Source organism: Pelodiscus sinensis, chromosome 22 (assembly GCF_052426305.1).
Source record: "Pelodiscus sinensis isolate ZL-2025 chromosome 22, ASM5242630v1, whole genome shotgun sequence".
NCBI lineage: Eukaryota > Metazoa > Chordata > Testudines > Trionychidae > Pelodiscus > Pelodiscus sinensis.
The window spans coordinates 12,491,405-12,560,967 of NC_143073.1; the positions used below are offsets into that span (position 1 = coordinate 12,491,405).

Here is a 69,563-nt window from a genome sequence, read left to right on the forward strand (position 1 = left end):
AAAGGTCCCTTTCCTGTTCTGTCAGGGGGAAAGTCGGCCCCAGGGCCCAGAAAGCGCTGCACGGTGCCATGACCTTATGGCTTGAGGCTGGGGGGCTGGTCACATCTCACAAGCTGAGCAGGGCTGGTGCCTGGACGAGGGAGAACCGAGGTGCTGATGACTCTAATGGCCTGGCTCTGGCTGAGCTAGTGCGTTCAGGCAAGGCAGCGGCTGGGGGTGGAGGGTTATAAAATCCAAGTTCCTGCCCATCTCTGGGTGATCCCTTGGGCTTCTCCTCCACTGATAGTGAGGTCCTAGTCAGACATCAACCCCCTCGACCCTCCACGAAGTACCGTAATGTCCAGAATAGAAGCGGGAGCACAAAATGATCAGCGCCTCTCTCAAGCAGCCTCAGCCGTGAGTGATGTGCAGTGTGTCGCAGGATGAGCAGCTCTGGCCCAGGCGTGACGGGGCGTGACTTCAGCTAGTTAAGGAATGTCCCACCACGCCCCTCCCATGCAGTTTTGATGCCACCCAGGCGGTAAGCAGATTGATCCTGTAAGAAGGAGACTTCCCCGCTGACAACTGAGTGATGGATGGGGAGACTTGTTCCTTTGGGAGTGGAGTTTTAATTTCTCCTGTGGCTGAAACTCCAGTCCCAACTCAGAGCCCTGGCCTGCGTTATCAGAGAGCTGCCTCCTTTCATGGAGTCATTGCTGCCCTGGGAGCGGACATACCCCTGGGGAGGTGGAAGCCACTACAGCTGGATGCAGAGGAGTAAGGCAAAGACAGCCGGGGATGCAGCAGGCAGTGTGGAGACAGAGCCAGTTGGCTGCCTTAGTGTCCCAGGAGATGAATGGGTTTTTCTTCACCTTTTTCCTATGGTTGCTTTGGGCTACTCCGGCCCTGCACAGCTGCCCAGGACTGGCCCTGCAACTATCTGGGGCCCTGAGATAGTCCAGGAGGAGGCTGGGACAAGAAGCCTGTGGCTGTAGGACCCTGGATTATGAAGCACAGCCTCACGGAGGGGGACAGCAGTCAGCTGGGGCATGTCAGCCTGCCAGAGGCCCAGGTGGAGCCTGTAAGAGGGGAAAGTGAAGACAGGGGCAGCTGTTTGCTGTGAGTGATGTGGGCAATTGCTGTGGGAGAAGAGCCTGGGGTCTCTTTGGGACACGGACAAGATGGGACCTGCAAAGCTGGTTGGAGAGGGGACCCGATCTGCCCCTGGCAGGCCGCTGGTTAGTCTGGAAGGAGCTGGGTTGGGTTGGGTTGCAGGCTATGGCAGGAGAAGCCAACTTGGCTTTATGTCACTTTCCTGATTTGCTGTGCCAGGCCTCGCGGCGTGGCCAGTGCAGTCTGGCTCTGCTCCCTGCGTGTGTGTCGGGGGGAGGGTGTATGCTCCACAGGGGCTGGGTCAATGGGGGCCTGGCTCAGAGCACCGGTCGTGTTGTGCTGGAAAGGATTTATCTGCAAGGAAGGAGCCTCCTACTGCACCCGCCTGCACTCACCCCCGGCCCCGCTCCAGCCTGTCCTCACTCCCCATCCTACCGTTCGATCCTGCAGGCGGCATTTCTAAGGCAAGAACGTGGCTGTGGCTATAACTGCAGGCTCCATCCCAGACGGAGGCATGTGGGGAGGGGGACACCCCTCCAGCAGCCCAGGGTGGGAGCCCTCGGGGCTACTGCCTGAAGCCACTGCATGAGGCTGAGTTGGCGCCCGTGTCACAGTGGCTTGGGGCTTGTTTGTGGCATGGGAAGCTGAAGGATTCTTGGCTTTCACAAAGGCAGAGAACAGCTGGCAGGGATCCAGCTCTTGGTCTGAGCCCCGGAAGCCAAAGACCAGCCGGCCCATGGGCTGCCACAGCCCTGCACCCACCAAAGCATCCCCGAAGGGGGGCAGAGCCCCAGGGAAATGCAGCCGGGGGGTGCAAGGGGAGCAAGGCACCAACCTCTGTGGTTCCAGGAAGGGCTAGAAACAGGCCTGAGGGTCTGGGCTTGGCTGTGTAAGTGGGAGCCCAGGGCTGGGCTAACAGCCTGCAGGCCGGCTGGAGGCCCAGTGGCAGGGCTGAAGATGGGGAGGTGGAATAGGTCACTTGTACAGAGTTGGTTTTGAAAAGAGAGGCCTTTCGCTGACAAATCCCAAGCGTCGCTCAGCCCGGCGCACCAAGGCCCCGCTGCCCCCGCCCCACGGCTGAGCTCAGGTAGTGCCGGCCCAGGCACCCAGCATCCAGGCGCTGCCTTCACGGCTCCTCGGTGCAGCTTGGAGCCTTTCCAGGTCGACCTCAGCTGGTCCTACCCCCCAGGATGGGTGGCTGCAACTCAGCGTCTCTGTGGCAGGCAAGAATGGCACAACCCGCTGCAGGGGAGGTGGCAGGGCTGGGGATGGCACAGGGGAGCCTGGGGCTGGCAGAGACCATGCTTGGTGCCAGCACAGTCACGCCAGTGTTGTGATGGGTGGCCTGGCCTGGCCAGCGCTCAGCCACAGGCTATGTCCCAGCCAAGCCGAGTGGCTTCCCTGCCTTCCTCGAAGCCAAGGGCACAGGAACCTTTGCTTGAAGGGGGGGAGGTGTTGGTCGCAGAACTGGGGGGGGAGGGGCCATGCACCCACTTTTTTGCATAGGGGTAGGTTGCTGTCCCCTCAAACTGCAAGCCCATTGCCCCCCACTCCTCTCATGATAAAAAGGGGGGCCTGGCCCATTGGCCCCCTGGTTCTGGCACCATTGCTCCCCCGTGCGCAAGCAGCAGGGATGCCTTGAGGGACGATGCCTGTGGGTGCCGGGGGTAGAGCCCAACACTCACCTGTGAAGACTCGTTGCTCCCCTGGGGCTCAGTCCAGCACCGCTCCCAGCCTGAGGGGATGTCCTGATCTCACAGTGATGGGTGCCAGGCGCCTGGCTAAGTCCTTGCCCGGCGTACGCTGAGCAGCAGCCCAGCCCAGTGACAAGCAGCCCCCATGCCCCTGGGGTGGGGGAGGCTGCAGGACCTCCAGGCAGCAGGCTCTGGGGCAGTTACAAACCGGCAATGGTGTCTCCGGATCTGAGCTGGCCCCACTCGCTCCTGCAGCGTAATCGGGCGCCCCCAGCTCTCTGGGCTGGGCGGCTGCTCCCCGAGTGCAGGGTGATGCGACTGGGTGGAGGGGGATTGATGGGGCTGCCTGCGTTCACTTCCCCCAGGGATCCATGCTGCTCCTGGCCTGGCTTGAGGGGAGCCAGGGACGTGAGGGCCGGGCAGGGGGTGCTGCAGAGGGGTCTGTGGTGTGGGGGTGGAGTAGCGGGGCACTGGGGGAAGAGGGTGGGGAAGGGGTCAGTGGGGGATGGGCAAGGGGGTCTTGGGAGCACCATGGTGCAGGGAGGGCAAGGGCTGGTACGGGGTGGGGGGCATGGAAGGGTCTATGGAGTGTTTAGAGGGAGGAGGCACATGGTGGGGTAATTCAGAGGGGGGCAGGGTCTGTGGTACAAGGGAGTGCACCAGGGCAGGCGCTGCCTAGCGCTGTGCTTTACTTGGGGTCAGCCCCCGGGGCTCCATCGGACACTGCAGCAGCAGCCTGGCTGGATTTCACCCTGCCAGCCCTCGGGGAGAGGCCCACGGGCTGGTCGGCCTGCTGCCCTCTGCCCGCGGGGAGGGGGGACCTGCCAACTAGCAATGAGCCTGGGCTAGGCCCAGGCCCCCTCTCTCCTGAGCCAGGGCAGCTAACAGCAGCAGCAACTGGTGCAAGTGAAAAGCGGCATGTCCTGGGGTGGGCACAGCCGAGGCCAGGAACCAGGCTGACGCAGACGTGGAGGAAAGTGGCTTGATGCCAAGTGCGTGCCCAGGTCAGGAGCAGGGCGCTGTGCAGGGCCAGGAGGGGATGGCAGGCCACAGAGGGGGCCTCCTTCGGCTGGCACTGGCACCCTCTCCCCTCCTGGCACGGTCTGTCACTCACAGGGAGGAGGGCAAGTCTGGGCAATTCTCTTTATTCCATTACAAATTCCTCTGACTTCCACCCGTCCCCCGCGAGGAGCCCTCAGGGGCTCCCTGCGCTCGGGTGCTAGCGCACGTCTCCTCGGCCTGGCCCTGGGTCCAGCAGGGCCAAGCAGCCTGGGGCATATGCTGGCTCTAGAGTAGGGGCTGAGCCTGGGCTCCCCTCGGCCCCACAGCGGCCCAGCCGTGTGCAGTACAAAGGTCTGGCCTGGCCTAACTGCACCTGGCAGGCACAAGCTTCCTGCATCACTGGCCCAACGATAGTCTGGCAGACTGGCCACTGCCGGGGGCTGCTGATTCCTGGCCCGGTGTGCGTGTGGGCCGGGGCGCTGGCTGCCTGCAGGCCAGCACCAATGATCCCATGGGGGGGTGTGGCAGCCACCCAGCCGGGGCGCATCCTCTTACAGCAGCGTGGCCTGCTCAAAGCGCTCGTCATAGCCGCGGCTGCTCAACCGCTGCCTGCGCTGCTGGAGAACTTCTCTGCGGCGCCGGTAGGCCAGGAACTCCTCCTTCAGGACTGCGCAGCGAGCCTCCGGGCTGGCCAGGGCCCGAGGTGAGCCCGGCGCCTCCAGGTCATCCACCGACTTCGAGTTCCTCGGGGAGCCACTGCCATCACTGGGAGCTTTGGCACCTGCAAGCCAGCAAAGGAGATGGCTCAGGGAGGGCAGGGCAGGCCCGACTCCCACCCTGTGTCCCCAGAGGGCTGCCCCAGGAACAACTTTCAGCTGGGACTGACTCACACGGTCCTGCCCCCGGGGGTTCCCTGCTGGGACTGGCTCTCATGGACCTGCACACTGGCTCAGTATGGCTCAGACAGGCCAGTCCATGGCAGGGAACTCCTGGCTGGGACCAGCCCAGCCAGCTCACACAGACCCACCCATGGCTGAGGGGTCTTGGCTGGGACTGGATCTGCCTGACCTACATGGGGGCTTATGGTTAGGAGCACCCCAGCATGGCTCATCCATGGATTAGGCCTCTGGAGGTGGAATTGGTGCCCACCGCCCTGACTTGGTGCCAGCTTAGGGCTGGAGCGTCCCCAGACAACAGCCCCATGGGTTGAGGGGCTCTGACTGCAAGGGGGGAAAAGGTGAGGAACTAGACTGGGCCTGGTGGCTTCCTGTGTGTGGGTGGGAATACAGCAGTGTGTGCCCAGCTGCCTCACGGCTTGGATGTGTAGCAGGGACAAAGGAGGCTTGGTCTGAACCCAGCCCTGTGTTAAAGTGGGAATTTTTATGTATGTCTAGTGTATGTGCCTCAGTTTCCCCTAGGTGGTGCGTGGCTAACTAGCTGGTAGGACAAAGTTGTTCACCTGACAGGCCCCTACTTACTTGGCAGAGATCCGGTGTGACTGATGCCTGGCTGTGTGGGGCTGGGGCCCCATGCCCATGGAGAATCTGGACATTGGTACCTAGCAACTAAGGCCCACCGATGACCCACCCTTCACAGGAAGCCAGCCGGGAGCGACCAGCTGGAGAACAAAGGGCCTGATGGGGTGGGTAAGTGAGGGCTGCTGGCAGCTCCAAACCTGGGACTAAAAGGGGTCAGAGGTCTCTGTGCTCTGGGCAGGCCAAGATGGACCGTGCGGTAACTTTCTGTTCTCTGGGGTAACCATGGACTGGCCACGTGGTGTTCCTGGATCTCATGACCCTGCTGCCTGCCGTGCCCGCTGGGAGTCACGGCCCACATGCAAGGCGGGGGAAGGGAGTTCAGTTTCTCTCCAGTGCCCAGTGCAGCAGGTTTTGCTGAAGGAGCTGGCAGTGCGACACGGGGTGCTGAAGGCTCCAAGGTTCGGTCCCAGGAGCAGGGAAGCCAAGCGCCATCCCCCAGCGAGAGCGTGACCCAAAGGGGCTGACACACTGAAGGGGTCTCCAGGACTACTCCAGAGCTGCTCCAGAGCAGCAAGCGCCGATCCCCGTGGCCTAGCGGCAGTCAGGAGTTTCCAATGTCAGGCAGCCCCTGTGAGTTGTGTGATCAGCTGCTCGGGCTAGGCCAATGGGGTGCTGGGCAAGACATCTTGGTTTCGCTGCATGGCTCATTCAGGAATACGGGGGGTGGGAAGGGGTTGGTGTTAATCCCTGAGAGACATCAGAGTCCCTGGGACCCCAAAGAACACTACAGACTCTACTTGCCTCCCATGCTTAGATGCAGCCACCTCTGGGGTAGGATGTGGCAGCTGTTTATACTCACACTCTTATGCCCCTGCACAAAGTGCAGGGCTGGGAGTTAGCGAGGCCCACAGGCACCTGGAAGAACAGAGAGGGGGCCGGGGGCTGGGACTCGGGCAGTCCAGCCGCAGGCAGGAGCCCCCTGCAGCCTGAGGCTCTGCTCACTCACTCTGCCGCTCCAGCTCCTGCACAGCGATGGTGGAGACGGGTCTCCTGGGGTCCCCGCTGCGGTACAGCTGCAGCGCCTCTAGGATGTCTGACTCCAGCGCAAACTCCGAGTCCCACTCGTAATTCTCATCCACAGACGTGTTCCTCCTGCCGGGCAGAGGGAAAGCGGGCGTGAGCAGCGGGGACACTGCTGTGTGACAATGCCCACTGAGGGGGAGGGGTAAGAGGGGAAGCAGGGGGGCTGGTTGCCCCGAGTCCAGCAGGCCGGGGCTACACAGCTCAGAGCGGGAGCGAGGTTCCACTGCCCCGTCCATCGCAGACCCAGGGCACGGCTTGGGCCAGGGAACACCGAATGGGCAGGCCCAGGAAGTGCCGCTGGCTGCTAGGCTTAACCTGGGCTCTGTGATGTAGCCCTGCCTTCTCCCTCCCACCCAGCTCACGGGACAGACTCACTGCCTGGCCACTCAGGTTCCCAGACCCGTGAGTGAGTGCCCCCCCTCCCCTCTCTTCCCTGGGGGTGCACATGCTGCCACCCACGGGCCACCCACACTGTTCCACTGCACTGCAAACCCCAGGGCTTCCGGGGGAGCCTGAGTCCATAACGCTCGACATCTGGCAGCACTGAGCACCCAGACAGAGTCCAGGGACGGCTACCTCAGAAACCTGGACAGGTGGCAGCCATCACTACAGCGCACCGAGGGACCAAGCCGAGCCGGGCACAGCGCCTCCCCCTCACAGCCCCCTCAAGGAGTGAGCGGAGCCAGGCACGTGCCTCCCCCCACAGACCCCGAAGGGAGTGAGCTGAGCTGAGCCAGGCCAGACCAGTCCCCCCCCAGAGCTCTATGGAGCAAGCCGAACTGGGCACAGTCCCTCCCCCTCACACAGCCCTGGGGGAGTAGGCCAGGCCCGAGGTGGTGTGGCCCCAGGTGTGTGTGATGAGCCAGGTGCTGAGTTTCTCCCCCCCTGCCTCCTGGGGGAGCAAGCCAGCATGCCCCCGCCCCAGGCACTCGGGGAGGGGAGTTGGCTGAGCCAGGTGCAGTGCACCCCCTCCCCCATGGCCTCTCTCATGCAGAGGGTGCAAGTGGCTGCCCCGAAGGGCTGGAGACTTGTGCCTAGCAGCCCCCATTCCCGAAGGAGGCAGCCCGGGGTGAGCAGACAGCAGCAGGTGGCTGCGGCGAGGGGGATGCTCAGGAACCAGAAGCCCGAGGAGCTGGCTTGAGGACACAGCGGCAGGGAGCCAGTCCGGCTGCTGCACAGACACTGACTTGGGCCCCGCTCTGGGAACCCCCCAGCAATGGGAGAGGCCCACTGGATGGGGTCAGGGCCTGGGGGGCCGGGACACAGCTGAGCGCTGAGTAACGTGGTGCCCAGGTGGGGGCTGTTTTAATTCCCCGTGGCCTGTGTTGGGTTTGAGGAGGGCTGGGCCAGGGGAAAGCTGAGGCAGGAGGTGAAGAGCCACCTCTGGCCACAAGGGGGCGCGTGGGCAGTGGCTGACCCTGTCACACAGCAGGGCCCCTAGCTGGTGCAGCCTTGAGTGCCCGGGGCCAGACCCAACCCGCTCGCCTGCAACGGCAGCACAAGACAGGAGCCCAGTGGGCGGGGGATGCTCTGCTGACCATCAGAGCCAGGGGCCCCAGAGCTCAGCGCATCCCGGAACCCCACTGCCCTCCAGCATTGGCAGGAGCTGGCTGGGCAGAGTCTGCCAGGGGACCTGAGCGGGGTGCAGGGCCCTGCTTCATTTGCTGAGGGGCTTCCCCCGACGCCCCCAGGGCAGCAGGCTGCTTGGATTGCACCAGCCCCGGGGCCTGGGCATGTGGAGGAGCCCCAGAACTCCCTTGCGCCTGCTCCCCTGGCCAGCACATCTCCCATGCTGAGGGCCATGCCCTGTCATGAGAACTGCAGCACCACTTGGATGGCCTGAGAGGTGGTTTCAGAAGCTCTGGGGGCTCTGGTAGGGGGAGGGGAACAGCCCCTCCTTTCCCTGTGCTTGGACCAGGACAGAGGGGCCTGGGGATTTCAGGGGATGGACATTTGCATTCCTTAGTTCCCTCCCAGCGATCCCTGACACTCACAGCGGTGCCCAGCCTAACTGGGGGCTGCAGCGAATGCAATCCGCCGGTGTTAGGGTTCAGAGTGAACACCCCCTTGAGGCAGCTCTCAGCTATGGGTGCAGGCTGCCTGCCAAGGAGCAGTGCCCGTTACACCTCGTGACCAGATTAGGGATGTAAAACCCTATTCAAGCAGTTGACTGGTTAAAGGTTATGTTGAACCAGTTAATCACTTAAGTGAGTGTGGGCAGGGCCACTGGTTAAACCAGGTAACCAGTAAGCATCACCTCATAACTGGTTAACCATTGACATCCCTAGACCAGCCTGAGGGCTCCTGGTGACCCCAGGCCTCACTGGCTGGTTGCACTGGAGGTAAGTAAGAGATCCGTGGGGTGAGACAATCTTTCATTGGACCAACTTCCGTGGGTGCAAGAGATAAGCCTTTAGGCTACCCAGGGCTGAGAAAGGTCCCCGAGCATCACACAAACCATAAAGGGGACCAGAGGTCCCTCCTGCTCAGAAGGAGTGGAAGGCGGGGAGGAATGGGGCTGGGGAGGGACCAGTTCTTAGTGGGTAACAAATCACTGTAATAAGCCATAAATCCAGTATCTGTCCAGTCCAGGATTTTTAGTATCTAGGGAAGACTGCCCCAGGGTAGGTGTCCGGGAATGTCACAGCCTATGAGCTCCCTTAAACCAGCCACCTGCACTGTCCGCTGCTCCCTGCTGAGGTCTAGCAGGCTCCCATCCCCTAGAACAAGCCCAGGGCAGCATGGATCTCCCTCCCATGGGGGACAAACAGCCCAGCAGTTGGACGTGGGCTCCTGGGAACACCAGAAAGGACAGAATCGCTCACAAGAGGGGAGAGGCCAGCGGTAGCTCTGCCCATAGCAGCTTAGGCCTGTCTCCAGCCAGTCGCTGCATTGGGCAGGGCCGGGGCCTGGCCAGGTGCCATACTGGGCACTTTACTGTCCCCAATTCCATTACTCAGTTAGGGTATGTCTACACTACCCTCCTAGTTCGAACTAGCGGGGTAATGTAGGCATACCGCACTTGCAAATGAAGCCGGGATTTGAATTTCCCGGGCTTCATTTGCATAAGCGGGGCGCCGCCATTTTCAAAACCCCGCTCGTTCAAACCCCGTGCAGCGCGGCTACACGGGGCACGAATTAGGTAGTTCAAAACTAGTTCCTAGTTTCATTTCACGAGGAGTAACGGTAGTTCGGACTAGGAAGCCTAGTTCAAACTACCTAGTTCGTGCCCCGTGTAGCCGCGCTGCACGGGGTTCGAACGAGCGGGGTTTTAAAAATGGTGGCGCCCCGCTTATGCAAATGAAGCCCGGGAAATTCAAATCCCGGGCTTCATTTGCAAGTGCGGCATGCCTACATTACCCTCCTAGTTCGAACTAGCGGGGTAGTGTAGACATACCCTTAGAGACAGAGAAGGGCCTTTCATCCCTCGTTTGCTCCAGGAGCCAGGGACGGGTGTTCGAGGCTTCTGTGTCTGATAGCAGCTGGTTTCCAGGCTGGTAATGCCAGATTTGGGGTGCCCTTGTGTAACTCCCACTGGGGTTATCAGCTGCCTGTCAGAACTAGGAATAGAGCCCAGCAGTCCTGGGGTTTTCTTCCACTCTCCCCACCCCAACCCAGGCAGCTCACCTCTTGCTGACGGTAGCGATGGCCAGCTCCTTCCTCGGCCTGCCCTCCTCTGTCACAGAGCTCCGGGACTCGCCTCCACTCGGCCAGCCGCCTATTTCCCCTAGCGGGGAGCTGAGGTAGGTGCCCACCAGTGACAGCGCCAGCGAGGGGGGCCTCAGGAAGGACACGCTGCCCCGGCCGCTGCTCTGGCTGGTCAGACTGGCTCGCAGCAGCTTTTCAGCAGGTGGCCCCGGCAAGCAGAAGATGCCTGGGGCTTGGTACTTCTCGGGCACCTGAGCTTCCAGCAGCTCTCCAGGTAGCGGCTGCTCCTGCAGGCAACGGGCCCAGCTGGGCTCTGAGGAGATGGCTGTGCACATCAGCTCGGTCCTGCTGCTGTCTGTGGCCAGGAGCGGGGTGGAGCCGGGGCTCAGGGAGCCTGGCCAGCCCATGCTCCCAGGTAGGGCGGCCTTGGCAGGGCCCAACTGTGGCTCTGGCGGTTTCAGGAGAGTCTTGCTGGGTGCCTGTTCCAGAGGAGACTCGGGGGTGGCCCGTGTGTCCATGTAGTCCAGGCAGGCTGCCCCCTCCCTGCTCTGCTCTCTCTCCTCCCCCAGCAGGGTGGGCTCCGTGCTGCCCAGGGCTGGGGGCTGGCAGGGCTCCTCCTGGGGTGGCCAGTCTCCATCCACGCTCATCTCCTTGAAGAAAGGCAGGCTCAGGTACTGGAGGATCCCACTCTGGGCCGAGGAGCTGGCTCGCTGCTGGCTGCTCGGGGACCCTGAGCCCAGTGGCTCGGGGCTGGCCAGAGCTGGGGCGCTCAGCAGCCTGCTGAGCACAGGGGAGCCCCCGGGGCCCGGGGAGCAGCGCAGCACGCTGACGGTGCTCTGGCAGTGCCCCTCGCCACACGTGCCGCCCTGCACTTCCTCCACGGCGCTCAAGGGCAGAGGCACCGGGGAGGCCACGGGGCTGATGTTGACAATGCACAAAGGCTTGGCTTCCTCCGTGGGGCTGCTGCTGCTGTAGCCGAAGTAGCGGCCTTGGCGGTGCCTCGAGGATTTGGCTTCCCGGTGGGCCTGGCCTGTGGCCTTGGGTCGCAGAGACACTCCTCTCTGCCAGACGGGCTGCTCTGTTTGGGGGGCAGCATACACCTGCAGATAGGGTGCTGGCGGGCTGTGCTCAGATGGGGCGGGGGAGGGCTCCCGCTGCAGGAGCTCAGGGTACAGCTCTGTCTCGGGGGCACAGGGGAAGAGCTCCTGGGGCTGCCTGTCCGTCTCCACCACAAAGCGTCCATCAGGGCCCCGGGAGATGCGCTCCAAGGGCACTGCATCTCCGATGTGGCTTTCGTACACCGTGTACTTGGAGCTGGTCCGGGGGCCCCCCGCCATGGTGAGGCCCAGGCAGGAACTAGCCTTCTCACTCCACAGCAGGGTCCGATGCAAGCTCTGGTATGGGGAGGCCGACAGCTTGAGCTTCAGGGTGCTGTCCGAGCTACTAGAGCTGTTAGAATTTCTGCAGGGAAAGAGAAGGATTGCTGGGGCGAGCCCCATGCCTCCTGCCGCGGGGAAGTCCCTGGGGGCCCCCGCCTACTTGTTCCCCCATCCAATCCGACCTGCGCATTCACTGCAAGAACTGAAGACAGCCCCCGCACCGGCCCTGAGAGGAAAGGGTCAAACTGCACTGCTGGGGGGGTGAGCTCCACCCCAGAGCGTGGCCAGTGTAGAGGTGGCCCCTCCAGCTCCATCCCAGCGGCCAGGTTCCAGGGTCCCCCCCATCCTGCTCGAGACCCCTCCCTGAGCCGGCGGGGCGTGAATGAGGAAAGCGATGGAGAACAGCATGGCACAGGCAGCATGGGTGAGGCAGGGCGATGGCATGGGATGGCAGGACTTACTGCGGAGGTGGAAGCTTCTTGTTGGGGGAGAAGACGATTGGTGGATCTGGAAGGTCATGAGAACACAAGGGGATCACATGGCGAGCAACTCAAATGTGAGATGAGGCGGCGGCGGTGGCCCACACCCACCCCAGACCCCCAAGGATTGGGGGGTGCTCACCTGCTTGTGAGCAACAGGCATAAATCCCACCAGCTCCCACAGCCACTTGACAGCCATGGGGGATGGGTTACCGACCCGACCGCCCTGGGGCTGGATCAGAGCCGGCGCCCCCTAGAAAGGCCCTGTGTCCCATTTCCCTCCCAACCCCTTGACCTCTCTGGCCCCACAGCCCCTCCCAGCAGGGGGGCAAGTCCTGGGCAGGTTTTGCTCCTCTGGGAGAGTGCAGTAGACGACGGGCGGAGAAGGTCTGGGATCAAGGGCCCATCCACCTTGTCTATGCAGGGAAATGGCACCGATGTAACCCCAGATCAGTGACCCCAGGGACTGGGGCTCCCTACAGGGGCTGGCTGCTGTTTTGCCTGCCCTGGCTCCCACTGGCTGCATGAGCCCGGATCAAACCCAAGTCAGAGCAGCCCCACCATCAGGGCACCGGGTTAACTGCGCCCCTGTGAACTCCCCCCTCTGGCTGCAAGAGTACTGGGGTTGTCAGCCACCTGACCTCAGCTCCCCCCACCCCCACCCACGCAGAGGGGTCTGTCACCCAACCTGGGCTACAGCCCCATGTCCCCTGCCTCCTGTGCCCCCCAACTGCACTGCAGCCCCTTGCCCCTACGTGGGGAACGACCCCTCATCCCACTGAGCACGCTCACCCAATTACCCACTGTGTTCCTGGGTCGCCCAGCGAGGATCCCAGCCCCTCGCCAAGCTCCCGGCCTCGGCAGCCGCGTGCCTGTGCCAGGGCGGGGTCCCTACCTTGCCTGCGTTTCTGGAGGCGGGCAGCACGCCGGCGGTTCATGACGCAGGCGACCATGGTGCTGAAGATCACAGCCATGCTGAGGAAGCAGATGCCCCCGATGACACCGGCTAGCACAGGCTGCGGCAGGAGCTCGGGCAGCTGAGTGCGGGACGGATACACCTCCATACCTGGGAAGGGGACAGGGAGAGGCCTCACACAGACACCAGGGTGCAGGGTTACCCTTGGGGGGCAACCGACTCCCAGACACTGACCTACCAGTGGGGAGGGGCGCTCCGCTGGGGCACAACGTCCATTTCCATTCCGGCCCCTCACACCCAAGCTTGCCTGGCTCAGGGGCACAGAGTTAGGCCCATACCTGAGGGGGCAGCACAGAAGTCTCTCCCCTGCACCCCAAGGGTTCCCAGGGCGCCCTGCCAGGACACGGCTGGCTGCGCGGGGCAGCACGGAGCTTTACCTGCTGTGGAGACGTTCACTGTGTTGCTGGGGTAGCTGATGTAGCTTCCGGCAAAGGCCACCAGGCGGAACTCGTAGAAGGCGTCCTGGGATAGCAGAGAGGCTGGGGTGAAGGTACAGCTGGCGCCTGCCAACTCTTCCCCCTTGGCATATGGCCCTGGCCAGAGGCAGCTCCTGCCACAATCCCACAGAGCCGTGTGTGCAGTGAGTGGAGGGGTTCCACCCCAGCACCAGACGCAGCCTGTCTCAACAAGCAAAGCCCCAGTCTATGCAATAGGCACTGCTATGGGGTCAGTGCCAGAGGAGAGCAGAAACCCTTTTCCACCCCCAGTGGCCTGCTGGGTGAGAGGATGCTCACATGATGCACCTTAGCCTGTGCCCAACTAGGCTGTTTGGGCCCCTGTCGCCCTTTTGGGGCCTGCTGTTTCTCTGAGAGCTCAGCGACCTGCAGCGCCAGGGCACAGACTCCAGGGGCTCGGGCGGCCAATCTCAGCAGGGATGGGGCAGATCTTGGGCAGAAACAGCCTGTGCAAGACCCGACGGGACTCCTACAAACCTTGATGAGTCCAGGCACCAGGACCTGGGTCTCCGTGCTGGGGATGGAGCTATCCAGCACCTCCCAGCCACCCTGGTCCTGCCGTAACTCCAGGGCGTAGCCTGTCAGGGCCACGGAGAACTGCAGCGGGGGCTCCCACTGCAGCAGGACCCCCCGCGACGTCTCGTTGGCGGTCAGGGACTGTGGAGGGGACAGGAAGACGCGTGGGGCTGTGGTGGGTGGCTCAAGAGGCACCTCAGTGGTTGGGAAACCTGGAGGGAAAGGAGACATTGAGGAAAGAAACCAGGGCAGCCATTCGGGGGTAGGGGAGCCCCAGAGCAGCCATTCAGGGGTGGGCGAGCTCAGGGGGAGGGATGCCGGGGGCTCTCTCACCCAGGGGGAAGGAGGTGACGATCTCACTGAAGGGGCCACTGCCCAGCTTGTTCTGGGACAGGACGCTGAACTGGTAGCCAGTGGCCGGCTGCAGGTTCTCCACCAGGAGGTGCCTGGCCCCCACAGGCACGGTCAGCGACACCCAGTCGTGATGGGGCCGGTTCAGGAGCTTCACCCTGAAGAGACAGAGCAGGTGAGCCAAAGCCCGCCGCCCCCCACCTCCCTCTCATGAGGGTCTGTGCCTGTGAGCCGCCCCCTTGGCCCCTCATGAGGGCGCAGGAACACAGCCTCCACCTGCTGAGGCTGGGAGCTCCTCACATTACGTCTGTCCCGTGTGGGGCAAGGATCCGCACATGCCCTCACCCAGTGCCAGCCTGTGCCACATGCTCTGTGGCCACGTCCTCCCCCACGGAGCTGAGCTCTGCCCAGCATGCCTACAGCCAGTACCAGCCTGTGCCACGTGCTCTGTGGCCACGTCCTCCCCCACGGAGCTGAGTCCTGCCCAGCATGCCTACAGCCAGTACCAGCCTGTGCCACATGCTCTGTGGCCACGTCCTCCCCCACGGAGCTGAGCTCTGCCCAGCATGCCTACAGCCAGTACCAGCCTGTGCCACGTGCTCTGTGGCCACGTCCTCCCCCACGGAGCTGAGTCCTGCCCAGCATGCCTACAGCCAGTACCAGCCTGTGCCACATGCTCTGTGGCCACGTCCTCCCCCACGGAGCTGAGCTCTGCCCAGCATGCCTACAGCCAGTACCAGCCTGTGCCACGTGCTCTGTGGCCACGTCCTCCCCCACGGAGCTGAGCCCTGCCCAGCATGCCTACAGCCAGTACCAGCCTGTGCCACATGCTCTGTGGCCACGTCCTCCCCCACGGAGCTGAGCTCTGCCCAGCATGCCTACAGCCAGTACCAGCCTGTGCCACGTGCTCTGTGGCCACGTCCTCCCCCACGGAGCTGAGCTCTGCCCAGCATGCCTACAGCCAGTACCAGCCTGTGCCACATGCTTTGGCCATGCCCTCCTCCAGGCAGCCGAGAGCCCCGCCTAAGACACCCACACCCAATGACAGCCAGTGCCACGTGCTCTGTGGCCACGCCCTCCCCCAAGGCGCCAAGAGCCCCGCCTGGCCCAGCACTCACAGTGGCGTGTACCAGACGCTGAACCTCTGGAAATATCCCCCGTCAAATCCTGGCTCCCAGGAGATGTTGGCAGCCAGCAGCAGTGGCTGCACCGAGACGTTGGTGACCGCGTGGGGGCTGGTACCTGATGGAGACAGCCAGTCAGGGGCCATCTCTGACCTGCCTCTCCAAGGGCTTCGGCAATGGCTAGGAGCTGCAGGGGGCAGAGTGCTACCTGGCCAGTTCATACCCCCTCCCGACAGGTGAAATGGGCAAGTGCCAGGCATGGGATGCCCGCAGGGGAGGCACCTCCATCTGTGGGCTCTCAAAGGGCTGTTGCTGTGCTGGGGGAGGGGGTGGCTGGGATGTTACTCACCTGGACACACTGGCCTCAATCTGCAGGGTCCCTGGCAGTGCCCAATGGAGCCGGGCACAGGCCCAACCCAACAGATTCCAGTGTGATATGGGTTTGGGACGTGGAGGTTGGGTGTTCGCCTCACGTTCCACCAGGCCCTGGTGAGCAGCCCATGGCGCCCGGCTACCCCCGCTAGGCACACAGAGCCACCTACTTCCACCCTGAGCGCCCCCCCCCCCACAACAGTCACCCACCCCCATCCCAAACACATACACACACAGCCACCTACTTCCACCCTGAGCGCCCCCCCCACAACAGTCACCCACCCCCATCCCAAACACACACACAGACACAGCTACCCACTTCCACCCTGAGTCCCACACACACACAATAATCACCCATCCCCATCCCAAACACACATGCAGCTGCCCACCGAGCCCATACCCATACACACACACAGCCACTCACTTCTGTCCTGAGCCCTATCCACACAGTCGCCCACCCCCAGATACTGACACGCATATAAACACAGTTACTCCCTCAAACCCCCATACTTCTACTTGAGCTCATCCAAACACACACACACAGCCACTCACTTCCACCCTGAGCTCCACGCAAACACAACAGTCACCCGCCCCCATCCCAAACACACACACACACACACACACACACACACCTGCCACCCCCCAAAGCTGCCCACCTTCACCGTAACCCCATACAGTCACCCCCCCACTCCTCAATACACACAGCTGCTCACCGCACCCCCGCATCCTGGGTCCCCCCTACACGGCCATGCATGCCCCTGTACATTCATGTAGCTCCTTCCTCAGAGCCCAGTGGCCTTGGGACAGGCCTCCTGCCCACTATTGGCTACCAATGGTGCTGCCGATGTGGCCCAACTCACCCAGCACATAGACGGAGGTGATGGTGCTGATCCGGGCCACCTGGTTGCTGGCCGTGCACTGCCAGGCCCCGTGCTGCTCCTTAACCAGCGGCCAGAAGACAAGGCTGCTGTTCCCGCCCACCTGGGTGCCGTTCCTCCCTGTGCTCCCCAGCTGCAGAGCAAAAGCAGAGCCATGCTGACACCAGCAGCCCAGCCCGCCTCCGCCCACGGGTCTGGGAGACCACCAGTGCCACTGTCCACCACCAGGCTGAAGTGGGCTGGGCTGTGAGCGCAACTGTGCAGAGTGGGGGTGTCAGGCCAGGAAGCGCGCACAGATGGAGGGGGAGAGAAGCGGCACCGGGCTGGGCGAGTGCAGATTGGGGGCAAAGCACAAGTGCGGACCGGGGCTGAGGAGAATCTAGGCAGTAATCCAGCCAGTGACCGAGCTGAACTCGCTTCCCACACATTGGTGCCAGGGCCGCATTCATCTCCAAGGCCCTGAACCTGGGAAAAGTGAGGCACAGGGAGGGGCCGCAGCAGAGCTGTCCCGTCGGTAGTGACTGCCCCAGGCCCCACGCTTTGAGGGGGTGGCCCAGGGGATGAGCAGGGGCCAGCAGCAGCGGTTGAGCTGACGCTCGCACTTAACGGTGGCCGGAGGCAGAGCGACCCGGCACCACTCGTTGCGGGGGAGGGGGCTTGGGAGAGGGATGGGTCTGCCTCTCACAGTCACCCATGGTGGCGGAAAGCAGAGCGACCCGGCCCCAGTCCCATGGCTTGTGAGAGCGGGCTTGGGGGAAGGGGGCTGGGCCCCAGCACTCTCTGCTCAACTCAGCCGCGTCGTTCTCCTCCCTAGGGACAGGCCTGGGCAGGGGCTGGGCCGAGGTCTCTCTCACTGACCACAGGAACAGAACCCCCGAGTCCTGGCTCATGGCTTTCTCAGAGGGAGAGGCTGCCTAGAAGGAGGAGACACCCCCCCACACACACTCCCGGGGCTCTGGAAGGGATGGGGAGTCTCTGCACAGGTAGAGCCTGAGGAATAAATCACTCCGGGGGTAGCCCCCATTGCCAGGGACCTGCCTCTCAGGCCGTGAGTCTGCGAGGCATGGGCTGCAGAGATGACTGGTGAGGAGGGACCTGAGGGGCCACGTGGCTCCCCCAGCCCAGGGAAGATCTGGGACAACTCCCCTTCGCTGCAGGCCCTGCCTCTCCCCATCTCTTCCCCCAACTGAGGCAGGGGGCTGGAACTGGCGGCCGGGGTCCTCCATTCACTGGCAGTGGCAGGGAAATGGAGCAAGGCAGGCCCGGCTTGCTGTGCTCCCCAACTGCATCGATCCATTTCCCACCGGAGAGTGTGGGCCGGTCCCACCCCCTCCTCTAGAGCAGCGCGCAGGGAGAGCAAAGCAGCTGGAGCCATCCTGATCTGCTTCGCCCCCAGCAGACCCACCCCCCATTGCTGGCTGGCCTCGTCCGGTATCTGGGGCACGTGACAACAGGGACAGTGTGTCTGCGGCTTGGCTCCTCAGAGCTGGCATCAAACCACAGGCTGGCGGAAGTGAGGCCAAGTCAGAGTCTCTGAGCTGTAGGGAGCCCGGGAGCCTCAGTCCTGCCCCATCTGAACCTAGAGTTGCAGCTTCCCTACCTTTGCCCATGTGACTGTGGGTGGGGGGTCTCCTTGGGCAGCGCACGGGATCACCAGCTCGCGGCCCACCTCCTGGAAGTACTCCTCCTTGGGGCGCACGGTGAACACGGGAGGCTCCTGGAACAGACACACGGGGGGAGCTCAGCACCCCACTCTGGGGGCAGGCGTGAAGGACAAAGGAGTCAAGGCTAGGGATGTTAAGAGCCAGGTATTTAACTAACCAAGTAGTCGATAGAATTTTTATTGACTACTTGATTAGTTGATAGGCAGCCTGGCTCAGTCCTGGCTTGCACCGGGTGCGGGACCAAACCCCACTGCGGCGCTGCAATTTAAAAGGCAGTAGGAGCCGGGCAGCCTGCCCCCCAGCTCCTACTGCGTTTTAAATTGCAGAGTCGCAGCGGGGTTTGGTCCCGAACTGGCATGAATCGGGACTGAGTAGGGCTGCCTGCCCAGCCAGTAGCAGCCCCTGCGCATGGGGATCCCAGCGGGGAGTTGGGACCTTCCGCACACAGGAGCTGTTTCATTGCAGCAGCCCGTTCCCCCCCACAACCCACCACCCATGCGTGGCACCACAGAGCCCCCCCCCCGGCCCATCACCCATGCATGGCACCACAGAGACGGCACTGGAGGAAGCTGGTTTTTAAGTCAGCTCCTGCTTCCCCCCTTGCTGCCTCTGATACAGAGGCAGCAAGAGGGGAGGATGCAAATAGTCAACTCAACTTTCCCTAATCAGGGCTCAGCAACTCAGGCCAGGCAGGAGGTGGCTCTGGCCTGGCCTCGTGGGCCAGGTCTCTGACAGGGCCTGGGAGCAGAGCACGAAGAGCCCTGCACAGTTGGCATTTAGAGCAGGGAAGAGACCAGCCTAGCACCGCTACTCAACTTTCTCTGTGGAGTGCAGAGATGGGGGGGCACATGGTGGCGGGGGGAAGGTGTTGTCACAACGGGCCTCGCAGGCCTACCCCAATTGGGAGCTTAACAGTGGAAAGGGGCCTCAAGGTGGTTATAGAATGTCTCAGTCACCTGGAAGCAGGGGCCTAGAGGGGAAAGGGGGGAGGGAGAGCTCAGTGGTTTGAGCATTGGCCTCCTAAACCCAGGGTTGTGAGTTCAATCCTTGTGGAGGCCATTTAGGGATTTGGGGCAAAAATTCATTAGGGATGGTACTTGGTCCTGCTGTGAAGGCAGGGGACTGGACTCAATGACCTTGCAAGGTCCCTTCCAGTTCTAGGAGATAGGCAATCTCCATTATTATATTATTTAAGAGGGAGACAGACAGGCTGGAACTCCAGGAGCGTGCTGTGTTCATCCCTGGTAAACAAGGAGGGTGGGGCCACAAACCAATGGACCCAGATGGATGTGTTGGAAGTTAGGAGGGGATGAGCCTCCCCTGCAGGCCCTGCTTGGCAGCTGGCTGGGAGAGGGGTGGACCCAAAGAAGCAAACTTCTCCATCCTGGCTGTCCCCAGGGTTCCCTCTAACTTTTCCCACCACTGAGCCAAGTGTCTGTGCGCCAGCATGACACCTTCCTATTGGTGCACATAATGAAATCCATATGGCGGGGGTAGGGCCAAGGGGTTCTGAGTGTGGGAGGGAGCTCTGGGTTGGGACAGAGGGTTGGGGTGCACGAGTGTGAGGGTTCAGGCTTGAGGTGTGCTTAGGATGGGGCTGGGGTTTAGGGGCTCAGGCTTGGGACAGAGGGTTGGGGTGCAAGGGTTCTGGCTGGGGGTGCAGGCTCTGGGGTGGGACTGGGTATGCTGAGTTTGGGGTGCAGGAGTGGGGTTCCCTGTTTGGGGAGGGGCTCAGGGCTGGGGGTTGGGCTGCAGAAGTGGGCATAGGCTCTGGGTTGGGACCAGGGATGAGGGCTTTGGAGTGCAGGAGGGTGCTCAGGGCTGGGAGGAGGGCTCAGGGTGGGACAGGGTGTTGGGTTGGGTAGGGAGGGGACTGTCCCTACTGGCTGGGGGAGATTCACTGCTCTGTCCCCATCAGGGAGCTGCTGCTGGCTCTGAGAGAGAAGTGCCCCTCCCTGAGCCAGGCAAATCCCTGCACAGAGCCCTGAGCGTCTGTCTGGACTGTCAGTAGAGGAAGTCGCAGAGGCAAATATTTTACCAGATGGATCGTGGTTGGGCATCATCTAGCTTAGCTATGCCAGGGCCATGAAAACGATTGCTACAGGGTGTCATGTCCTAAGGCAAAAACTCAATAGTGAGAACATTGACTCTAGTTAACGTCACGTCTGCCAGGCCTCAGGACTGACGAGAGAGGGACGAGTAGCTCGTACGCCCTGGAAGGTCCAGACAGTGGAGCTCCTTGACAGATGTTGGCTTGAGACGGTGCTGCCCACTCATCTACTCCTTTGCATTGAAGACCTGGGAGCTGGGTGTGGGATGAGTAAACAAGTACTCGGAGCCCTGGGCAGAACTCAGTACTTTTTATCTGCCCTCTCACAGCGGGATGGGATGCTGGCAAGAGGGGGACCTCATTAATGGTTAAGGCTACCCTGTCCTGGTGGAGGCGTGGGAGATGTCCGCCAGGGAACGCTGCTGCTCCTGGATTTCCACCACGGCGTTCGGCAAAGCCTTTGCCGTGCGTTTCATCAAGCCCCAATGAAGTGGGGGCGCAGTGGCCTTATCTGGGGAGAAGGATGGTGGCACCTCCCTGCCAAGTGTCAACCCTTAATGCACCAATGGCTCCTCTTGAGTAGGGAGGCTCCTGAGTTGTTGGTGGAAGAGACTCCTGCAGGGACCTCTTGCTTGAAGTACCTGGGAGGCTTGGTTCCTAAAAGGACCCCAAGGATTCCCAAAAGCCCACTTGGGAGGAGCAAAAGGGAAAGGTGCTCGGCCCCATGGATGGTCTCGCCAGGGCTACTGAGTCAAACATCTGCTGCCTTCTAGTCTCCATCTCAGAGGGGAGGGTGCACTGGGAACTACTAGAAGAAGAATCCCTGGCTGAAAGTGCACGGACATGTGTATCCTCACATGGGCACCCATAGGGTATGTCTACACTACCACCCTAGTTCGAACTAGGGTGGTAATGTAGGCAACCGGAGTTGCAAATGAATCCCGGGATTTGAATTTCCCGGGCTTCATTTGCATAAAGCCGGGCGCCGCCATTTTTAAATGTCCGCTAGTGCGGACTCCGTGCCGCGTGTAGCCGCGCGGCACGGAGTCTGCACTAGCGGACATTTAAAAATGGCGGCGCCCGGCTTTATGCAAATGAAGCCCGGGAAATTCAAATCCCGGGCTTCAGTTGCAACTCCAGTTGCCTACATTACCACCCTAGTTCGAACTAGGGTGGTAGTGTAGACATACCCAGAGGGACAACTTGGAATCACCTATGTGCTCACACAGACAAGGTCTCACTCCCTCTTTCACCTTCTAACCAGAGTCTGGTTCAGCTGACCAAACCGATGGGCATTGTAAGCCTACGGCCACTGAGGCAACTAAAAGGAACATCTTGAACTGCTCAATGCTGGTACAAGCTTGCCAGGGCTCACAGTGGCTGATCATGAGCTGGGCCTGAGTTTCTCCAGCAGTGAGGTGGCAACAAAGCCAGCACCAGTGACAGAGGCTGCCTTTTCTATTGGCTGCTCTCTTCCCTCCCCTCTTGAGTGCTTGTCTTGTTTTATTCTGCAGGAAGGAGGATCAGGTTTTACCAACAGCAAAGACAGCAGCTCCAGCCTAAATTCTTTGCTTTCCCTGATAGGTTCTTACCACCTTTAAATCCATCTAAAAACTATCAAATAAAGATGTTTTCCCAAAATCTTAATGATTCAAAATGTAAAATATTAAATAACTCTTGTTTGTTTTCTTGTGTTGCTGTAACACATGGTGAAAAACAGCCCTGGGTGTTTGCCAAGATCTCTGCACTCAAAAGCTCTAACCATGTTTGACTGTTCAGTTCTGTACAAGGACAACGCCACCTTCACACATGCAGAATGGGAAGCGACAGTCTCTAGGAAGGAGTACGGCAGAAAGGGATCTAGGGGTCATAGGGACCACAAGCTAAAAATGAGTCAACAGTGTGACACTGTTGCAAAAAAAAAAAAGCAAACATGATTCTGGGATGCATTGATAGGAGCGTTGTGAACAAGACCTGAGAAGTCATTCTTCTGCTCTACTCTGCGCTGGTTAGGCCTCAGTTGGAGTACTGTGTCCAGTTCTGGGCACCCCATTTCAAGAAAGATGTGGAAAAATTGGAGAGGGTCCAGAGAAGAGCAACAAGAATGATGAAAGGTTTAGAAAACATGAGCTGTGAGGGAAGACTGAAAGAATTGGGTTTGTTTAGTTTGAAAAAGAGAAGAATGAGAGGGGACATAATAAAAGTTTTCAAGTATCTAAAAGGATGTTACAAGGAGGAGGGAGAAAAATTGTTCTGCTTGGCCTCTCAGGATAGGACAAGAAGCAATGGGCTTAAATTGCAACAAGGGAGGTTTCAGTTGGACATTAGGAAAAAGTTTCCTGTCAGGGTGGTTACACACTGGAATAAATTGCCTAAGGAGGTTGTGAAATCTCCATCACTGGAGATATTTAAGAGCAGGTTAGACAGACACCTGTCAGGGATGATCTAGACAGTGCTTGGTCCTGCCGTGAGGGCAGGGGACTGGACTTGAAGATCTCTCAAGATCCTTTCCAGTTCTAGTGTTCTGTGATTCTATGATTCATACCTGGGGCTCTCTGAGACCACTTATTACTCCCAAATGAACACACCAGAGGGGAGGGCTGCATGGGGGACTCCAGGGAAGAGTCTAGCCAGGCCCCTGCTTAGGCAGCGTGAAGGGCAGGCTGCCCCCTCTCACCTTGAGCACGACGCGGGTGGGTGCTGAGGTGCCAGCCGTACCGTAGCTGTTGTAGGCGGTGCAGGTGTAAAGCCCCAAGGCATCATCGTTCCCGGTGGCGATGAGAATGGAGCCATCGGGAGCCATGGACCAGCCAGGGAACTGCAAGGGAAGAGGCAGGTCAGAAGGCGGCCCCTTGCCCGCAGGCGTGGGCCAGTGGCTGAGTTTCCAGGGAGGCCTGGTGTGGTCAGTACCTTATCAAGCTCCAGGGGATGCCCGTCCTTGGTCCAGCTGACAGAGAGAAGAGGAGGGTTGGCCCTGGCGGGGCACTGTATCACGCCCTGCATCCCCATGGGCAAGAGAGTCTCTGGTGGCATGGTGGTCACCTGGGCTGGATCTGCAAGGCACCACGGGGCAGCATATTGTCAAGGCCTGGTGAGCTCACTGAGCCATAGCGAAGGGGGTGGGGCATGGGGCGTGGCAGCCACGTGGGCAACATGCTGCCAGCCCGTGGGGCAGGGATGAGCCCTGATAGCGGCACCAGTGGCTGCACGTTCTCCACACCATAGCAGAGTCCCTGGCAAGCTTGGGACACCCTGGGATCCGTCAAAGGAGGGAGCCCGGCCCCTTGGGGTGTCTGGGCCGTGGCCACGTGTGCTCATCGGCTAAGAGATCTGGGCCGGGGAGGGAGGGGCAGTCACACCCCAATCAGGAGGACTGGATGGGGAGGCTGGTTGAGGGCCATGGAAGGAGATAGGCCCCTCTCTCCCAGGCTGCAGGCCGTGAAGGGAGAAGCCGCAGGCCAAAGGCATTTTCCTGCCCCTGTAAAAGAAGCGGGGTCACCAGGGCTCGGCTCCGGAGCCAGGATGTCTGGGTGTGACAGGGTCCCTGAGAGAGGGCAGTGTGGGGCAAGGGTGGCATAGGGAGGGAAGGGGCAGTGGGACCTTACACAGCACTGTGAGGAAGGCCGAAGCAGAGGGCGGTGTCCGCAGCCCATTGCTAGGGACACAGGTGTATTTGCCAGTGTCGTCCGGGATTGTTTTCTGGAGCAAGAGGCTCCCATCCACCAGGACACGAATACGAGCCTGCAGGTGGCTGGAAGGAAGGGAGAGGGCAGAGTCAGGAGTCCGGCAGCTGCCCCGGTGAGCCAGAACCCGAACCTCAGGCAGCCTCCACTGCAGGGCTCAGGGCACCTCTGCAGCAATTTGCTCCCACATATCACAACCAGCGCTCTCACTAGCTCAGCCAGCCCCTGAAACCACCGCCGTGGCCTGTCCACAGGGCTCCGACCACAGCCCCCACACAATCCCATCCACTGGAGCCCAGCCACAGTCCCTACGACCCCGTCCACTGGAGCCCAGCCACAGTCCCTACGACCCCATCCACTGGAGCCCAGCCACAGCCTCTGGGACCCCGTCCACTGGAGCCCAACCACAGCCCCATCCGCTGTGGCACAGCCACAGCCCTCACAATCCCATCCACTGGAGCCCAGCCACAGTCCCTACGACCCCGTCCACTGGAGCCCAGCCACAGCCTCTGGGACCCCGTCCACTGGAGCCCAACCACAGCCCCATCCACTGTGGCACAGCCACAGCCCCCACAATCCCATCCACTGGAGCCCAGCCACAGTCCCTATGACCCCATCCACTGGAGCCCAGCCACAGTCCCTACGACCCCATCGACTGGAGCCCAGCCACAGCCTCTGGGACCCCGTCCACTGGAGCTCAACCACAGCCCCATCCACTGTGGCACAGCCACAGCCCCCACAATCCCATCCAATGGGGCCCAGTCACCCCCTCCGCCCCCCGACCTTGTCCACTGGGGCCTAGCCACAACCCCATCCAATGGGGCCCAGCCACCCCTCCACCCCCCGACCTTGTCCACTGGGGCCCAGCCACAACCCCACTCACTGGGGCCTGTCCACAGCCCTCCCCACCCTGTCCACTGAGGCCCATCCACAGGAGCCTGGCCACAGCCCCTATGGTCCCACGCACAATCCCGGCACTGGGCTGCCAGCACGGCCACACTATTGGGACCCCCATGGTCCAACCATGGCCCTGCAATTGCCATTGGGACCCAATCCCTGTCCTCATAGTCCCACAGCCCTGCCACAGAGCTCTCATCACCACAGCAATGGCACCACCACCATCGTATCCACGGTAGTAAGATGAGGGCCTGTAACAGAAGCCCACATATCACAGGCTGGGTATGAGGCCCGAGGCCCAGACAGCAATGGGCAAGGCTTTGCTAATAAAGCAGCGGGAAGCTGTGAGCAAGAGACAGGCCCTGCTCACTGAAGTTGGCAAGAACAGGGCTGATATTGAAGAAATACTTAGACCTCAGGGGCACTAGGCACAGGCCGGAAGCACATTCTAGAGGGGTTGTAACACCTCGTTAAGAAGCGTCTTGGTACCACCCCACACCCCCCTTGCCACAGATAACAAGAAGTTTTGATCCAGGTTTAGGACAGGGTCTAAACTGACTCCCCTTGTGTGAGGTAAGGGGTGGTAACTAGGCAATCTGATACCACAGGAGTGATGTGTAACTTGTCTGTACCTGCATCTAAAAGTAAACCCCAGAGGGTGGTACGCAAGGGGGCAATGCAGGATCCATGGTATTGACGGAGTCAGTCCGCTGTCCGTGTGTACATATGCAGAGTGGCGCAGTGGCGCATCGGTTCGCTGACAACTCTTACTGTACCTCGCTGGGCAATAATCCTGGCCGGGTGTGTTCGATCCTTATCTGACTTGTGGTCTCTGGGGGTGCTCTCGGAGTCTATCGCGTTGACTAATTGCGCATGTTTAAGGCGGTAGACAGGGGAGCACCCACACGCACGCAGCCGAAAGTTCATCATCATTGACGGAGCAGAAGACCTGTCAGGGACCCATTGGGAACGCCTGACTGACGACACCCACACCCTGGTTACTGCTGACTGCTCCACTGACTCCCATGACTCCAGCCGTGCCACTTCACCCTCAAGCCATCAGCCTGTCAGATCACGCCCTCAGCACTACCTGTGGCCAGGGGGGTGCTGCTGGCAGTCCCTGCCCCAACCTCCTCCTCTAACTCTGTTCCAGCCCAGAGCTCCATGTGCTGCCAGCATCACAGCCCATGGGTCACCACCCGGTCTGAGATGTCAGGCCACCAGAGGACCCATCAGGCTTGGTAGGGAGTCCCCACCTCCCACCAGTACTGGCACACCATGGGGGCCCTCCTGGGGCTATCGCTCCGGTCACCGTGTGCTTGCTGCCGCTCTCAGCCTTGCCATGCAGCAGTGCATGGGCTGGTATCTGCGTGCACCTCTGTGTACACAGTCTGGCATGTACCTGTGTTTAGGGGTTCTGGCCATCTCCTCGGCTGTAGGCCTGTGTGTGTGCCTGCATCACTTGGGTATGTGTCCGATGTCATCGCCATGCATCAACGACTGTAGATTTGTGTGTGCATATTTCTTTGGGGTGTGCATCTGTGTGTGCATATCTCTTGGGGGTGAGGGTGTGCGTGCATCTGAGTGTGTAGCTGTGTACTTACATGCCTACATCTCCACAACATTCTGTGTGGGTATGTGCAGCGGTATGTTTGCCTTTTTGCTGGGTATGCGCGGACGTGTCTACATATATGTGCACGTGCTTATCTTGTGGTGTATATACTGCTAAAGGAATTGGCACACGTGTCCGCGTGTGTGTCAAAGTGTGTGTGCATGGGGGGGGGGTTGGGTGCTTAGTGAGTGCACGGAGGGGGTGCGGCATCAGCAAGTTCAGGCTTGAAATTAGGCAAAGGTTTCGAACCATCAGAGGAGTGAAGATCTGGCATCAAAGGGAGCCGTGGGATAGAAACCTAATTGGCTTCAAGCCTGAGCTTGGTCCGTTTATGGAGGGGGTGGGTGTGAAAGGACGGCCTGCAAGGGCATGTAGCTGATGGGTGACTGCTAGCAGCAAACATCTCCAATGGCTGGTAACTAGATGGGGAGTGCTCTGAATTGCTACAGAGAATTCTTCCCCAAGGTGTCTGGTTGGTGGGTCTTGCCCACAGGCTCAGGGTCTAACCAATCGCCATATTTCAGGTTGGGAAGGAATTTCCCCCCCAGGTCAGGCTGGCAGAGACTCTGAGGCTATGTCTACACTACGGGTTTTTGCGGACGAGGCAATGCAAACGAAACACTGATTAGCATTTTCTCGCGCTTCATTTCATAATCTATTCCGATCCATTTTTGCACAAGAGGTTTTTGCGCAAAAAACATGCAAGGTGGACGTGTCCATTTTGTGCAAAACCCCCTTTTTGTGCAAGATCCTTCTGCCTCTCCCAGAGAGGGGTTTTTGCGCAAAACAGGCACGTCCACACTTCATGTTTTTGCACAAAAACTCCTCGAGCAAAACCGGATCGGAATAGATTATGCAAAAGAAGCGCAAGAAAATGCTAATCAGTGCTTCATTTGCCTTGCCTCTTCCGCAAAGTCCTGTAGTGTAGACATAGCCTGAGGATTTTTCACCTTCCTCTGCAGCATGGGGCATGGGTCACCTGCAGATTTAAACTATTGTAAATGATGGGATCTCTGTAACTTGAAGTCTTTAAACCAGTGGTTCCCAAACTTTTTGGCATCATGATTTTTGGGAGACCCTCACATCCCCCTGCCTCCAGTTTGGGAATCTATGCTTTAAACCATGATTTGAGGATGTCAGTGATTCTGCCAGAGGCCATGGGTCTGTTACAGGAATGGGTGGGTGAGGTTCTGTGTCCTCCAGTGCTTAATTTGTGCCCGAGTTGAACCCTGGTGCATCTGGGTTTGGCAGTTCATAATCAACGTTCCCTCTAATTTTTTCCATCCATGTGTGGAATAAATGTTGTTATATGCACTGAAGCATGTGCAGTGTGCACCACCAATAGAAACACATGCTGCTGTAGGTGCTCTGCTAATCAGCTCGGTGGCATTTGACTCTCTCCTGGGTGGCTGCCTAAGTGCACAGCTTACAAGGACCACTCTTCATCGTCCAGCACCTCTGGGCTTGGCAGTTCATAGCCTAGCATCTTTGGGCTTGCTGCAGAAGTTATGAATGCAAAAAATTGCTGGAGCCCTGGAAACTCTTTCATACAAATGAAGCACTGGTGGCCGGCAACGTGCACACTAGATGATCATGAAGGTCCCTTCTCAGCGGAATGTCTAGTGTGCACATGTGGCAGTGTGTGTGGGCACGGGTGTGTGCGTGTGCAGCAGTGTGCAAGTGCAATGTGTGAGAGTGTGGCAGCATGTGAGTGCACAGGTGTGTGCACATGTGGCAGGATGAGTGCACAGGTGTGTGCACATGTGGCAGGATGAGTGCACGGGTGTGTGCCAGCGTGAGTGCACAGGTTTATGGATATGGAGTCCCTAATTCCCTGCTGCAGTTCCTGCCCATCCCCACAAGAGGCTGTTCTCCCCCTACCTCCATGCCCTCCCTTTCCCCGGTGCCGTGTACCTGAGGTGATAGACGTTGCTGTCCCCCTGGAACCAGCTGTAGGTGAGGTTGCCGGGATAGGCCTCAGCTTGGCAGGCCAGGAAGGCATCCTGGGTGATGTTGACTGTGATGTTCTGTGGAGGCACCACGATGACCGGTGGCCCTGGCACACACAGGGCAGAGTGAGGCTCTGGACAGAAGGGGCACCAGCTCGCTTGGACAGGGAGGGCAAGCGCTGACTAGACCAATGGGACACGGACAAGATTCCAAGAGAGGCTTCAATTCTGCAAGGACCACCCTTGCAAGATCCTTCTTTGGGCCACGTGTGCAAAGGGAGAGGCCGACCCCCCCACATTGCCCTGTGCGTGCGTGTGTCCGTGTGTGTACACGTATGCACCCAGCCTCTGCTCCACCAGGCTGGTCTCTGCAGCGGAAGGGAAGACGTGCCCAGAGGACAGGACCTGCCTGGCTATGGAGATTGCCCCGGAGGCAGCCCATGCCCCTTACCTTGAACGAGCAGGCGGATGGTGTGGGTGACGCAGCCCTCCTTGCTGGAGGCGTGGCACGTGTAGGTGCCAGCGCTGGCCCGCTCCACGCTGGCAATCCTCAGTGTCCCATTGCTCACCTACGAAGGCACAAGACAGCACAGGCGGGAGTGCAGGGCAGGACATCTTCAGGGCCCCCAGCCCAGCAGTGGACAAAGGCTCAGGCTCCACCCCCAGCTGCCACCCAGAGCCTGCAGCTCCGCTCCTGGCCCAGTCATTCCCCCGCAGCTGCAAACCTGGCGGTGGCCTGACTCCCGGCTGCCAGTCCCAACCACAGCCCAGACGTGGCTACAATCCCAGCTCTCGCCACAGCCCCAGTCTTGGCCCTGGACGCGGCTCTGCTCCCACTTCCAGCGGCAGCCCCAGACTCCTTACCCTGTCTGTGCCTCCCGCCCCTGGCCTAAGTTCCCTCTAAGCTGCGTGGCCATGCAGCTTCCTACTGAGTCCCATGCACTGGCTATTAAGCCCTGCGCAGGGGCTTGGGGCTACAGTGGGGAGAGATGCCTCTCCCCAAGCCCCGAAGCTGCCACAGCCGGAGAGAGGCTCATCTCGCCATTGTCCCCCGCACAGAGCTGCCATGGCCAAGGGAGAGGCACCCTCCCGTCAGCCCCAGCATGGAGTTGCTGAAGCCGGGGCAACTCAGTGCTGGCGCCGGAGGGGAGGTAGTCACCAGCAAATACAGTTTCTGAGGGGAGGGGTGTGGGAGGGGAACAAGGCCCCTGCCCTGAGCACTCGGACCTGGGGGGCAGGGTGGGGGGCCGTGCTTGCAGGTGAGAGCAGTGTGTGTGGCACACTGCAGAGACTCATGCCCCCGTCCCCAGCAGCAGGACCTGCCGGCCACTTCTGGAGCACAACCTGGTGCCTCAGGTCACACAGGCAACTTGCCTTAGCACCGCTGCCCAGGAAAGCCCAAGTCCCAACCGCCCACGCTACCCCAAGACTCTCCAAACCCAGAGCTACCTCTGCATCACATACCCCTTGTCCCCCAAAGCCCGCACCCCAGTCCAAAGCCTGTACCCCCTCCTGTACCCGAACCCCAAGGCCTGAGCCCCTCCCCAAACCTCAGGCCTACCTCAGAGCCTTCACCCCCTCCTGTACCCCAACCCACAGCCCCCTCCTGTATTCCAAGTCCTTGAGGACAGGGGGACCACAGACTGCAGGAATTTGCAGGAAACCAGTAAATCTCTTGTAAGTTGATCATAAACAGAACGTCAGCAGTGAAAAGCAAGTTTTCCTTTTTCTTTTTAAAAAAGGTTTTAATACTTCAATTTAAGCGAGGGAACGGAATAGACTTGATGTCTTTTATAGCATAAGTTAAAGTATTGTTTCATGGTCTAAGCAAGATTTGTTTTATTCTTTCGTGGCAAAAACGGTGCCTGAATTCCATTTATATAAACAATATATTAACCGATCCGTGTTGCGTTGTGTGGCATGGGGAAATATCTCTCTCTTGCAGGACTGAAGGTTTCTGTGGGTGGGAGCAGGATAAAAAGTGAAAGAAACAATGCAAGTGGGAGTGGGTATTGTGGCTCGGGATTAAAAAAACATTCCAGTGCAGGGTTCTGCTACAATCTCTCCTTCAAGGCCAGCCCCAGCTCGGAGCGGCAGAAGGTGGAATCCGTTTCATGCTGCAGAGTGGCCACAAGGGGTCAGAGCGGTCATGGTCAGGATCATGAGGGCTTTGGCCAGGCAGAAGGGCGTTCCTTGCTCTGCCCTGCCAAGTCTCCGGGCTGGGGGCAGAGGGGGTCATGGCCAGTGCCTGGAGCAGGAGACCTGTGTGGACTGGCCCTACTGTGGTTTCTGTGCTGCTGGGTAGCTCCAGGGCAGGCAGAAATGGGCTCAGCTAGGTCCTTGGTGCACCTGCCTTCCCTCTCTCCTCAGCTTCACCCCTAAGGCTGGGAAAACTGCAGTGGTGACAGAGGTATTCTCCTCCCTGCCCAGTGCCACCCCTCTGTCTCCGTGAGCCCTGCCCCTTCTTAGTGCCTACTGGGGGAGGGAGCCCTCAGTTCACAGCACTTGGGCAGATGCAGGAGACAGCCAGGGAAAACTCCCGGATCTCCTCCAGCGCTGGAGCTGCCCCTCCCTTACCTGCACCTTGTCTCCACTCTGGATGGGCAGGTCGTTTCTCTTCCAGGCAATGACAGGCTGGGGGTTGCCAATGGCGGAACAGGTGAGAGTCAGGGATTCTCTGTCCGGCACCTCCACAAGGGCTGGCGGGGTCTCCAGAAAGGTGGGGGGAGCTGTGGAAAGGACACAGAAACTGCTTCAGAACCACGCTGCTGGCCCCAGGGCATGCACCACGCCTGTTGGTTCTGCGGCAGAGAGACATCAGCCCCCAGGCATGCACTTTGCTTGGTCCTGAGATGGGGGGTCAGAGCCAAGGGCTAGGAGGCAGGATCCCCGGGTTCCGTTCCTGGCTCTGGGGCATGATCTAGCTCTCTGTGAGGGAGAAGGGGGAGGTTATGGACAGGGAGTGGGGGTATGTCTACACTACAGCGCTAATTCGAACTAACTTAGTTCGAATTAGTTAATTCGAACTAAGCTAATCCAAACTAACACATCCAGACTAAAAAACTAGTTCGAATTAGCGTTTTGCTAATTCGAACTAGCATGTCCACACAGAGTGGATCCTGAACCGGGGTTAAGGATGGCCGGAAGCAGTGCCGGCAGGGCATCAGATGAGGACTTAGAGTGTGGAGCTGCTGTCTCAGGCTAGCCGAGGGCTGTGCTTAAAGGGACCCGACCCCTACCACGGACAGACAGTTCTCAGGGGTGCCCCGCTTGCAAAGCAGTCCTGGCTTGGAGTGCCCGGAGTACCCACACTGGGCACATCACAGCACTCGGCCATCAGCCCAGCTGCACTTGCCGCAGGCTGCCATCTGGGGAGAGGAGGCAATTGGGGGGCTGCAGGAGAGGTTCCATACCCAGAAGCCCGCAGAGCTAGCCCAGTCCTCCCCATCGGGGGCTTGTACCCCATTCCTCCCTCACCTCCTTCCACTTACCCCTCCCTAGCCCCCCTTCCTGATGTACAAAATAAAGGAATTGTGTTCAAAAATAGAATCTCTCTTTATTGAACAAAACTGGGGGAGACTGGGAAAAGGAGGTGGGAGAGGGGAAGAGAGAGGGTGGGAGAGGGGAAGGGAGATGGTGGGAGAGGGGAGGGCAACTACAATGATGAGGGGTTTGGAACAGGTCCCATATGAAGAGAGCCTAAAGAGACTGGGACTTTTCAGCTTAGAAAGAGGAGATGGAGGGGGGATATGATAGAGGTCTATAAAAGCATGAGTGGGGTGGAGAGGGTGCATACAGAAAAGTTCTTCATAATAGAAGGACTAGAGGACACCAAAGGAAAGGAATGGGTAGCAGGCTTCAAACTAATAACAGAAAGTTGTTCTTCACAAAGCAAAGAGTCAACCTGTGGAACTCCTTGCTGCAGGAGGCTGTGAAGGCTAGAACTAGAACAGAGTTTAAAGAGACGTTTGATCAAGTCATGGAGGTTGGGTCCATGGAGTGGTATTAGCCAGGGGGTAGAAATGGTGTCCCTGCCCAAAGTTCGTGGAAGGCTGGAGATGGATGGCATGAGACAAATGGCTTGGTCACTGTCTTTGGTCCATCCCCTCCAGGGTACCTAGGGTTGGCTGCTTTCGGCAGACAGGCTACTGGACTAGATGGACCTTTGGTCTGACCCAGTACGGCCATTCTAAGCTCAGGGCTCAGGGTCGGGGGTCTCAGTGGACCACCCTGATTTTCATGCAAACCTGCTCCTGGGTGGCCAGGCTGGCAGCTCTCCTGCCCTAGACGGCCCCTTTCCTGTGCCTAGTGCGGAGTTCGTGGACGAGGTACACGATGTCTGCACTAGACCAGGTGGGTGCCTGCCTCTTATGGTCCTGGCCAAGCTCCTGAGAGCCGCCAGCCTGGTCCCGGGAAGAGGCGGAGGGCTGGGGGGCATCGGATGGCTGGCTCATGGCGTGCCAGGTGCAGGGTCTGCTGGCTGGGTGCTGGCAGGCTTGCACCTGGCACAGGCACCAGGCTGGCACGCCCCTTTAAGGGCTCTGGGGCCGGGAGGGGGGCATACGAGTTTCCCTGGTGGTGCCCAGAGTGGCCACCAGGGAAAGCTGGGGAGGGCTAGCCTCCCTAGTTCGAATTAAGGGGCTACACAGCCCTTAATTCGAACTAGTAAGTTCGAACTAGGCTTAGTCCTCATACAATGAGGTTTACCTAGTTCGAACTAAGCGCTCCACTAGTTCGAATTAAGTTCGAACTAGCGGAGCGCTAGTGTAGCGCCTATCAAAGTTAATTCGAACTAACGGACGTTAGTTTGAATTAACTTTGTAGTGTAGACATACCCTGGGAGATCTGGAGTCTGATCCTGTCTGTGGTGCTGGGAAAATTCCTTCCTCTCCTCCCTCCCCTCCCCTGCCAACCCCAGAGTAGGGAAACGAGGACAGAGCTGTACCGGGGAGGGGCTGGGGCCTTCACTGGCAGTGCTGAAAAACCATACACAAGAAAAAGTTTGATTCAGCCCCAACTGAAAGTGTCCACACGGAGAAATGCCAGTGAAGGGGAAAAGTCGGCGGGCTTGTTTTGAGCCGAACAAAGTCTGTTGTGCAGCCTGGAACCAGGTGTTTCGCTCCCTGAGGCTTTAAATGCAAATACGTGAAAGCAAAGGAACGAAGGGCCAGGCCCCCAAATGGCCAGAGGTGGAGCAGCCCTTCCAGCCTTGAGCCTGAGTGACCCGGATGTGGAGGGTGGGCAGGCGGGATGCCTGGGTGTGCACACAAGCTTGAAGCACCGAATGAGCCAGTCTCTGTCTCTGGGATCCTGCATTCCAGGACTTTGCCCCCTCATTTCACCCCCAGGAGGAGTTGCTCCTTCGCTGGGGTCCAGCAGCCCCTCAGGGAGGGGAACAGTTGGTGCAGACTGCCCTGCCCCCCAGATATTGCTGAACCCTCTTCCCCATGGGTCTGGGATTGCTGGGACCCTGGGGCAGCTGCTGGGTTGCTATGGTGACAGGGAGGGGAGCCATCGGCCTGTGGAGAGCAGGGCTGGCTCCCTAAGGCTGATGGCAGAGGGTCTGCAGCCCAAGACGGGGCTGCTGGGCTGAGCTGGAAGAGAAGCTCTCGGGCACCTCCTCTGCCTTCCCAGCTGGATGGGATGGAGCCGCCCATAAGGCATGAAGTGCAGGGTGGCTGCTGCAGGGGTGGGCAGGAACCTGGACCCGCCCTGCACTCCAGCTTCCCAGCCTCCAGGCTAACTGGGGCTATAAACGGAGAAGATAAACAGCCATAAACAGGGGCCTTCCTGCACCCCCAGCCAATGAGCGATGCTGCCTGGGGTCCAAGGGTCAGGGCCCCACTCCTTGGGAGGTTTAATAGTTAACGCTGGGCCTTTTACAAGTGTTTACTCGGGAAGGCGGGTTTCGCTCAGCCCTGCTCCCCTTGCAGGCTTCTCTGTGGGGAAGGGACAGTGGAGGTGGGGGCCCTGTGGGGGGCTGTGTCTGCTTCGGGGGACAGCACCTACAGGGGAGGGCAGGGGAATCCCCTCCAGACGAGGGTCTCACTGCCCCCCACATATGCAGAGCTCCTTGGGCTGCACAGAACTGGAATGGGACCCTGCACCCAAGCCAGCCTGGGACCCTGACACCCAGGGCTGTGATGGCAGTGCAGCCAGACCAACATCCCCAGCGGGCACACGGAGATTCACACCCACACGTCCACGAGGGGCCTCCAAAGAGGGCTGCCTCAGGCATGTGTGCAGGGCTCCCTGGGGCATCCCAAATTGGGCTCAGTCTGGGACCACATCAGAGCCGTCTGGCCTTGGCGCCCTGCCAAGTGCTTGTGCGTTTTCGTGTAATGAGGCTGGGAACATGATAGAGGCCGTACAAAGTCTGGGGTGTGCTGGGCACGCCCGGAAAACACAGCCGGGTCTGGGTCCCAGATGGTAACCAGCCGCGAGCAGGGGGAGGGTGCAGCTCAGCCCTTGCCCCCTAACTCTTGGTGCTGCAAGCTGCCTGCTGCTCTGCTAATAGGATTGACATGCAAGGGAAAAGTGGAGCTTTCCAGGAAGGCTGTTAGAGAACTGAAGTGACTGAATGGGTGTCTGCCCTGCGCTGCCCCCCAGGCTAGAGCACATGTGACATGGTCTCTCTGCAGTATTTAGCCAGGCCTTGCGCTCATTCTCCCCAGGTCTGACTAGTCCAGGGAGGACTGGGCCCTGGGCATACAGTAATTACTCGTTTAACACGTGCCTCCTTAACACATTTTCGCAATAGCACAATTTTTTTTTAGGGAACGTTTTTCAAACACCACGACCGTCCCTAAAATAACACAAAAATAATTAAGTGGCAGGCTACTTCGCACGGCGGTGTAAGTGGGTGAAAACAGCAGTAATACGCATGAGCGGATGAATACACATGGTCAAAGTGCTCCTCCGCTCACTCCCGTGTTTATCTTTGTGTTTTAACAAACCCCAGTGACTTGTGTTGCTAGAGATCTAATGTTGACGTTGACAACCCAGCACCAACAAAAAATTGACTTTGCCACCACCACCTGAAACACAACCCCCACCTTTTCCATTATTTTTAATGGGAAAAATTGATCCCACATAGCATGTTTTCGCTTAGCATGAACATTTTCAGAAACACATCTAGGCTGTGTCTACACTGGGCCATTTATTCCAGAAAAGCAGCCGCTTTTCCGGAATAAGCTGCAAGCTGTCTACACTGGCCGCTTGCTTTTCTGGAAAAGCAATGACAATCTACTGTAAAATTGTCAGTGTTTTTCTGGAAAAACTATGCTGCTCCCGTTTGGGCAAAAGTCCTTTTCCGGAAAAACTGTTCCGGAAACGGGCCAGTGTAGACAGCACAGTAGTCTTTTCCGCAAAAAAGCCCCGATCGCGAAAATGACGATCGGGGCTTTTTTCCGGAAAAACGCGTCTACATTGGCCACGGACACTTTTCCGGAAAAAGCATCCTGCCAATGTAGACGCGCTTTTTCCGGAAATACTTATAACGGAAAACTGTTCCGTTTTAAGCATTTCCGGAAAAGGGTGCCAGTGTAGACATAGCCCTATAGTGTTAAATGAGGAATTACTGTACAAGGGAGGGATGCAGGGAAAACTGGGCCCAGAGAGTTGGGTGCACTTGTTGTGGGGAGGAACTGGGCCCCCAGTGTACTGGGAGGAAGAAGGGAGAACTGGGCCTACAGTGTCTCTGAGGGAGAAGAGTCGGACCCAGAGTGGGGGAGGGCGTGAAAGGGGGGGAGGATTCCAGGCCACAGCAAGCCCCTAAGGAACAGCACAAGTAACACCAGGGAAGGCCAGAGGCGAGTGCCTTCCTGCCTGACTGGAGGCTGGGTCACTGCTCTGCTTCTCTGTAAGCAGCCTGGCTCCTCCTCTGCCCTCCTAATGTGGGCTGCCAGGGAGGACTTAGGGGTCTTGCACTGAGCGTTCCACACACATAGCGGGTAGGTGAGACCCACCTAGTGCCAAAACCCAGCCCCCATCCAAATGCAGACGAGCCTGCACGCCCAGTGTCCCCAGCTGCACGTGGCAGCCCCATCCGCACCGACCCCCACATCACAGCCGCTGCTTCACTGCCACAGGGTTTGGGAACCCCCTCCACATTCCAAGGCAAGAAGTGGGGTTCAGCCCGCACAATTCCCCTGGAACACCGGCAGGCCCAGTTCGCACCCCGAGACATGGCATGGAGTCGCGATGGCCCCAGCAGGCCCTGCCCAGCATTGTCCCCTGCCATGGGGACTCACAGCACTGCCTCTAGGAAACCTAGGCCCTACCTAGGGAAGCAATGCCTCCTTCATTCAGAGCTGGGGAGGCTGGTGCAGGCATAGGGGACTAAGAACCATAATAGTTGCTGACACCAAGCAAATTTTGTGCCTAGATGAAGAGGGTGCACTGGTCATGCCTGGCAACGGGACTTCCAAGAGCCATGATCCAGGGGAGAGCTGGTCACACCTGGCACCAAGACTCAGAACCCTGAGTCAGGGGAGGATGGGACACACGTCATTGCCTCTTTCCCTCCCATCTCCCTGTGCCACTGCCCGGCCGCCCCACCAGAGCCCACCAGGCCCGGCCTGGGCACCTACAGTTGACGGTGAGGTGGATCCAGGTGCCATTCCGGAACTCGTCGTCGTTGCTGTGTCTATCCAGGAAGAGCACGCGGCACTCGTACCAGCCTTGGTCCTCTGTCCGCAGGAGGTCGATCCGCAGGGAGGCGCCTTCCTGGATCCGCACACGACCTGCCAGCACAGAACCAGCCTTTCCCTCAGCCCCGGCCTGCCGAGCTGCTTGGGGGTAGTGCCAGGCACCGGCAGGGAAAGCTGCCTGGCCTGGGATGCTCCCTACCTGAGGGCAGCTGCCTGGGCCAGCCTGTATCCCATGCCCCCTGGGTCCCCTTTCGACACTCCTGCACAGCCCCCCACAACCTCAGCCTCTTCCCCACCACCCTCCCCTGCCCACCCAAAGGGGCCAGCCAGCTCTGGCCACAGGCTGAGACCCTACAGCTCCTGCTCCTGGCTCAGGTCAGAAAGCAGAGACACACACTGAGCATTAGGAGTGGCGAGGTGGGAGGGGAGATGCAGAAAAGGGACGGGGGGCAGAAGAGCCCCAGGACCACCCAGCTCCCCAATCCCCGCCCATGGCATGGGAGCCCTACAGGTTGCAGTGCACTGCATGCCCCCTCCCCAGCAGCTCCTGCCTTCTCAGGGAGCCCCCTCCCCCATTAACCGCCAGTGCTACTCCCCTCCCCCCATCCTATTCCCACCCAATTCCTGCCCCTCCTCCTTGGAGCCCTCGCTAACCCTACCTCCCTGCAAGCCTGAGGCCCCCTGCCCACCGGAAGCACTTACCCCACTCCCGCCACCCCCTACTTCAGCTCTGGCTAAACCACTCTCCCCTGGCCCCCACTAACCCTGCCCTTCCTCCACTACATAACTTCTGTCTCCCCCAGCAGCCTCCCTCCCCCAGCAGGCCCCACCCCTGCCTGCCACCTGAGGTCCTGGCTCTCAGCCCAACCCCACTTTCACCCAGCCCCTCAGGCACTGAATCCCAACCTCTCTGTTCCCAGTGCACATGCTAGGCAGGGTCGGGGGTGGAGATTGGGGGCGGAGGGGGCGTTTGGCAGCAGCCTGTAAGCCAGGCACAGGGGAAGCCCCCAGTCCCTGTGTCTGGGGCTGCAGGGCGCCGGACTGGTGGGCCTGTGTGCGGCCTCTTTCATGAGCAGGAGGATAAGAACCCTAAAGAAGCAGCAAACGTAACCCCGTAATTCCCAGGGCTATTATCAGAGTCATAATCGGCTCAGGCGCGCAGCAGGCAATTGGCTCAGCGCTGGGGCTGAGGTGCACTGCGTGTGCACACGCTTTGCTAGGTATGGCCTGCACTCCACCCACGCTACACACTGCTACCCCGCTACATGCTGTATTATGCCCCCAATACCCACCGCTCCACCCCCCAACACACACGGACACTACAGTTACCCCAATTAAAGACTGCAAAACACCCCCCACGAGACATTGCTACGCATCTTCCTGTTATATGTAGCTATGCCCCCGACACAAATACACACTGCTATACCCCCATACAGTTACCTCCAAAGCATGCTGCTACACAATCCCTTCGTCACTACGCACTGCTACCCCTCTGATACACAGCCCCTCATACACAGGTACCCCAAAACATACTGCTCCACACACACCCAACTAGACACTGTAGACACTGCTACACACACACACACACACACACACACACACACACACACACACACACACACACACAGAGCTATATCCCTGATACTCACTTCTACACCTCCCTCCATACCTACATATACCTACACACACTAATAGCTTATCCACCGACCCAACCTGCACACACACATGCAGGTACAGACGTATACCCACATACACCCTAATACACACATAGTGACACACACCTTGTTCACCATTTATACTCACACACTGTTACGCACACAAATACAGTACAATTCAGTAATATCATTAGCCTGATAAGCCATACAAGGGTTCATGAAGTAGCTATAGATATAGATACAGGGCTCGACAAACAATACTATATATATATATATAAAATAATAGTCTTTCATTGTTTTTTAAGTTTTTCCAGTTACAGACTAACTTGGCTACCCCCTCTGAAGCTATTAAAAAAAGACAGTCTGTCTATCAGGGAGAGGGACTTGTATGCCTACATCCATGCCTGCGCGTGTGTGTGCAGATGCTTGCATGGAACACACACATACGCATTGCTGCCCACCCCAAGCATGCAACCACATCCTTGCCCATGGTCACATCCCTGGATGTGCATACCAAGATCCCTACACACATACACACACTCTCTCTCAACATAGGCAGGGCTCAACAAATCGCTGAATCTACTTGCCCTCAGCGAGTAGATTTCAGCTGGTCGCGCCATGAGCCCCATTCACTGGTGCTTCGTGCATGCGCAGTTCTGGTCTTGCGCATGCGCAGTATGGGGCTGGCGAGTGGCTCTCGCCGGGGTTTGTCTAGCCCTGAACATAGGTAATGCTCAACTATCCCTCATTTCGCACCTCACTGGCCTTTCCACCTCAGTCTCTGAGGCTCATTCCTTTCTATGACAGTGCGGACTTGGGCTATATGGTTACATAGCTACCCTGCTACACACTAGTATATGCCCCCCAAAAATACATACCACTACACCCCTCTAACACACCCAGATGGACACCACTACACTCCTCTGACACAAATGGACGCTACCCCCCCCCAACACCACTATACCCACAATACACTATGGATGTAAAATTTGAATTATTTGGCTAAACAAATAGTTGATGCAATTTGCATTGATTAGTTGATAAGGGCGCTTCCCCCTTTGAACTGTAGCAACAGCCTCAGGGCTGTCTACTCAGGGGCTTTTGTCAGCTATATGGTCAGAGGTTTGGGATGGCTTTTCCCTCACACCTAAGAGGCATGGCTGTGCTGGCCACATTTTGTAATGTGCAGTTGGCCTCTGATAGCTTTTCAGGCCAAGGAAATCTTGTGGAAGAGGATTGTGCTGAGCTGGTGGGAAGCCCTTCTCAGTGTACTGGGCAGTGATCCCATATTACAGACTGTTCCTCTCAGCCCACAAATGCCTAGTACGGGCCCCACCTCCATGTAGGAGAGGGATTGTGTGATGGCCTGATGTGCTGGGAGCTTTGTGCGGCTCTGGAAGAGTGTCCATTTGTGTGTGCTGTAGGGATGTGAACGACTAGTTGACTGGTAAACAGAGCTATATTGCCAAAAAAAAAGTTCTGCAATGGGGTAACTCATTTGGGTCGGAACTGGGACTAGCGAAGTTACCACGGACAAAAAAGGGGAAGGGTGCAGTTTGGGGTAAGTAAAGATCAGAGATCTTCTGACCGATTTGAGTGAACTCAAATCAGCAGGGATGGATGCTATTCACCTGAGGGTGCTGAAAGAATGCTCTGAAAAAATCTTGGGAATCAGGGGCCATAATGTTTACCAATTCATGGATGACAGGAGAGGTCCTGAAAGACTAAAGAAGGGCTAAATTAGTCCCCATCTTTAAAATGGGGGGAAGGGGGGAAGAGGAGGGTCTGGGAAGCTTTAGACCAGTCAGACTGACCGCTAATTGGAAAACTACCAGAGCAATGTATAAAACATTCCATTTGCAAATACCTGGAGAATGAAGGGATGACCAAGAACAAATTATGCCAAACTAGCTGGATTTCCTTCTTTGGCAGGGTAACTGGTTTGGTGGACTGGGGGAATGTAGTGGACATAGCGTACCTGGACTTTAGCAAGGTTTTTGACACAGTCCAATATGATCGACTCATAAATAAGCTGGAGAAATGTGGGCTCAGTAGCATTGCCATTAAGTAGATACATAATTGATTAAATGACTTTAAACAGAGAGGAACTATTAATGGAACGATGTTAGACTGGAAGAAAGTCTCAAGTGGGGTTCTACAGGGAACTGTTCTGGGTCCAGTGTTATTTAACATCTTTATTAATTACCTGGATGTAGGAATAGAGAGTACACTGATCAAATCTGCAGATGACGTAAAGCAAGGAGGGCTTGCTTTATGTTTCCCCTTTGGAAATAGAACTAAAATTCAAAGGGATCTTGATAAATTGTAGAACTGGGCTATAGACGACAAAATGAAGTTAAACGAAGAGAAATGTAAAGTGCTACACTTAGAGAAGAAAAACCAAATGCACAAATACAGTCTGGGGCAGAGGTTGGCACTAATTTTTGATGGGGGGGGGCACTCCAAAATGTTGGTAAGTTGTCACAGGCTGCACTTTTCCATGCAGGGGCTGTGGGGTCTGAGATGGAGGTTGGGTCCAGAAAGGAGCTTGGTGGAGAGGACTGGGGTGCGGGAGAGGGCATGCGGTCTGAGAGGGAGTTTGGGTGAAGGAAGGGGTTGTGACCTGGGGCAAGGGTGAGGTGGAAGGTCCAGGAAAGGGTATGGGTGCAGGGAGAGGATTCTGGCCTTGGGGAGGGGGTGTAGGAGGGAGTGCAGGATCTGGGAGGGAGCTGGGACTTGGGGAAAGGGAAGGGTGCAGAGGGTTTGGGTGGTTACCTGGGGCACGAAGGGGTGGGGTACCAGGTGCAGGCTCTGGTCGGAAGGCATTTATCCAGGGGGTTTCGAGCCAGAAACCCAGCAGGATCCTGAGGCAGGCTCAAAGTGGCTGTATGCTCCATATGGTTCTCTACGCCCCATGCCGGAATGGAGGGGTTAAGGCAGAGAGAGCCATATGGAGCAGCCAGCCCTGAGTAGTATGGGGCTGCTCGGTGCCTGAGGGTGCCAGCAGGATGAGCAATGGGTCGTTGACGGAGCCATGTAGATTTGTTGTTTTGGCAAAGGCAAATGAAGCCGCGATTTAAATGATCGCGGCTTCATTTACATTTACATGGCTGCCGCGCTGAGCTGACAAACAGCTGATCAGCTGTTTGTCGGCTCAGCGCGCTAGTCTGGACGCTCCCCTGCCGACATCAAAGCCCTTTGTCGGCAGCCCCGGTAAACCTCATCCCACGAGGAATAACGGGGCTGCTGACAAAGGGCTTTGATGTCGACAGGGGAAACGTCCAGACTAGCGCGCTGAGCGGACAAACAGCTGATCAGCTGTTTGTCGGCTCAGCGCGGCAGCCATGTAAATGTAAATGAAGCCGCGATCATTTAAATCGCGGCTTCATTTGCCTTTGCCTATGTGTCTAATCTACATGCCTCTGACGACAGAGGCATGTAGTCTAGACACAGCCTGTATGTTAAGGTATAAGGTCTATAATGTAACACTACTGAGCCATGTTCCAAGTTTAGAAAAGTAGGTAACTACAAACCAGTTCTTCAAATCAAAAGAGAAACTGATGCCTCAGTCAGGTGTCAACAATATTACATGGACTGTCACCTGGTTAAATTTGGCAGGAGAAAGGGATGGAGTGAGACATCTACATTTTGGCAAAGGAAAAGCTGGAGATTCCTGTCCCCAGAGACCTGCTCTCTCCTGAACCTCAGCTGACTTTCAAAGCGAGAGAGAGAGAGTTATAAGAAAGAGGAACAACCCTGAAAAACTCCTCCCTTTCTCTCTCTGCTCATGGCATGAACAACCCCCATAGGACAAGGAAATTAACATTCAGCTGGGGAAGAGGTCTTGGCTGACGATTCCAGGCTGTAAGGCTTTGTTTACACGTAAAAGTGTAAAGTGCAGTTGCAACAGGCCTTTAAACTGAAGGTGTGGCCATGGCATGGGATCTGGGAGAAAGCTCACCTCAACCAGGGGTCTGTGGCTCCCAGCACTGTAGTCTGGTTCACACTGGTGCTTTATAGCAGTGCAACTTGCTGTACTAGGAGGGGGAAGGGTGTTTTTTCGCACCCCTGAGCCAGAAAGATATAGTGCTGTAAAGTGCCAGTTTAGGCTTAGCCCGCTGGTCTCCAACCTTTCAAAGCACAAGATCACTTTTTGAATTTAAGTGCAATCGAAGATCTACCTCACATCCAAATATCCTTGCCTTGCCTTCTTTGTGTCCCTACTCTGAGGCCCCCCCCCCGTCCCTGCGCACTCCATCCTCCCTCCCCCATTCTCCCTCACTTTTACCAGGCTGGGGCTGAGGGTTGGGGTGCAGACTGGTCTTGGATTAAGGGATCTGGATTATGAGAGAGGCTCTGAGCTGAGTTTAGGACAGGCAGTTGGGGTACAGGAGGGGGTTCTAGGAGCAGGCTCTGGGAGGGTGTTTGGATGCAGGGGTGCTCGGGGCTGCGGCAGGGGATTGGGGTACAGGAGGGGGTTCATGACTGGGGTAGGGTTTCAGGATGTGGGCTCCGACTGGGCCCTGCTGACCCCAGGTGGCTCCTGGGTGGCGGTGCAGTGGGGCTAAGGCAGGCTCACCCTGGCTTTGGCCCTGCACCACTCCCAAAAGCAGCCAGCAAACTCCATCCCAAGTCCTGTTGTGTCCCCTCTCTGCTCTGTGGAGATGGGATACAGAGTGGGGGGGGGCACCCTGACATTGGCACCCTCCTCTCCCTCTCCTGTCCACCAAGCAGGAGGCTCTCGAGGGGACAGCTCCAAGGCAGAGGGCAGGAGATGCGCAGCAGTGTGGGGAGAGGCAGCTGAAGTGCTGCGCTTGACAGCCTCTTGGCCAAAGCAGTCAGGATCACCTGTCAGAGGCTCCAAGATCTACCAGTAGATCCTGATCTACTGGTTGGTGACCACTGGCTTAGCCTAAGATAGTTAGAGCATGTGGCAAGTGAGCCCTTTCGTTGGAATTCATTTACCTTGCAAAGTTAGATATGGTATTTTACCTTTTATTTGCTTGTAATCACTTAAAATCTTTCTGTACTTAATAAACTTGTCTTATTCTTTTATCTCAACCAATCTGTATTTGGACTGAAGTTTTACAGAAACTTCATTTGAGATTTGTGCATGTGATTTTTATTGACAAAATGACTGACTTTTTATGAGCTTGTTCAGGAAGGCAGTGGGGAATCCAAGATCCACAGGTAATCGACAAAGATGGATCAAAGGGACAGACTACAGCCATATGCGCAAAGGCTGAAGGAACTGGGTGTATTTAGTTTGGAAAAGCAGAGATTAATATAGCAGTCTTCACACACTTGAAAGGCTGCCATATAAAAGATGGAGAAAAGCTGATCTCTTTTGTCACAGAGGGCAGGACAAAAGGCAATGTGTTCAAACTACAGCAGAGCAGATTTAGATTAAATCTCAGGAGAAACTTCCTAACCTCACTGGAAGTTTTCAAAAGGAGGCTGGAAAGCCATCTGTCTTGGATGGTTTAGACCAGTGGTCCCCAACCTTTTGAAGCACAAGATCACTTTTTGAATGTAAGTGCAATCCAAGATATAAGTCAAACCCAAATACCCTGGCCCCGCCTCCTTTGTGCCCCTTCTCTGAGGCTCCGCCTCTGCTCATCCATCCTCCCTCCACCCCCATCTTCCTTCACTTTCACCAGGCTGGGGTAGTTGGGGTGGCAGAGGGGATTATAGGTGCAGGCTCTGGAAGGGTGTTTGGATGCCGGGGTGCCTGGGGCTAGGGCAGGGACTTGGGTTGCAGAAGGGGGTTCATGACAGGGGTAGGGTTTCGGGATGTGAGTACCAGCTGGGCCCTGCTTATCTCAGGTGGCTCCTGGGTGGTGGTGCAGTGAGGCTAAGGCCCTGATCTTGAATCACTCCCAAAAGCAGCCGGCAAACTCCATCCCAAACTCTGTTGTGCCCCCTCTCTGCTCTGTGGAGATAGGATACAGGGTGGAAGAGGAGGCACCCTGACATCAGCACCCTCCTCTCTCTCCCTTGCACATCAAGCATGAGGCTCCCGGGCGTGGGGGGGGGGGGGGAAGGAGGAGAGGAAGCTCTAAAGCAAAGGGCAGGAGATCTGCAGCAGGCTGGGGTGGGGCAGCTCAAGTCCTGTGCTTGATAACCTCTTGGCCAAACCAGATCCTGATCGACTGGCTGGTGACCACTGGTTTAAACCATTGGTCTCCAACCTTTTTAATCACAAGATTATTTTTTGCATTTAAGTGCAATGTAAGATCTACCTCAAACCCAAACACCCCTGCCCTGCCTCCTTTATGCCCCTTCTCTGAGGCCCTGTCGCTGCTCACTCTGTCCTCCCTCCTTCCCTGATTCTCCCTCCCTTTCACCAGGCAGGGACAGAGGGCTGGGGTGCAGGCTCTGGTCTTGGGCTAAGGGATATGGAGTGTGAGAAGGGCTCTGAGCTGAGCTTGGAGCAGGGAGTTGGGGTGTAGAGGGGGTTCAGGGTGGAGGTTCTGGGAGGGAGTTTGGGTTCAGGAGGCTTAGGGCTGGGTCAGGGGTTTGGGGTGTAGGAGGGGGTTCGTGACTGGGGCAGGGGTTCAGAGCTGGCTCCAGTTGGGCACTGCTTACCTCAGGTGGCTCCTGGGTGGTGGTGCTGTGGGGCTAAGGCAGGTTCATCCCTTCCTTATCCCTGCACCACTCTCAAAAGCAGCCAGCAAACTCCCTCCATCCCAAGCCCTGTTATGTCCCCTCCTTCATTCTGTGGGGATAGAATACAGAGTGGGAGGGGGCACCCTGACATCTGCGCCCCCTCCTCTCCCTTCCCTGCTCCGTACAGCATGCAGGAGGCTGGGGGAGTGGGGGGGGGAGCCACTCTAAGGCAAAGAGCTGAAGTGCTGCGCTTGATCCCCTCTTGGCCAAACCGGTCAGGATCACCTGTCAGAGGCTCCAAGACCTACCAGTAGATCCCGATCGACTGGTTGGTGACCACTGGTCTAGACCCAACAAAGTCTGCTTCTTGCCAGGGATTACACTAGATGACCTTTGTGGTTCCTTCTAACCCTATGATTCTAAGCTCTGTTGGCAAACCTAGCTGCAATGTCCCAGAGACGCAGGTCACAGAGTTTAGACATGCACCTGGCAGGGTGTCCTGCTGGGTGTGTGCCCATCTGTTAGTAGTGTCCATTCCTGAACTGGTGGTAGGTTATGCCTGCAAAATATGCCTGCAGTGTCATGCACATGGATATGCCTGTGCTCACCAACCCTCTGCCCCACACCCTGCACTCAACCCCCCGCTGAGGCTGGGGACACACCAGCATTCTGCCCCTGCACCAGCCCCTGGGCAGAGTGGTCGTGGCAAGCAAGGCAGTGGCAAAACTAACCTAAAACTCCACAGTCCCCAAACCAGAAGTGGGTAAAACTCAATTTACCCAGGTTTACTCTCAATTTCATGACTGGACCTGTGGCACCCATGGAGAAGGGCACTGGCATAGACCAGCCAGTAGTGTATTAATTGCCACCTGGCCTAACCCTGCGCAGAGCAGGCCCCGGTGAGTCGGTAGTGCTGACGTGCCCCATGCTCCCCATGCCGCCACTGACTGCCAGAGGGGTAGCACTGCGGGGTGCTGAGGGGAGCGACAAGCAGCCAGATCCCAGCCCTGCTGTAACGGTGCCCAGTGCAGGTGCAGCACATGCCCAAGTGTCCCCTTTGCTAACGCCTTGTAACTGCCTGTCAAAGGAGACGTTGCTCCTGCCATTCTGTTCTGCAGCTTGGGTCCATTTAGAGCAGCTCCTGGGACTGCCTGGATTTAGGCCCAGGGCTGCTGGGAATCCAGGAATCCCCTTCTCCCCATCCCACACTGCGCCTGCTTGCTGAGAAGCCAAGGCCTGCAGGCGGAAGGGGGGCAAGTGGTGGGTGGGTACTGCAGGAGGGCAGGGCCGGATGGGGGTGGGTGGGTAGCAATCAGTGAGAAGCTCCAGGGGAAATCCCCTCCCCCATCCTGGTGCAGCAGCCAGTCTCCTAAACAAAGGCCCCATTGGAAGGAACTAAGCCCTGCAAAAAGAATGCAGTGGGGGGAGACCCCCCCTCCCCCAGCCCCTCCATAATCCTCTGCACTGGCTCCACCCACTCCTTCCCCCTCATTCACCAAAAGGATTGGCAACAAAACATGATTGACCTGAGCAATCCAACCTCCCATTGCTTAGCAACCACTGTTCAAAGGGATACAAGGGAGGCTGCCGTCCCCCCCACTGGCTGCGCCGGTGTCTGGCGGGAGCGGCAGGGCAGGGTGGGGAGGAGGGCAAAGCTGGGTGGCTGGGGGGATGGAGAAGACAGAGGGCGGGGCCAGTACTGAATGACATGGGGGAGGATGGGGAAAGGAGGGCAGGACAGAGGAAGAACGGTTGGCATAACCCCCAGGCAGCAGCACTGATGCCGCATCCTTGTCTCAGGCAAGGATTTATTTGGGGCTGAGTGGCTGCCCCCTTCATGCCCCACATTCAGTTTCCTGCAGTGGCCCGGGAGAAGCTGCCCCACTTTTGTCCATGGTGCGCAGGCACCATTTGGGCAGCAGTTTGGTCTGGATTAAATCCATTGCCACCCCAAAGCAACCCCATGGAGCCATCCCCAAAATAGGCATACAGAGGCTGGCAAGATAGGGCGCTTGCCACCAGGCCCTGAGAGAGAGAGGAACACCACGCCCTGCCTTAGCCAGTCCAGTCTGAGCATAGCAGTGCCCAGCCGCCAGGCCGAGACGGGGGCAAGGAGCTGTGTCTGAGTGTGGGGACTCAATTAGGAAGGACTTTGTCTAGTGGCACTAAGATCTTGTGTCTTTCTTGGGGCCTCTGGGCAGGGAAAGTGACTCCTGGCCCCTAGGTCCCCACCTGGATTTCACAGGGGGCAAGACTAGCAGCACATGGGAGCACTGAGGGAGCAGCCTGTCAAGACACAGCCCAGAATCACAGTTTGCCCCAGACCCAGCAAATGCACCTGTCTCACCAGCAGCTGCTGTATCCTGCCCAATTGCCTTTCCCTGCTCACGGGCATCACCTCGACCAGCATAGGTTGAGCCACTCAGCTGCCTCTGCGGGGGAGGTCACAGATGCGACCCCTTTCCAACCACGGCTGCCCCTCCCTGGGGTGATCCCTTGGCAGAAGGAGTGTGGGGGGCAGCCAACCCAGAGAACAGCTTGCGCTGGAAAAACTCAGGGCCCCAGAGCCATCACTTTGACCAAAAGGAGCAGGAAGACACACAGGGGCTGAGGCAGGGTTCTCCCCACTCAACTGGGAGAGTTTGGGTGCGGGCTCTAGGGGGCAGGACCAGGACCAGGTGGGTCTGGATGAGGGCTCTAGGGGGCAGGACCAGGACAGATGGGTCTGGGTGACAGCTCCAGGGGTGAAGGCTGGGACAGGTGGGTAAGGAATCCAGGGGCAGGTGGGGCCTTGGGGAAAGAGAGGATGTGGGTCAAGGCCAAGTAGGCAGGTGACTCCTCTGTGGGCTGACAGCTACAGGAGGGGTAAAGTATAGAGCAGGTGAAAGCTGTGGGGGGAGGGGAGAGTGGTTAATGCCACAGAGATATGGTATGGACATAGGGCATAGCACATATGGAGGTTAGGAATGTAAAATCCCATTTAATTAGTTAACTGGTTAAATGTTAAGTTTAACCAGTTAATTGATTAAATGGTGGGGACAGGGCTGGAGCAGCCCTCTGCCTGTGGTGGGCAGGGGCTGCTCCCCAGGTACCGGGTAACCATTAGAGGGCATAACCTTGCAGAGGCCAAGGTGTGGACTGGGGTGGGGGGGAAGGTGGTTGGGGGAGGGGTATGAGTGGAAATGGGTGTCGGGGTGAGTGGCATGCAGCGGATCTCGGGGGTAGGGTGAGAGGCACGCGAGGAGGTGTCAGGAGTGAGGGGATGCGGCATGCGGGAGGTATTGGGGAGAGGGTTGTGGACGCAAGGGTGTGTCAGGCCAGGGGGCTGTCAGGGGTGGGCCGTGCCACATGAAGGGAGCATCTGTGAGGGTCTTCCTGGCCCCCATCCAGCCTCTCCCACCAACGGCTGCAACTGTTTGGAAAGCGCCATGTGGGAGCCGCGGCAACAGGACCGAAATCCTGGCCTGATGTCCCTGGTCAAACTGTGGGTACCTCCCGCTGACAGGCCACGCCCCCACCCCGACTCCTGCCTCACCACCCCCAGCTGCCAAAGAAGATTGAAAATAAGCAGCCAGTTGCCATGGGAACAAGCGAGTCACTGAGCAGCCCCCACCCCCCAGCACAGCTCTGCCCTGGGCCCAGCCCCCTCTCCCTACCACTGCATCTCCCTGGGCCAAGCGCCCTCCCAGCTCCTCTCCCTGCAGCACAGCTCTGTCCTGGGCAAACTGTCCCTGGCAGCTCCACCCCCCCTCACACTGAGTGTGACTCCAACTTGTGACCAGTGACCCTCATCACTGCATCCCCTCTGCCCTTGATTGGGTCCCTCTGGAGGGTCTATCCATCCAGACAACCAGCTTTTCCACGGGCCAGCCCCAGGCTCTCTCCATGAGTCAAACCAGGCTCTTCTCTTTCCTCCATCAGTGTGGGCATGTGGGGAGGTTGCTGCGGGAGGGGAAGGAGTAAGAAGCAGGCAGGGGTCTCCGTAAACCCCTCGCTGCCCTCTTTTTGCCCCATTGTGTCAAGCTAGCACTTTTCCCCAGCTGCACTGCAGTTGCCCCCAAGGGTGGATCTTGGAGTGTGCAGGGCTGCTGGGAATTGCATTCAGCCATGCTGGCCAGGGCAGGGAGAAAATGTGCCCTTATGGCCGTTGCTGTTGTGAGCAAAGAGAAGCTGTCAATAGCTCAGCCCACCTAGTAATACTCCTCCCCCTGCCCACCATGCTCTCTAGCACTGGAGCATGCTTCCATGCATGGCACTACACCTGCATCATGGCTAATGCACACAGAATTACTGAAGTGCAGCCACCTGGAGAGGCGGTGTGGATTAGTGGAGACAGCAGCCAACACCGCAGACAGGGGAATTGCCTGGGATCTTGAATTGCCTGCACAGAGCAGACAGAACCAAGGATCCCTCTAAGCTGCGTGCTTGCGCAGAAAAATTTCCACTCTGTGCACCTCCTACGTAGAGCTGTACAGCCGCATTAGGTATGGCAGAAAGCGGCAGCAGCCAGGGAGGGAGGAGCCGCAAGCCACATGGTGGGAGGCTGTGGTGGTGGCCGAGGCTGGAGGAACCACGAGTTACATGATGGGAGGCACCACTGTCCCACCAGGTCCTTCGTTAGCCCTGCAGCATCGGCACAGCCATAGGAGATTCCAGTCTGGATTCCAGACTGGCCAGTGCTTCATCCTAGGGACGTCAGCAGTTAAATGGTGGCCCAGCCGGGCTGACATAGCCCCCTGTCTGATACAAGCGGGGCGATGCTCCAACCCCGCTGGGTCTATTGCCCACGGGACCCATTTAAGAGGATTAAATAGGAATTTACATCCTTACTTCATCCTGGCCATGGGGATGGGGTAGGCATTAGGAGGCAGACAGGTGGACTGAGCTCCATTCTGAAGGCAGAGTTTCTTGCTGGTGCTCTGCACTGAGGGGGGGGGGGGGAAGAGTGGGACTCACCCAGGAGCCTGGGGACAACACTCCGTATTTGCCAGCGCAGCAGCAGAGTTGGGCCAAGCTTTTGAGATCAAAAGTTCGTATCAACTGCTCCCTGCCTCCACTATAGTGACTCCCCCCCGATTACAACTGGCTGAAATATAATGATTCTTTTTTACCTAACTCCTCCCCAATTTGGCACATGTTGAAAGCTGCAAACAGGGCATCTGAAGACCCCTGGCTTTTCTTGGTCTGCATTTTGATGTCCAAGTCGCTAGCTTGGGCCCAGGAGGGATTTTTTTTTCTTCTGAAAAGGTGAAGCCCAGCAATTTTTTTGCAGCCAGCCCTGCTCAGGCTGGAGAGATAGTCCTGCTGTCGCTTGCCAGTGCAGCCTAATCTGGGAAAAGTCTGGGGGCACCAGCTCTGTCCCATCCTGCTCCCTGGACTGCTGGAGTCTGCTGTTGTTCCTGACCTTCGGAGCAGCCCGGAGGTTTGCTGTAACAAATCTTCACTGCAGCCCTCCTGCTCTGCCCCAAGCCAAAGCTTTCCGCATTCCCTGCAACAGGATCCTTTCCCTTTCATTAAGAGACGATCCTGTTGCTCACGCCTCCGCGCTTGCAAAGAGCCCCGAAAATCTGCCACTGCTCCACTTTAAATACCCTCTGAGTAGGAGAACATCCCCCTCCCACGCCACTGTCCCCTCCCCAGCAGCTTCTCTCCAAATCCCGCTCCGCCCAGCACTGCCAATTAGCAGCTTTGCCCAAATCCCCTCCCCAGGCTCAACCTTCAAGTGACCCACCAGGGCAGGGCTGAGCAGGCAGCGCAAGAGCCCTCCAGGGGTCCAGGCACAAAAGCGGAGAGAAGGGCGGGCCCAGCCCCAGTGTGTGTGTGAGGGGTTTCAGACGCGTCTCTGAGGAGACTAGTTCTGTTTGCTCCCAAATACTGAGTGACTGTCTGAGCTGCGATTAGCTGGGACCTAAACAGGCAGGAAAATGCCCAGTTCCACAGTGTTCTAGGCATCAGTGAAAGTAACTTAACATTTCTTACAGGCGCTGTCCTACTGCAATCCAGGTCCCTGGTAGTTCTTTAAATAACCCCCTGCTGGCTTTTGCCACCGCTCAGCCAGCTCTTGCCGGAGCTGCGCACCAGGGCGCACCTGTTTACTTTCACCCCGGTTGTAGGACACAATCCTCTCCTGTAGGGGGAACGGTCTGGTACTCAGGGCAAGAAGAGTGGGGTGGGAGCAAGAAATATGGGACCTACTGGGTAGATGCAGCTGATGGGCAGCATCATGACACGAGGCAGCATGGATGTGGCAGAGGGCCGTGACCTGGGGACAGTGAATAGGGCAGCAGGGTGGGGGGGGGGGGGAAGGTTGTAACAAGAGCCAGGGGGCTATGAAGAGAAGGGCAGAGGGTGGGGGTGGTAACACAGGGGTTGTGATAAGGAGCAGTGTAGAGAGGGGGGCTGTGTGACATAGGGCATGGTGGATGGGGCAGCTCCGAGTTGTAACGAGGGCCCCTGAGCTATGGAGAGAAGTGAAGATGGGGTGGGTGAGTGGGAGGTAACCCAGGGGCCATGATACAGGGGCTAGGGGTGATGTTCAAGGCTGTGCCAAGGGCTCCGTGTGGCTCTTCCCCCAGGATCCCAGCTGGTCCCTGAGCCCAGGAACTGCCAGGCAGCCCAGGTGGTGGTTGGCTCCCGGGATAAATTTCCCCCAGCAGCAGCAGGCTCCAGTTGGGATTACGGGATTAGAATGGAACAAAGACCCCAGGAGCAGCATCAATCTGACCTCTGCCCCTGGCAAGAAAGAGCCTTTGTTCGGCCCAGGCGGAGGCGCCCAGCTCCACCGCACAGCACAAAGGGGCCAGCGGCTTGTTCAGGCCCGGACCTTCATCTGCTGCCTGCCCTGCTCCTGGCAGCCACAGCCCCACGATGCCCACACAAGACTCTGTGCTTCACGGAGTCCAGCTCCCCTTAACCGGCCCAGATCGGAGCTACGAGTCCATGGGCCCTTGGCAGCTCTGTTTGGGGAATGGCAGGGCGAGACGCCCCCTCCAGGTTTCCCCTTGCCAAGGGACCAGCTCATGGGCTGGGCCAGGCTTCAGGCCTGCATGGTGCAGTGCACATGCACCTTGGGCAGTGAGACACGCACCTGCAGAGACTATGCGAGGCAGAGACAAAGACCAATGAGGGAGCCACTGAACCACTCCCACTCCAGTGCAGACACCCGTGATGTCATGCTCAGAGCTGACCAGTGCATCTGTCTCACCAAGCCCCCAGACAGGCCTGTTCCCAGGCAGGGGGGGAGAGGAGTCCCCCTGCAAGCGGCGGCCACCAGCAAATCAATATGGGGACCCTCATACTAAGGGAGTTTCCTGTCTCAGCGGGTGCCCATTCATGTGCACACAGCTTCATCCCCTCCCCCCCCCCCACTCAGCGGCTGCTGGGCTGCATGCTGCTGAGAACAGATTCTCCTCCCTCCCACATCAGCACGGAGGCTTAGGCATAAGAGAGCAGGGGAGGGAACCCTGCCTGGTTCCATGCAGGCCCTCGCGGCCTTCCTGGGGAGCTGCCAGCTCCCTCCACCCCACTCTCCCACCCCTTCTAGCCAAGAGCTTCTGTCCAAGCTGTAGGGACAGACCCCTTCACCTCCCTGCCTTCCCCATGGCCACCCCTTTCCCCAGCCAGGCCTGGGCATGTTGCAGCACACAGCCCATGGGGCATGACTAATGTGGCTTGACAGCAGCAGTCCTCCGCTGGGGCCTGGCTGGGGCAGAGGGGAGTGGGGAGGGCAGGAAGAGCACTGGTGTGTTGCACACACAGGAAGAGCCAGAGCCAGCCACTAGACAGGACAGTCACAGGAGGGAATTGGCCCGGGGCTCATGCCAGCAAACTCCTCTGGGCCCCAAGGTGGGATGGGCTCACCTCAGGAAAGGCAACACCATGCAGCTGTGTAGGGCCAGCCCCCCAGACTGCCCCTCAGCCACTGGACCACATGCCACAAAACCGGCCACTGCCCTGCTGCTCCCCACTCACTATGACCCAGCTAGGGTTCCTCCAGCCCCAAGACATGCCAGCCTGGCCTCTCCTACATTCCACCCTGCCAGAATTCTACCTCAAAATACACCAGTGTTCCCTCTGCTCCATCCCAGCCCCTCCGGACTTCTCCCCAGACACACACCAACATCCCCTCCACTACGTCCCAGCTCGCCCGAACTTCTCCTATCCAGATACACACCAGTGCCCGCTCTGCTACATCTCACCGCCCCAGCCTCTCCCAACCAGGGCACCTCTTTGTTGCTGTCCCAGCACGGACTCACCGACGTACTCCGGATCCACGCGTGGGGAATAGAGCCCAAACTTGATGAAGATGGGGAGGAGGAAGCCAAAGCGGACCCACTCGATCACATAGAGAGGGGGGCGTGCCTCCTCTGCGTTCAGAAGGTCACAGCCGAGGATTGCGCTTTCTCCGACACGTCCAACCACGGCCTGAGCCTCCGCCTGGCCGTTACCTGCAGGGTCAGCATAGAGAACTTTCATGTCCATGGAGAGGATGACCCCTGAGCTGCAGCCCACAGTCCCAGGGGAGCCCCAGCTAGCTATGCCCTGGAGCTCAGACTGTACTAATGAGCCCACCGGCATCAGCCAGCCAAGCCCTGCGTTGGGATGCTCCCACAGGTGTCCAGGTTATGCCAGGAGAGCCCATGTGCCCTACACAGCTCCAAATACCCTACAGCGGAGCAGGGTCCTTCTCACCCAGCAGCCTGGAGCTCTCAGAGCAGGATCCAAAGCCCTGAGAGGGACGGGCTCCTGGGGCCATGGGTGAGTGATTCCTGGAGCTTGCCTCTGAGGAGGGAGCCCATGGAGCACCATTCATCAAACAGCAGAGAAAGGTGCCCTGCTTTGCCTGGGGCCCTGGCTCTGCTGTGTGTGCGACACCGACAGAGCATGTTCCATCCCCACACCCCAATTATAATGGAAGGACACCATGTTGGCCCCCGTTTCTAGTGCTCTGTGGGGCTACAAAATGTGTATCCGCATCTGATCTGCAAATGAGGTTCGCAGAGACCCACTTCACTGCCGAATGCTGGGCTGGGGGGGAAAGGTACAGAGTGTGTGGGGGGAGGAGGGCAGGAGAGGTACTTCACCTCTACCCCCGGCCTCCTGCAGCAGGAATAACGCCCTACCACTGCCCTGCAGGCTGCTCGCTGGAACTCCAGGGCAGAGGCGGCACCAGGGGCCCGCAGGGATCCACTTGCCACTATCAGCGAGATTAAGGGAGCTCTGTTGGAAATGCTCAGTCTAACCTGTTGCATGGGCTGATGGGAAGGGGACTACCTCTGCCACAAGGGGTAAATGTCTGGGATCCTCCCTCTCCCTCCTCAGCAGCATCACACTCTCTGCTGTCCATGAACATGGTCCCCCAGTGGAGCATTAGCCTTCTTTGCTGCTCTAATTATGGCCTCACAATTCCTGCCCCCTCCCTGCTGCATCCCCCCAGCTCTGGGGCCTGATCAAAGCCAATTCCAACCCAGAGAAAAGCTCCATTGGGCTCAGTGGCTCGGGTCAGGCCCCTGGTGCGTACAGCCGCCAGCCTGCACTGTACTGCGTGCTGCCATGTGCACCCACTCACCTTCAGCAAAGTTGATGGCGAACAGGCTGAGGTAGGCAATCCATAAGCACCAATTCATAGCACAGTTCCCCTGACAGCTGTGTCACCCCACCAAGTCCTCGCGCTGGCCGAGCTGCCCAACCACAGACCAGGCGGGGTGGGGCTGGGGGGAAGAGGATGGCTGTGCGATGGGGCGGAAGGGTCTGATGTCCTCACGGTGGGGCCCGCCACAACCAGGGACGCAGGAGACCCCTTAACACCGTTCCTAGGCCTGATGGGAAAGTGCCGCTCTTCAAAGCAAGAACCCTTGTCTAGCAGACCAGGTGTTGCAGTGCAGGCAAGATCCAGCTTGTCTCAGCTCCCAGCTGCACCTTGGTCTCCTGCTGGCTTTTAGGAACCCGGAGAAACACCTATGAAACAAACCAGCACAAAACCCATAGGGAACGGGTCACCTGCAGGGCAGAACAGAGGGGCCGGGAGTCCCAGCATGTCCCTGCCCAACTAGACCCAGGGCAGCCAAGCACTCAGCAAGCATTTACCTACCCTTTGCACCCCTTTCCTCTCTCCCTGCTCTGTTAATGGCATGGGATCTAGGGAGCTGAGAGACAGTCCCCCGGCCCCTCTCTCATCAGCCAGGGATTTCGGGGAGCAGGAAGGGGACTAGGGCATCTCCATACTGCAAAGAGAGAGCCTCACTGGCAGCTATCGGGGCTCTCCTCTTCCCAACACACTCCCCCTCTGCTCTCTGGTTCCTTCTTTCATCTTCTCCTCTCATTGCTTCTCTCTCACCCAGTTCTCCCAGAGTTTACGCTCTTACGGGTATAACAGCCCCTCCAGGGCAGGCAGGGAGGGCTCCCCCAGCCAACCCCTCTGGGGCCATTACCTATCGTCAGCCCAGCACTGCGACCCCTGGATAAGGGGAGAAGGCACAGCCCTGCTCTGCCTTTGCCTTCTTTGCTCTCTTTCCAGCTGATGGCTCCTGTAAGGAGAAGTGCACCTGACTGTGGCCCCTAGCTGCCCTCCTGATGGGATGTGGGCATGTGGCTTGGCAGATCCCGACTGGGGAGTCTCTGGCTGTGCTTCCCACCAGGTGCGGTAGTTTCTCCGCTAGCCCCACGCCTGATCCCTGGTGCTGCCAGGACTCCCGGGCACATGCAAGGGAAGCAGCCCTGAGCAGAGCTCCTACCTGGCCGCTGCCTTTGTTCTAGGTCCCGGATCCGATTGCCAGGCAGGGCCCCGCGGGGAGATTCCCCTCCCTGCTTGCAGGCGGAAAACAAACCCAGCAACTTTCCTGCGGGGAGCCAATGCGCCCGCAGCCAACGGCAGAGCCCACGCCCCGCCGCCCCCCACCCCGCCCCCCTGCCATCGCCGAAGCACAACGTTCAAAAACAAACACCGCGGCGTCTGGTGCGGGCAGCCCCCATTGGCCAGGCTCGCCCCCCAGCGCAGCCCCCCGTCCTCGCTTCTCCCTGCGCGCGCCCTTCCCACGGGGTCTCAGCGCCTCCCCCCAGGATGACCCCGGGCGGCTCGGCCCGGCTACCTCTCAGGCCTGGAGCCCAGCCCAGCATGGAGCCCAGAGGAGCCGCGACCCCAGTCCCCCTCCCCTTTCAGAACCCAGAAGTCCGGCCCCAGGTTCCCCTGCTCCCAGCACCAGCGCCCCGCGCCCCGGAGCCCCCCGCCCCGGGTACCTGCGTGCGCGCTCGCCATGGGCACCCTCTCCAGGCCCCTCCCCGGGCAGCGCAGCGCCCAGCGCACCCCGAGCGCTAGCGCAGCCCCTGCGCCACGGTCCAGCGGCGAGTCCCCCTCCTCCGGGCTGCGCTGGGACGCGCTCCGGGACCGGCAGGGCCTCTCCCGGGCAGCCGCATCCGGCGCCACGCAAGCTCCCGGGGGCCCTGGGCGCATCCCCAGCCGGCTGCTTCGCTGGGACGCGCGGCCCCGATCCCGGCCCCGATCCCGCAATACAATAGGGGGCGGCGCCTCCGCTCCCCACCACAAGCCGCCCGTTGCCACGGGGACAGCCAATGCCCGGCCAGAGCTCCGGGCGCCCTCCGAGTCTCCAATCGCCGGGTCCACACGGCCGGCTGCTCCGGGAGCGCGCGGAGGCCAGTCCGGGTCTCCGCCTGGTGGCTGCTTGTGGCCTGCGTGCGGGGCCGCTGGGCCACTGGCTGAGCCCGGGGTCCCGGTCCCGATGGCGCAGCGCGCACGGGACCCGCCGGGCAGCCTGCGAAGTTCACTTTGCTCGGAGCTGAGCCTGTGGGAGCCACTGACCAGGATCAGAGGGGCCAGTCAGGGCTTCAGGCCCTAGCGCCTCCTCGCTCCCTTCCTCAGTTTCCCCTCCTGTAGCAGGGAGCTGGTGTGTGAGCGTGTGCAGCAAAAGGCATTCCCGCTGGCGCCGTGCAGCGGGGTCTTGGCTACACTAGGACTGTCCTCCTAATCAAAGCCCCACAGCCTCCCGTCCCACTGGCAGCTCTGAGGTGTTGGCCCATGTCAGAGCGCCCACTGGCCAGGAGATATCTGTGTCTGTCCTTCCCAGGGGGATGGAAGCCCCACTGCTTTAGCAAAAACAAGGAGGAGTCCTGTGGTACCTTAAGGGTGCCTCTACACAGCAGCCTAAACTTGAAATAAGATACACAATTTACGCTCTGCAAATTGCGTATCTTATTTCACTTGTAATTTGAAATTTGGCGCATCTACACAGTGCCAGATTTTGAAATAACACGCTATTTCAACACATCCCTTAACCCTTGTGGAACCAGGATTACAGGGATGCCAAAATAGCATGCCCATTATTTAAAAAAAATATTTTGAAATAATGGGCACGTTTAAAAGACACAGGGTAGCTATTTCGGGATAGCCCCGCTGTCTAGACATACCCTTAGAGATGACCAGATTTATTGGGGCATAGGCTTTTGTGGGTAAAACCCACCTTATCAGATGCATGGAGTGGAAGTTACAGAGGCAGGAGTATATATATATTGTGTGAACACTTCTCACTTGTTTCTGCAGATCCAGACTAATACAGCTGCCCCTCTGAGACTTTCCACTGCTTTAGGGCATTTGAGACTAGACTGAACAAGATACTGGTTATTAGGAGCCATTTCCCCTTTGGCCTAGCCATGAAGAGGGACTGGGGAGAGCCAGCTGGGCATTGCCATTCTGGGTTTTAGATAGTCTAATACACTGTTTCTCAACCTTTTTTTTTTTAATAAAGTACCCCTTTTTCTAAATAAAAAAAAAAATTATAAGTACCCCCAGTACCTACAGTTTTCAGCCACACAATTTTTTTTTCTACCATTGCAACACATTTGTTTAAACAACTTAATCGTAGCTAGGCGGACGATTAAATTTTTGAGTGTAAAAAGTACAAAAATAATAAAGCGCTGTAAAACTTAAAACAAAAATTCAGTTTTTTCCAAATTTCAGTTGTGTTGGCATACCCCCAGACTTCTCTCGAGTACCCCTAAGGGTTCACATACCGCTGGTTGAGAAACACAACTGCCCCCAGGGTAAGGCAAGGGCTGCTTGGGGCCTAGTCATGAGAATCATAGAGGGGCCAGTCTGCCTCCCCCTCACCTGCTGGTCACCAAAATGGGGACATTCTGGGACTCCCATTCTCTCCTACCCCAGCTCAGCTGCTCTGCATGGTTCCTCCTCTCTTCCTAGTTGATGCCCATTAGGTCTCACAGGCATTGCATTCTTCACAGCTGCCACACACCCCAGACATGGAGTTCTGTGAAGCTGGGAAGCATGTCTCTATCTTCCATCCACAGAAGTTGGTTCAGTGACATGTTTCACCCACTTTGTCTCCTATCCTGAGACCAACAGAGCTAGGCTCCTGCTCACATCCATCCTGTTAAGCTTGGGCACACTCCTCTATGCCCTGCGCCAACTCTAGTGCCCATTTCTGAGATTTATTTGTGTTCCTCATCCTTGTTCCAACCCCTGGAATTCACTGTCAGGCCAGAGGGGTAACTGTGTTAGGGTATGTCTATACCGCATGGCTATTTCGGGATACTGGAGGTATCCCGAAATAGCTACCCCGAGTCTACACAAACCGCCTGTAATTTCAAAATAGTTTTCGAAATAATGGGCGCACTGTTTTGCCATCCCGGAAAACCTCGTTGCACGAAGAATAAGGAATGGCTCGAAATGGCACATTATTTTGAAATATGGCACTGCGTAGATGCACCAAATTTCAGAATAAGTGATTTTGAAATAGATTCTAAATAAGATACGCAATTTGCATATTTGCTTATTTCGAGTTTAGGGTGGTGTGTAGATGCACCCTAAGTCTGCAACTAAAAAAACTTAAAAAACAACAATGGTCCTGTAGCACCTTAGAGGATCACAAACATATATAAATAGTATCATGAGCTTTCGTGGGCACAAATATTTGTCATCTAAAGAAGTGGGTTGTGCCCACGAAAGCTCATGATACTATTTATATATTTTTGTGAGTCTCTAAGGTGTATCAGGACCATTGTTGTTTTTTAATTTTTTCTAAGGCCAGAGGCAGCTGTGATGGGCAGATGAGGGTGTACACCAGTGGTCACCAAACAGCTAGATCTTGGCGCCTTTGACATCCTGACAGGTTTTGGCCAAGCAGTTACCAAGCAGTGCACTTCAGCTGCCCCTCCCCGTACTGCGGCGCACCTCCTGCCCTTTGCCTTGGAGCTGTTTCCTGCCCCCCCCCCAACCTGCTTGCTGTGCAGGGCAGGAGAGGGAGAAGAGGGGGCGCTGATCTCAGGGTGCCCCCCTCCCACCTGTACTTTGTCTCCACAGAACGAGGGGGGGGGCACAACAGGGCTTGGGATGGAAGTGGTTTGCTGGTTGCTTTTGGGAGTGGTGGAAGGTCTGCCTTAGCCCAACTGCACCACCACCCAAGAGCCACATGAGGTAAGCAGTGCCCAGCTGGAGCCAGCTCCAAACCCCTGCCCTAGCCCCGAGCCTCCTGGACCCAAATTCCCTTACAGAGTCTGTATCCCTCCTGCACCTCAACTCCCTGCCCCAGGCTCAGCTTAGAGCTCTACTCACATTCCAAATGCCTTAGCTCAAAACCAGAGCCTGCACCCCAATCCTCTGCCCCTGCCCCTGCCTGGTGAAAGGGAGGGAGGATGGGGGAGGGAGGGAGGACAGAATGAGCAGGGACAGGGCCTCAGAGAAGAGGCACGAAGGAGGTGGGGTTTGAGGTAGATGGTGGATTGCACTTAAATTCAAAAAGTGATCTTGCGCTCAAAAAGGTTGGAGAGCAATGGTGTACGCACACGGATGTGTGTGTGTGTGAATGTTCTATGACATGAAGCAAGGGTGTGGGGATAGGGAAACAGGGGAGATATATAGGCATAGACAGACAGAGGGAGTGTATAAGGATAGATCGATAGAAGGGAAGCAACTTCCTGAAGGGAGGTTCCAAAGAGGATGGAGAGAGGCTGTTCTCAGTAGTGACGGATTGTAGAACAAGGAGCAATGGTCTCAAGTTACAGTGGGGAGGGTCTAAGTGGGATATCAGGAAAAACTATTTCCCTAGGAGGGCGGGGAAGCACTGGGATGGGCTTCCTAGGGAGGGGGTGGAATCTCCCTCCCTAGAGGTTTTTAAGTCCGGGCTTGACAAAGCCCTGGCTGGGTTGATTTAGTTGGGGTTGGTCCTGCTTTGAGCAGCGGGCTGGACTCGATGACCTTCTGAGGTCTCTTCCAGCCCTAGGATTCTAGGATTCTATGCTTACAGGATGGGGGACACTAGCAAAGATATGGGGCTCACAATGGATAATCAGCTGAATGTGAGCTCCCAGGGCAAAGCAGTGGCCAAAAGAGCTAAAGCAATCTTGGCGAATCTCAAGTGGGAACAGAGAGATTATTTTACCACTGTACTTGGCACTGGTGCTGCAGAAGGATCAGAGAAGAGTCACGAGAAGGCCTGACAGCAAAGGGCCCCGGGTGCTCACTCTGTTTAGTTTAACAGAGAGCCGGTTAACAGGTGACTTGGTTACAGCTTGTAAATACCTACCTGGGCAGGAGTGGGGAAAATACAGGCTGTGGGCTGGACCCAGTCTTTCTAACATTTCTGGCCCTGCTGTTGTACTCCCACGCTGCTTCTGGAAGTGCCCGGCTGCTGTTGGCATGTCTGTGTGTCTCTTGGGGGTGAGGGGACCAGCAGGTCTCTGTGCACAGCCTCGGTCCCCAACACCATCCTCACAGCTCCCTTTAGCCCACTGCCCCCGCCCCCATCCCCTGGGTGTGCAGAGACATGCCAGCAGCAACCTCTTCCAGGAGTGGTCCGGAGCCATGTCAAGCTGGCACCCTGCCTGAGTGCCCCACTGCATTGCCGGTCAGGAAACACCTGTGGTAAGTATCTCCCAGCCAGAGCCTGCAGCTGGCACCCCCTTCTGCACCCCAAACTCCAGCCCCAGATTAGAGCTCCCTTCTGTATTCAAACTTCTTCCCAGACCCCACACACGCACTCCTGCACCCCAACTTCCTGCCCCAGCCCAGAGCCCCCTCCTGCACTCAAACTCCCTTCCAGATCCCACACCACCTCCTGCACCCCAATCCCTTACCCCAGCCCGGAGCTCTCTCCTGCACCCTGCACTCCTTTCATTACTATAGTAGAAATGTGTGGCCCATGACAACATACCAAAATTCATGGGGCGGCCCTGCTGTGGAAATGATTGCCAACCCCATGGGGAACAAATATTTACAAATGGACTCTGCAAGTAGCAGAGAAAGGTCGACCGTGAGCCAGTGGCTGGAAGTGGAGCTAGGCAAATCCAGACTTGAAAGGGTGTGAATTGGTCACTGTGAGGGTAATTAACCAGTGGGACTATCTGCAGAGGGATGCAATCGTTTCTCAGTCCCTGGCCATTTGTAAATCGTGATGGGGTGTGTTTCGAACAGCTCTGCTCTGGGAATGGTGTGGGGCGTTCTCTGGCCTGGGTTGCACATGGGCCCCCTGGTGCCTTGGAATCTATGAATCTTTGCTTGTGAGGGTTGGGTGGTGGGGTTCCATCTCTGCTGCTCCAGCCAGGTCAGCGCCTGCCCGAGCAGCCGTTCCCAGCATCGCTCTTGGAGGGGGCTGAGCCTGGGCCCATTTTCCTGCCAGGAGCGGAGAGGGGAGATAGCGATGTGTCTGGTTATGCAAGACATGCCAGGCACTAGGCAGGACGGGCCTTGCAGGGGTTCTGGAGCAGCACCCGCTGTTGGGCCACAGGGGCCTGGTGAGCCCAGGCAGAAGGTGCCAGGGTGGCCTGGTGACTGGAGCAGGGGCTGGCAGGAGAGGCGAGATGCAGGGATTTGGGGACAGCTGGTTTCCTTCACCCCACCCCCAAAAATCACACCCTCTCCTGAGAATATCAGCCGGAGCCTGGCATGTGCCAAGCAGCAGCGGCGGGGGGGCAGTGAGCTCAGGCAGCTGAGGGCTTGTGGTTTCTGACCAGATGTGGGCACTTCCCATTTCTGCTGAGTGCTCTGTAAGGCCCCCCAAGAGCAGGCTCCCACATGGTGGCCTCAGACAGCCCCTGAGACTCGCCCCACATGGACCTCAGCACCAAAGCAGCACAGGACCATTATCAGCTGTGCTTTCCTCCTGGGGCCAGGATCACCTCCTGTCGGATCTCCAGGCATCCGCTGGCGCTGGGAGACCCTGGCATGGCCCCATCCCTGGGAGCTGGGCGTGCTCCATGTTCCAGGGGTGGGAGTGCCCCACTAGGGCTGTACGTACCCCCTATCCCCAGGGCTGAATGCCCCCATCCCCCCGGGCTGTGAATGGCTGTGCGGTGTCCTGGGCCACACCTCCCTGTGGCTCGTGTTTTGCGCTGGCGGTGGGCAGCTGCCCCTGCCTGGCCGTCCCCTCGTCACCTCCCTGCCCATCTCCCTGAGCCTAGGCGACTATTAAGGACAGAGCTCCAGTTAGAGGAGTTAAGAGTAAATAATACAGCGGGTAAGCAGCTTTCCGGCATCTCCCCCCCAACTGAGTCAGGCAGCTCCGCTGAGCTTAGTGACTGTTTGTGGAATGACTCCTGGCCGAGCCCTGCCCTTCCCACAGCCTTCCCTCCGGTCACAACCTTCCCTAAGCTCAGGTTCCCCCCAGGGCATGTGGTCTGGGGACCTGGGGATGAACAGAAGCCGGCCCTCCACCAGCAAGCTGCCTCTCCATCCCTCCAGGTCACAGCTCCCAGGCCGGGGCGTCACAATCCGCTGCCATGGGAGGCCGCGGACAGAGAATTAATTATGACCTCACTATATGGGAGGGTTAGGGGCGGAGCCTTACCAGCTGGCCACCCAGACAAGGCATACGCCTTGGGGGGCAGAGGTCAACCAGCCCCCTGTCATTGTGAGGCTCTAGGGGGACAGCAGGGACACACACACAGCTACAGCCTTGACCACTCTGCCACGAGCCCAGCAGGCCAGACAAGGGGCTGCAGCAGAGAAGGGCTGTGATGGTCACTGCTCACAGTGGGCTGATATCAGGGTACCATTAGAGAGAGGGAAGCTCCCCCCATGCCTCATATGTGCATGGCCAGCTACTGCAAGGGTGTGCCAGGCCCTGGGGAGCAGAGAGCACCAGATCTTCAGCTCCGGAGAAACTGGCTTCTGCCCCTTGAATTACATGGATTTCCCACCCCATCCTAGTGCAGCAGTTCTCAGTCCACGCCTCTCTGAGGGCTGAGGCACCCCACTCACATGCAGTAAGGAAGCTTTGGGTGGGCAGGATGGAGAGAGTTCCCCAGAGCTGGGTCTGCTGGCACCTCCTGGCTCAGAGGCCCCCTGGCACTAAGGACAGGGCACGGGACGGGGAAATGCATTCCATGTGCAGCAGCAGCCATCAAAGAAGCAAACAGAGCGCAGGGAACCATTAAACAAGGGACAGAGAATAAGACAGAGAATATCTTGCTGCCTCTGCATACATCCATGGTTCTCCCACCTTTTGACTACTGCGTACAGATGTGGTCGCCTCAGCTCAGAAAAAGATATATTAGCATTGGAAAAAGTTCAGAAAAGGTGGCAACAAAAATGACTACGGGTTTGGAACATCTGCCATATGAAGAGATTAAAAAGACTGGGACTTTTCAGCTTAGAAAAAAGGAGACTAAAGAGGGATATGACAGAGGTCTATAAAACAATGACAGGTGTAGAGAAAGCGAATAAGGAAAAATTATTTGCTTGTACCTATAACAAAAGAACAAGGGCTCACCAAATGAAATTAATAGGCAGCAGGTTTAAAACAAACCCAAGGGTACGTCTACACTGCATCCCTAGTTCGAACTAGGGATGCAAATGGAGACAATCGAAGTAGTTAATGAAGCGAGGATTTAAATATCCCGCGCTCCATTAACATGATCTCACCGGCGCGCTAGTTCGAATCACAGCTGATTCGAACCAGGAAGTGCGCGCCGGGACGCGTTAATTCGGACTAAAGCCCTTAGTCCGAACTAATGTTACTCCTCATTTTTTGAGGAGTAACATTAGTTTGGACTAAGGGCTTTAGTCCGAACTAACGCGTCCCGGCGCGCACTTCCTGGTTCGAATCAGCTATGATTTGAACTAGCGCGCCGGCGAGATCATGTTAATGGAGCGTGGGATATTTAAATCCCCGCTTCATTAACTACTTCGATTGTCTCCATTTGCATCCCTAGTTCGAACTAGGGATGCAGTGTAGACAAACCCCTAGGAAGTATTTCTTCATACAATGCACAGTCAACTTGTGGAACTCACTGCCAGAGGATGTTGTGAGGACCATGATTTTAACAGGGGTCAAAAAAGAGCTAGATAAATTCATGGCAGATAGGTCCATCAATGGCTATTAGCCAGGAGGGGCAGGAATGGTGTCCCTAGCCTCTGTCAGAGGCTGGGAATGGAAGACGGGGAGGGATCACTTGATGAATCTCTGATCTGTTCATTCTCTCTGGGGCACCTGGTATTGGCCACTGTCGGTAGACAGGATACTGGGCTAGAGGGAACTTTGGTCTGACCCAGTGTGGCCGTTCTTATGTGGGGAAAGAAAGCAGCATTTTGTCCAGGCTGAACTGAATGGGAAGACTGGAAAATGTGGCAGCCAGTCATGGGGCAGCTCTCGCCCTGCACTGGGCAGGTACACCTAGAGAACAGGGGCCAGCTGCAGACAGGGAAAGTGGGCTCTGCCCAAGCCAGCACAGATGCCCTCGTGCTCTGGCCCCTGCCAATTGACAGATGCTTGTTGTGACAAAGTGGGGATTTGATTTGCCTTGTTATGTGGCATGTGAGTGCTACTGTCCCATAGTAACCCTGTGTGAGTGTGCCTCAGTTTCCCTGAGCACTGCACCAATATCTCGCTGGGCATGGGGATTTCGATGTGACAACCTCCCCCATGTACACAATGGCTGATTCCCTTCATTACCTGGAGGGAGTGCAGTCAGGTGACACCTTTTGCCTGGGAAACAGGACAAAGGTCGGAGGAGGGGCCTGGCTAGGGGAGGAGGGGTAGGACCAGGAGCTGGGTCAGTCTGGGCTAGCTTAGGGTGCAGAAAGGGAGCCAGGCCCTAGCTCTGGGGCCCTCTCCACAAGCAGGATGGTGCTGGCTGCTTGTGATTTCTGTGCTGACACGTCTGTTTTATGCTGTGTGACTGTCGACTAATAAACCTGCTGACTGAGAGTTTCCTCCCCACCCCCACCTTTGGTAACTCTCGGGGTGGTTAGGGGCTGCTCAGTGAGCTGGGAGATTCCCTTCTCCCAGGGAAAGTTCTCCTGGAAAACAGCTGCTAGATACCCCTTCTCTGAACCCTGAGGTATCTTCTTGTCTGCACACAGCCCCTAGCTTCCCCTGGCAAACACAGCCCCTAGCTCCCCCCTCCCTGTCCCTTGAGCTACCCCTTGGCCACACACAGTCCCAAGCTGCTCCGTCCGATGGGGGTGAACCCAAACGTTAATGAGTTTTCTTCTCTACCATGGGAAACTTCTGATGCGCAGTGCGGATTTCTATATCAAGTGATGGAGAAGCCTTCTCTTAGGGTACGTCTACTCTGCAGCATTATTTTGGAATAATTGACACGATTCTGACATAACATAGTGCACATCTGTACTACACACCTTTATTTCAAAATAATGTCGAGCTGGAGGACTTCTTCCTCTGACTCCAAGTAACCCTCATTTCACGAGGAGTAAAGGAAGTTGAAGGAAGAGTGTTCTTCCTTGGACTTCCTGCTGTGTAGACAGTGCCAAAAGCTGAATTAAGCTAATTCAACTTTAGCTACGCAATTGAGATAGCTGAAGTTGCGTAGCTTAATTCGACTTCAGCCCGGCAGTGTAGACGTACCTTTAGTGAAAAGCTTGTTGGGCTAATACACATACTGGTGGTGCTAAGTGGGCTGGGAAAACAACATTTGACGAAAACTGCAAGTCAGATTAGGGGAAGATCCTTGACTTTGTTTGTGGTATTCACATCATTCGTAACTGCTTGCGAACAGCCGCTGACTGCGTTCCATTTGATTTGGAGTCCTTTCCTGTGAAAGTTTATAAATATTTTACACTGTTCCTGCTGAAGAATTGAAAGACTTCTGCTAATTTTTTGACCTCGAGTATTTTAAATTGCTAGTGAATGTCAGCTCACAATTCCCTTCTCGGGGACCAGGGCTAGAGAGAATTTTGTTGATTTTTGATGAGCACAAGGCATATTTTCTCACTCAAGGCATATGCTCAACAGTATTCAAGAAAGTTTTCAGTGACCTTTGCACAAAACTGGGGCTTGCTTTTCTAGTAAGCAAACAGCCACCTTTCCAAAGATGGTGGAGGCAATCAAGAAAAACAACTCATCGGTGGGAGAAGTTGCACTACATATCCATACCTTCAAAATAATTTAGCATGAGGCTCAGAGGAAGATTAGCCATATCACACATCGAGACCCTGCTGCTGTCTTTGGTCGAGGGTGGGGAAATTAAAGAACAGGAATTTTACAAGGCAGTCGAGAATTGTTATTCAACATCTCTGAAGCAGTTGGAACCCTGGAAAGCTGCCTTTGAGTGCACAGAAATGCTTGAGTGGGCCTTGTTGAGAAGCATGCTGGTGTGGGGTATTATACAAAGCAGTCTTGCCTTTGCCACACAAGAATTTCCACTCTGTGTCTGATAGATGAAAATCATATTTTTGATGAATGGTCAGATGGAAAACCAACAATATCCTGTCACGTCTGACTGGAAGATTCAGAAAACCCCCATTTCTGAAACGGGGTAGAATGTTTTTCCAAAGATGGACAATAAGGCAGTAGAATACTCAGATCTGGCAAAGGCTGTTGAGTTTGTTTTTTGCCAGGCCCCACAGCCTGTGTTTAATGTGTCTTTAAAGTAATTAATACAGTTTGGTCACTTGAAAAATCGTGTCTCCATGCTTTTCCCTGTGAAGGCTATTTTGTTTGTGTGAGTGAATTTGGCCCTAGAGACTGTGCTGCGTTTTCATGACAAGTTGCTGAAAAACAAGCAGATCCTTCAAAAAATCGCTTCATCTGACAAACACAGTCCCCGAGAAGGATCCCGCTGTGGAGGAAGCAAGAAGAGGACGAGGCAGACACTTGTAAAGAGCAGTAAGCACAGATTGGTAAGTATATATTGTTAATTTGTTTTTACCAATGATTAGTTACTAGAGGATTTACCTTGCATTGCCTGGGTCCTTGTGATGGTTGAGGGCAGTGGATGGAGGTGCATCAGTCAGTGCAAGGTGCTGAGAGGTGTGTGTGTGTGGGGGGGGGGGGGATAAGACCAGGATGGTGGGAAGTGTAGAACTCAGGGAATCGAGAATGGTGCTGCTCTAGTTGTGAGCTACTCTGGAGGGTGAGGGAAGTGGGCAGCTCATCCCATGGGCAGCTCATCAACTGGCAGTTCCTGGATGGAAGATTGTCTGGGCCCCTGACCAGCCAGTCTTTCTGTCCCCATCCCTCCCCATCCCCCACCCAGTGGCTCCTCCCAGGGAGGCAGGGCTGGGCTCTCTGGCCCCAGCTGCCAGCTCCCCCCAGAAAGGACAACACGTCCTCCCAGGCAGCAATGGCTGTGCTGCCCAATCCCCCCAGCCAGTGGCTCCTGATGGGGAGGGCTATCTGGCCCCCACATCTGGCTAGCATGCTTGATCCTTCAGGCGACTCCTTAGGGAGGCCAGCACTGTGCTGCCCAGCTCTGGGGGTGATCTTGCGGGAGCCACAGCAGTGGGTCTGGTGGATGGTAGAACTTTCCTTTGTCCTCCTCCGGCCCTGTAGCCAAAGGCTGGGAGGGGAGGGGTTTGGGGCAGGCGGTTTAAATTTAGGTACTTCAACTCCAGCTATGCAATTAACACAGCTGGAGTTGTGTACATTACTTCGAATTTCTGCGTTAGTATAGACATGGCCTTAGTAACTTACCTTGATCTGTCTGCTTTCAATTGCAATTACATTAATCCCATGTTTTTATACTTAATGATTGTTCCCTGAGAGGGAACAACCACTGTGCATCACTCCCTTTCACTGTTAAAAAAAGAGAGAATTTATGAACTTTCTCTGAGTAAAACATTTATATGGAATACAAAGGATTTATCTGGGATTTGGGTCCCTTTTGAGGGCTAGTCCCTGTAACGGAGAACTCCCAGATCTGAGCTGGTTTGTTGTGTGCTCTGCTAGTGGGTTTTTACCCCACCTCTGTGCCTTGGCTGGGGAAGACCAGAGTATTGGGGCCAGGAGCAGAGCGTGATTGGACGCCTCCAAAGGCAGGTGACCAGGCTCAGTGGCATGATCAACACACCGAGTGACAGGTCCAAGGAGAACCCTGTGATTCAACCTGTGACAGGGAGTGTCTCTGTAAACAGGCGGTGCTGGGTGCTCAGATATCTGCCCTGCACAGGAGGAAACAACAGCTGAAGGGTGGTGATGTAATGAGCTCCAGATCCAAAGGGGAATTCCAGACTCTGCCCCTGGGATGGGATTGGTTGAGCACATTTCTCCTCCCGCCTCCCGTCAGGGATCAATCAGGTGCCCATGCCTGCAGACTGGCATTGCCTGGGCGCAGGATTCAGGCAGAGCAGCCTCCCACCTCCCTTCTCAGCATTCTGGTTGCTCTGTAGGTGAAAAACATGGCGAAGCGGCAACTGTGGCTCCTCGTCCTCCTTGGCCTCTCAGGAGCCATCGCCCAGACAGGTAGGGGGAGAGCCAGCTACACTAGGAGGCCAAGCCCTGGCTGGGCAGAGAATGACCCAGCTGAGTGTGAGCTTCAGGAGGTCACAGAATGGCTGCCTCACACTACCGAGGACACTGGATCCAGTCAGAAACATCCAGCCGTAGCTACAGCCCTGCCCTGAGTCCAGGGTCTGGTGGGTAGCATTGGTGGGTCTGTGTGCAGTGGGGGTGTGAGGGAGCCCTGTGCAAACACCTCCGGCTGGGGAGCCCCAGGCTCGCAGCACGTCTGGGTCACCAAATCCGGCTCCCCTGCGCAGCGCCGCCAGCTCCCGCCATGTTCTCACAGACGGGATTGGTCGGGCTGGAGCCATTGGCCCATTACTCAAGATGCTCTAAAAAAATTGAAGCCCTCTGATTGGCTGCGTGTCCCACTTGCCCACCTCCTGCGGCAGAAAAACCAATCACAGCTCCTGCAGTTGTAGCGCCCCACCGTGACAACCCAAAGCCATCCTCACAGTAGTTCTGGGCACCTCCTCTCCCTCCCCTCCTGGGAGCTATTTGGGGGCGGGATTATACCATTGACTCGGCCCACTGCTGTCGCTTCCTGGGAAGGGCCAAAAG

At 57.4% G+C, this 69,563-nt stretch overlaps 2 protein-coding genes across 3 annotated transcripts in view; one reads left to right on the plus strand and one right to left on the minus strand.

Annotated features, from left to right (window-relative positions):
- Positions 1-3,915: 3,915 nt before the first annotated feature.
- IGSF9 (immunoglobulin superfamily member 9) lies at positions 3,916-57,048 on the minus strand. Of its 2 annotated transcripts, none has more exons than XM_075907210.2 (21): positions 56,533-57,048; positions 54,866-55,254; positions 53,553-53,744; positions 36,974-37,126; positions 30,960-31,111; positions 28,834-28,951; positions 28,348-28,489; positions 23,847-23,992; positions 23,152-23,294; positions 22,919-23,059; positions 18,128-18,244; positions 16,510-16,660; positions 15,272-15,395; positions 14,136-14,311; positions 13,764-14,014; positions 13,209-13,293; positions 12,751-12,921; positions 11,838-11,883; positions 9,977-11,458; positions 6,273-6,418; positions 3,916-4,569 (listed from the first exon to the last, which is right to left on the minus strand). In XM_075907210.2, the coding sequence occupies exons 2-21, from the start codon at positions 54,921-54,923 to the stop codon at positions 4,340-4,342; spliced, it is 4,224 nt and encodes a 1,407-aa protein (XP_075763325.2). In that variant the 5' UTR covers positions 54,924-55,254; positions 56,533-57,048; the 3' UTR covers positions 3,916-4,339. The 2 variants fall into 2 exon arrangements, with proteins under 2 accessions (XP_075763325.2, XP_075763326.2); XM_075907211.2 differs by lacking the exon at positions 56,533-57,048 and adding an exon at positions 56,031-56,195.
- An 11,789-nt stretch (positions 57,049-68,837) lies between these two features.
- Positions 68,838-69,563, plus strand: part of LOC102458020 (serum amyloid P-component-like) — a 4,606-nt gene continuing 3,880 nt past the window's right edge. The window contains exon 1 of the mRNA XM_075907969.2: positions 68,838-68,963. Coding sequence (XP_075764084.2) covers positions 68,900-68,963 — 64 coding nt within the window. The 5' untranslated portion in view covers positions 68,838-68,899. The remainder of the gene's footprint in view (positions 68,964-69,563) is intronic.

Bases quoted from the DNA above. Each gene is read 5' to 3' on its own strand.
- IGSF9 (XM_075907210.2), bottom strand. From the start codon at position 54,923: ATGAATTGGTGCTTATGGATTGCCTACCTCAGCCTGTTCGCCATCAAC. The intron at 28,952-30,959 runs GTAAGGGAGGGG...GTGCCTTCGTAG, and splicing joins AGAGTGGAGACAAGGTGCAG to GTGAGCAATGGGACACTGAG. The intron at 23,295-23,846 runs GTAAGGTCCCAC...GGTGCCTTGCAG, and splicing joins GGCCTTCCTCACAGTGCTGT to ATCCAGCCCAGGTGACCACC.